Consider the following 70,475-nt stretch of genomic DNA (forward strand, 5'->3'; position numbering starts at 1 on the left):
TTACAGAGCAGGAAGAGTGGCACTCAGATTGCTAATGCTCATATGGACTAAAGGCTGGGGTGGGGATTTGAACCCACATCTGTCTCACATCTGAGCTCAAAGCCTTCCTTCTGTTCCATGTCTGGTGGGGCAGGAACACTGGATGTAGGTAAAATGAGGGTATACTGAGATAAAGACATCTTTTTGACTCTTCCTCTCTGGTTGCCTAAGGGTATATGTAGACCTGGCGGACACCAAATTTGGCTCTTCAGAGCCAAAATGGTTGTGAATTTTACCAAGAGACTACAAAGCCCATCATGAATGTGTACCTGATTAGGCAGGTGAAAAAACCAAAGCAAGAATTGTTTGGAGCCCCTCCAACTCAAGCCAGCACAGAAGGGGTGAGGTAGAAAAAGATTTTAAACAGATCCTTTGCAAAAGAAAATATATGAATGACCAACAAATACATGAAAAGATGTTCAACATCACTAGGTACTAAGGAAATGCAAATTAAAACCATAGTGAGATACCACTACATACACACCTACGTGGTAAAAACTAAAAAGACCCCCAAGTTAAATGTTCACTGGGATATGTAGCAATAGGAATTCTCATACATTGTTGATACAAGTATGAAATGATACCTTCTGGAGAAAGATCTAGCAGTTTCTTATAAAATTAAACATATGTTCTCTTTCACCATTCGTAAATATTTATCCAAAAGAAATGTTACGCTTATTCCTACAAAGTAACTTGTATAGCAGCCAAGCTCATAAGAACTAAAAACTTGAAAGAGCTCAGGTGTACATGGACAGAAGAGATAAACTATGGTATATTCAGACAATGTATGAATGCTATACAGCAATGAAACAAACAAACTGCTGGTACATGCAAGAATGTGAATGATTCAACAAAACATTATTCCCATGAAAGAAGTCTTTTACAAAAAACTGTACACAGTATACGATGATTTCATTTATACGGAGCTCTAGAACAGATTAATCCATTTTGTGGAGAAAAATCACAACAGTCGTTGCCTCTGGAAGGCAGGGGGCACCGGGGTCGAGTGGCAAGGGGCATTAGCCAACTTTCAGGGATTTTACGAACATATCTTGATAGGAGTTACACCAGTGTATCCATTTGTTGGATTCAATGGATGTGCACTTTGGAGTTGAACAGTCGTGTTTGTAAATTTTACACCAAAAGAAAAATGTTAACAGGTATTGAACTCTGGATAATGATGTGCAGGCGAAACTATTTAAAGAGAAGTGTCCTTATGTCTGAAATCTCTTTGAAATGCATCAAAACAAGATGAATTGTGGGAGGTAGACTGATAAATGTGATAAGACAAGTATAGTAAAATGATAACGGTGGAATCTAGGTGATGGGGAAACAGGTGTTCATTGTAACAGGTATTCATCCTTTCACCTTTGTTGTATTTTGAAATTTTTCATAATAAACGGGCGGGTTATTTGAGGGTTTTGTGGGGAAGTTTTGCACCATAAGAGCTGGCTAGGCTTAGGACCGAGCAAACAGAGTCAAGAGGCTACTGGAGGCACGGGCCCGGCCGTGGGACCTCGCAGAAGAAATAACCTTTTGCAGTCTGCCTCTTCAGCTATCACGGAGGCACAATGGCAGTGGTGGCTAAGCACTTTATCGTAGGGAAAGGGGTCCACCATCCAGACCCCAATCGGTCAGCTCCCCTTTACACACACACCATACTGAAGGGCCTACCCAGCCTGTCGTTCTGACAGCCGCACCCCGACTTCCGGGACAGCACCGGAAGTCACTCCTCTTCCGCTCTTCCTATTGGAGGCCGGCCTTTCGCAGGGGTGGGGCCACTGGGAGCTGGAAGCAGCCGCAGGCATGGCGGCGGCCGTGCGGTTAGTTCTGCTGGTGCTGCTGCTTCTGGGACCGGGCGTCTGGGGCCAAGCGGAGCCCCCACGCGACAGCCTGCGGGAGGAGCTAGTTATCACTCCGCTGCCTTCAGGGGACGTAGCCGCCACATTCCAGTTCCGCACGCGCTGGGATTCGGAGCTGCAGCGGGAAGGAGGTGAGGAGGGGAGACTGATGGGAAAACCCTGTGGCACCTGCTGGAAGTGGGGTGGAGGCCAGCCTTGGGGGCAGGGACTGACCCCTCGGTGAGGTTCTGGTCCCGGGGCGTGGGTCCTTGGCTGAAGGGTGGGGCAGTTTTTGAGGAATCACATTGTACCAGTGAGGAAACTGGGGCCCGGGGAGGGCTGACTTCTAGTGCGGTGGTCTCTCCGCAGCTTCACGCTACCACCCTAAACCTTTAGCACCATCCGTGGATGGCAGTGATAAGGATGCTGTTGACGATTACCGTTTATCCTGAGTGCTGGGCACGGTGCTGAGTTGAGTGAATGGTTGCAGGGAAGAAATTGGAGGTATAGAGAGATAAAGGCACCGGTCCAAGATCACATTGCTTAGTCAGTGACTGACTGGTCGGGAATTTAGATTCCTCTGACCCCAGAGCTGGGGTGTATTTATGGTTTCTTTGCGGTGGCTGAGAGCCCTCCTTTCAGGATCATCACTCCCCTGCTGTCTCTTCTCCAGTGTCTCACTACAGGCTCTTCCCCAAAGCCTTGGGGCAGTTGATCTCCAAGTATTCTCTCCGCGAACTGCACCTGTCCTTAACCCAAGGCTTCTGGAGGACTCGCTACTGGGGGACACCCTTCTTGCAGGCCCCATCGGGGGCAGAGCTGTGGGCTTGGTTCCAAGACAGCGTCACCGAGTGAGTGCCCACCTTGAGGCCTGTGGCAGGCCATGGCGGGAATGGGGCATGGCAAGTGTTGTCGTCCTGCCACTTTGGGGGAAGCATTTCCATGGAGGTAAAGCTGCACTGGAAGTAAGAAGTATTATGGCCTGGTGGCATTCTTGACTTTGCTTATGTTTCCTTCCCCTGATGCATCCAGACCTGTGGTCGCATGTATCTACGGAGATAGATAGCAGTTATCTGAAGCCTACTTGGATGTAAGGCACTAGAAAGCTGGGGCAAACTGGACAATCTTTTAAAGACATTCATTCACATAATAATAAAATGCCACAAGGGCCAAATAAAATATATGTGGGCTAGAACTGGCCTGCAAGACATCATATCTCTGTATTCGAGAAATGACCATTTTTCAGCGGAGGGATGGGTTAGGTACTGTGATTGGACCAGGTGCGTGTGCGCTCACTCACCCAGTTGTATCAGACTCTTTGCAACCCCATGGGCTGTAGCTTGCCAGGCTCCTCTGCCCGTGGAATTTTCCAGGCAAGAATACTGGAATAGGTTGTCGTTGCCTCCTCCAGGAGATCCTCCTGACCCAGGGATGGAACTTGCATCTCTTGCATCTCCTGCATTGGCAGGTGTATTCTTTACCGTTGCCTCACCTGGGAAGCCCAAATTCTCTTAATCTCACTATGGGAAATCAGCACATATGTATAATTAAAAAAAATTTAGGGGGACTTCCCTGGTGGTCCAGTGGTTAAGGCTTCACCTTCCAATGCAAGGGGTACGGGTTCCATCCCTAGTCGGGGAGCTAAGAACTCACATGCCTCATGGCCAAAAAAACCAAAACATAAAACAGAAACAATACTATAACAAATTCAATAAAGACTTTAAAAGTGGTCCATATTAAAAAAAAAAACAACAAAAAGCCTTAAAAAAAATTTAGGGCCTTATCTGTGGCAGGCTGGACAGCTTGGGAGGACAGCCACCTCTCAGCCCCAATGGATTGTTGTCATGTGGGAACAGAGACCTACTGTGGTCAAATACTGTCATTTTTCCCAGAAATCTGGATTTTAATGTGAAAATTGGCAAGCTTAAATATCAGCAAGTAACTTAAAAATTTAAGAAATACCTATGGATTAATGTTGTGCACAGCAAATGGAACATGGCTATGGTTTGGGTAGCGTTTTCAGGCTTCCAGTTTGCAGTCTTTATTTGAGGCATAAGGATTGGAGCAGTTGGAAAGCTCTGGACACAGGGCTGTTGAAAAACCCCAGGCTAGCTCTCTGGTGGTATCAAATGAAGAGCAAGCCCCTACACTGGTCAGGGCTTCCGCTCTTGCCTGAACTCTGGCTTCTTTGCCTTTTATCCCAACCACTCTGCTGTCACTGACTCCCCTCATCATTGCCTGTAGTGTGGAGGTGATGTTCAGAAATCTACTTTTATTCTGTTAGTTCTATAAAGAGCAAATCTGTTTTGCTGTTTCTGTAAAGAAAAAAAACCACCTAATTAAATTCGATGTTTCTCTGGGGTCCTGGGACGCTTATTTTCCCTTGTCCATGAACCTTTGTCGATGTAAGACTTGCCATCCTGAGGGCAGAACCAGGACTCACCAGGGTGTTCACAGGGAAGTAGGTGGTTTTGCCCCGCTGAGCACACCTCAGGGTGGATCAGGGGGCCCATCTCAGCCCCTGGGGTGTGGGGCACTTTGTATCGCGTTGTGGACTGTACGTGGGTGACCCAGCCTTGCTCCCTTTTCTCAGTTTGCTCTCAGCCTAGTCGAGGAGAAAAGATGCTTACAGCAAGGTTCTATTGCCACCCCGCCATTTCCCAGGAGGGCCCTGGTGAGAGGCATGGACGGTCAGAATGGCAATAGTGCGGGAGGAAACTGTGGTTGAGGAGGGCCGGAACGCTGCCTGGAGGAGGGAACACCCTGGAAGGGGCGCGTAAGGAGTGAGGCGGCACCGCGAGGTGCCAAGAGGGGCCACCTAAGCGGAGGCCGGTGGGGATGCGGGGATGCTCAGAGGAGAGGGAGGACGAAGGGGCTGATGGGGAGAGCCGGGCCGCAGGCCCCGCGGGGGCGGTTGCGGCTCCAGCAGCTGGCCGGCCTCATGGCTTGGCAGCCAGCTGCAGTCTCTGAGCGAGGGGGGCAGACGAAGCCCCGGGACAGTGAGTGGGTTTGTGTCTCCATCTAGCGTGGATGAGTCCTGGAAGGAGCTCAGTAATGTCCTGTCGGGGATCTTCTGCGCGTCTCTCAACTTCATCGACTCCACCAACACCGTCACGCCCACCGCCTCCTTCAAACCCCTGGGGCTGGCCAACGGTGAGACCGCCGCATCCTGTCCTTCTTCCTGAGACCTCTCATCCTGGCCTTTGCCTCCTTTCCCCTCTGCTTCCTCCTCTGTCTGCGGGGCCGGGTCATAAATCCCCAGGGTGGGCAGGCCCCCCAGGAAGACTGTCCCTGCATTGCTTTCTCCCGAAGGGACGAGGCTGTGGGGGCGGTGGTGCTGGAGAGTGTGTGCGGGTCCTGAGGAGTGGGGCTCCAGGGCCTTCCCCAGCCAGGCTCCTGTCTCCCCCAGGCACGGACCACTCCTTCCTGCGCTACGCGGTGCTGCCGCGGGAGGTCGTCTGCACTGAGAACCTCACCCCGTGGAAGAAGCTCTTGCCCTGCAGCTCCAAGGTGAGGCCCGAGGGGCCTGAATGCAGGTGGGAGTCCCAGAGAGTGGATGGCGTGGCCTGATGCCCCCTCCCTGCCCGACAGATTGCCTCGGCCCCACGCCCAGGCGCATCACCATGCAGGGCACTGACCTTTGCTCTCACACTGCCTCCTCCAGGCAGGCCTCTCAGTGCTGCTGAAGGCTGATCGCCTGTTCCACACGAGCTACCACTCCCAGGCAGTGCATATCCGCCCGGTTTGCAGAGTAAGTCTTAGGGAATGGGAGATGGGCCATCCCGGGGCTGTGAGAGAAGGTGCAGGTAAAGCACATCGCCCAGTGTCTGTCGAGGGCTGAGCCAGTGGTCAGTGGGGGACGTGATGATGGTGATTCAGGGATTTGGTCACGCACCAAGGAAACCAACTGGTTGCCTGGCAAGCCACCACTTAATCTCCGTCGTGGGGCCTGGCGGTCATGAGCCGTAGCTGTGTGGGTACACCTGCTAGCTCAGCCACTTTCCAGCTGACTTGACTTTGAGTGGGTCACTTTATTTCCCTGGTTTTCTCATCCATCAGGTGAGAATAATAGTATCAGTTCATCCAGTTGTTGGCAACTGGGATGCGCATCATCCCACTGATGCGCAGGTTGTGCTGGCAGAGGGTCACGTGCTCAGTAGGGAGTGGTAGCAAACTGATGGGGAGATACGGAATAGAGGAGGGATTGCGTCCAGGTTGCAGTCCCTGGGGCTGTGAGGTTGGGGGAGAGGTAGGTCCTCACTGCTACCGTCTGGCCCTCGTAGAATGCACGCTGTACCAGCGTCTCCTGGGAGCTGAGGCAGACCCTTTCTGTTGTATTTGATGCCTTCATCACGGGACAGGGGAAGAAGGGTAAGCTCCCTTGCTCTGGCATCTCTACCCACCCATCGCCAGCCCCGCCCCATCTGTGCGGAGCAGGCCTAGTCCTGCCCCAGTTCATCCCCACCCTCTGCTCCCCAGACTGGTCCCTCTTCCGGATGTTCTCCCGAACTCTCACCGAGCCCTGCCCCTTGGCTTCAGAGAGCCGAGTCTATGTGGACATCACCAGCTCCGGCCAGGTACTGAGGTCTCCAGCCACACGCGTCAGCCCCTTCCCTCCAAGGCCAGCCTGCCCCTCTGCTCGCTTCTCAGCCCTGTCCTTGTGTCTCCAGGACAACGAGACGTTGGAGGTGTACCCGCCCCCCCTTACCACATACCAGGACGTCATCCTGGGCACCCGCAAGACCTACGCCGTCTACGACCTGCTGGATGCAGCTGTGGTCAGCACCTCGCGCAGCCTCAACGTCCAGCTGAAGTGGAAGAGGCCCCCAGAGAATGGTGGGTGGAGGGCGGGCCGCCACGGCCACCATGGGCTACAGTGATTTCATTTTGTGGGGGAAGACTCACAGTCCCATCTCTTCACCAGGAGACAACAAGCTTATGTTTAGATCCAGATATCTGGAGTCAGATGTCTTGGTTCTAACACCACCTCTTCTAAGCTCTATGACCTTGAAGGTTCCTAACTTCACTGTCTCATGCTGAAAATGGGGACAGTAATACCTAACAGGTTAGATGAGATAATTAATGGAAAACATGGAAGTCATTCATGCATTTGTTCATTTAATTAACAAAAAAATTTTTTGACACAAATACCCTGATTTCGAGAAACATTAACATATAATAGTTGAAGCAGACCTCAAACAATTAGTCGCAGTCACGTTCAGTGTTATCAAGGAAAAGCGTGAAATATTGTGAAAACACTTGGTTTGGGTTGGAACCGGCAGAAAGCTCAGGCCTTGTTAGTACTCAGTAAATAACAGTAATTCTGTTGTCATTGCTGTGAGTTAGGGAAGACAGGGATGGTTCCAGAATGCAGGTTTCCCAGTTCTGGCAAAGCCTCTCCCCTTCCCCTTCCTGGCTTTGAGACTCTGAACCTGGCCCAGGGAGTGGATTTGGGGAGTGACCCCCGCTGCTGCTTTTCTTTAAAGGCGTGGTTAACTGTTGGCTTTTCTCTGAGCAGAGGCCCCCCCGGCGCCCTTCCTGCATGCCCAGCGGTATGTGAGCGGCTACGGGCTGCAGGGCGGGGAGCTGAGCACCCTGCTCTACAACACCCACCCGTCCCGGGCCTTCCCTGTGCTGCTGCTGGACGCCGTGCCCTGGTACCTGCGGCTGTACGTGCACACGCTCTCCATCGCCTCCAGGGGCAAGGAGAACAAACCAAGTGAGCGCCGAGGCCCCACCCCACCGCCCTCCCCCGCCACGTCCCCCAACACCTCAGTTCTCAGGGTAATTCCAGAAGTACCTCGCAGTCTGCACAGGCATGAGTAGTTTGAGACATTGAGTGACCTCACCAATGCCAGATCTGCAAGGGTTTATAAAGTCAAAGTAGTTAAACCACATAGTCCTGGTGATCTTCGTAGGATGTGATAAAGGCAGGAGTTTCCTTATCTTTCTCACTTGCTTCCTCCTCTTTCCTGGAGCTCTGTTTTGTTTCAGATGATTCCTAGACTTTGAGGTGGAGAAGGGGCTAGCCAGAAAAACAGAGTATTGGATACAAAGAAGGTGACAGAGCTGAAGTAGGTGGTTTTTGCTTACTTGGGTGGGATAAAGAGGTGCAGCTTAAAAAATTTATTTGTTTTTTTTGTTATTTTTCTGAGGAGGAGTTAATATTTACTGAGTGCTGTGAGATGCCAGGCATAGCACAAAAGCACTTGTTTTCCTTTGGAGTCGAGGGAGACTAAGGAACACTTCTTAGGAAGACGTTAAAGTACAACCCCAACAGTTAGACTTATAATCTTTTCTAAACCTCTTTGTGGTTTCCCATATGTTCAAACCCATGGTTAATAGTTTTACTTATTTTCAATGATGCACTGAGTCATCGTTGCTGAGCACAGGCTTTCTTTAGTTGTGGCAAACGGGGGCTTATCTTGAGGTGCTCGGGCTTCGTGGTGTGGTGGCTTCCCTGGTGCAGAGCGCAAGCTCTCGGCACGAGGGCTCGGTATTACAGCGCGTGGCCTTCAGTAGGTGTGGGTCATGGGCTCTCGGGCGCTCAGGCTCAGTAGTTCTGGCGCACTGGCTTAGTTGTTCTGTGGCATGTGGAATCTTCCCAGGTCAGAGATTGAACCTGTGTCCCCTATATTGCCAGGCGGATTCTTAACCACTGGACCACCAGGGAAGTTCCTGTTTTGTTTTATCTTTGCTCTGGCAAATTTGAAATACATACCCAAATGGAACAGAGTAATGAACTCCCAGGTATGCATTACCCAGCCTCGGCAATCTCCAGCTTCATATCCCATTTTTTGTTTGTTGTTGATTTTTTTTCTAGTTTCATTGAGATATAATTGACATATAGCACAAGATAAGTTCAAGGTGTTCAGCATGCTCATTTGACTTATATCTATCATGAAATGACCGCAGTAAGTTTAATGAACATCCATCATCTCATACAGATACAAAATTAAAGAAATAGAAAAAAATTTTTCCCTTGTGATGAGAACTCTTAAGGATTTACTCTCTCAACAGCTTTCATGTGTAATGTACAACATTAACATATTTATTATGTTCTACGTTACATTTCCAATTCTTGTCTTAGAACTGGAAGATTGTACCTTTTGACTGCCTTCATCCAGTTACCCTTCTCCCTACTGCTTACCTCTAGTAGCAGCAAATGTGATCTCTTTTTCTACGACTTTGTTTATTTTTGAAGTATAATTGATCTGTAACACTATGCTAGTTCCTGGTAATAGCGAAGTGATTCAGTGTTTCTGTACTTTTCAAAATGATCATCATGATAAGTCTGGTTACCATCTGTCACCATACAAATATAAGACATACTTATTGACTATATTCCCCACACTGTACATTTTGTACCTGTGACTCATTTATTTTGCAACTGAAAGTTTGTTCCTCTTACCCTCCCTCATCTATTTCTCTCCTCGGGCAGTCACCTGTTTATTCTCTGTGTCTATGACTACTTCTGTTTGGTTATATTTATTCTTTTTTTTTTTTTGGATTCCCAGTATAAGTGATATCTTACAGTATTTGTCTTCGACTTATCTCATTTAGCCTAAAGTTTTCTAGCTCATCCATGTTGTTGGAAATGTCAAAATTTCCTTCTTTTTTATAGCTGAGTAATATTCCACATCATCTTTATCCATTCATCCATTGATGGGCACTTAGGTTGTTTTCTTAGCTATTGTAAATAATGCTTCAGTGAACACTGGGGTGCCTATATCTTTTCAAATTAATGTTTTTGTTTTCTTTGAATAAATACCCAGGAGTGGAATTGCTGGATTGTATGGTAGTTCTGCTTTTAGATTTTGAGGAATCTCCCTACAGGTTTTGATAGTGGCTGCACCAATTTACATTCCCAACACAGTGCACAAGGGTTCCCTTTTCTTTGTATACTCACCAACACTTGTTATTTGTTGTCTTTTTGATGATCCCAAGAGGTGTGAGGTGATATCTTATTGTGGTTTTGATTTGCCTTTCCGTGACGATTAGTGATGTTGAACTATTTTTTCATCTGCCTGTTGGCCAGTCTTTATGTCTTCTCTAGAAAAATGTCTATTCAGGTCCTCTGCCCATTTTTAAAAACAATTTTTTCTTTTTTGACATTGAGTTGTATAAGTACTTTGTATATCTTGTGTACTAACCCCTTATCGATATCATTTGCAAATACTTTCTCCCTTTCAATAGTCTGTCTTTTCATTTTTCTGGTAGTTTCTTTCACTGTCCAAAAGCTTTTTAGTTTGATGTAACCACATTTGTTTATTTTTCCTTTTGTTTTTCTTGCCTGAGGAGACATATCCAAAAAAACATTGCTAGGTCAAAAGGCATACTGCCTATATTTTCTTCTGGACGTTTCATCGTTTCAGGTTTTACGTTTAAGTCTTTAAGCCATTTTGAGTTTATTTTTGTATTTGGTATAAGAAAGTAATCCAATTTGATTCTTTTGCATATAGCTGTCTTGTTTTCCCAGCACCATTTATTGAAAGGGCTGTCTTTTCCTCATTGTGTATTTTTGTCTCCTTTGACATAGATTAATTGCTGATATAAGTATGGGTTCATTTCTAGGCTCTCTGTTCTGTTCCACAGCTTTCCATCATTTTTGTTTCATCTTTCTCCTTATTTATTTATTTATTTGGTTTGGTTATTTTTTTGCTGGAGTATCTTAAAAGAAATTCTAGGTATCATATCAGTTCACCTTTAAACATCTCTAACAGGTAAGGGGCTTAAACATATGTATAACCTATTGTTATCACTCCTGTTTACCCCAGTGGTCTTGAAAATAACTTTATAATTGATTTGAACTGGGTAAAAACCAGGTGCTCACAGTATATTTGCTTGATATGCTCTTAAGTTTCTCTGTCTTTTTAGATTAAAAGGCTTACTTTTCTAAGAGCAGTTTTAAGTTTACAGAAAAGTTGAGCAGAAAGTATGGGGTTCCCATATACACTTCCTTTCACCCCCATCTTCCCTGCTATTCCCGCCTTGATTGGTGTGGTCCTCTTACATCTCTTTTAATCTGTAAAACAGTTCCCAGTGGTTTTTTAAAAATTGATTTGTTGCAAAACTGGGTCATTTGTTGTATAGGATGTTCTACATTCTGGTTGGCCCGTGTTTTACATGTTCCTCGATCCTCTGTGTATTCCTGAGTATCAGTGCTTAGTTTTAGAAATTTGATTAGATTCAGGTCTCATATTTTTGGCAGGAAACCTTCCCAGGTGGTTCTCTGGACTCCCTGTTGCATCACGGGAGGCACTGGACGTCTGGTGGCCCAGTTTTTGTGATGTGAAGATGGATTAGGTTCAGCATGTCCTGGAATAGCTGCCCTGGAAACACCTTTTCCCTCCCTGCCCTCCTCCTCCCCCCCGGGGGCCTGCCTGCCTTCCGTGATCCCGATTCCTCCTCCTCGGCTCCCCAGTCCCAGCCCCAAGGCTGGACAGGTAGGGACAAGCGGTGCAGGTGGGCTGAGCCCTGGAAAGAGCTCTGGGTGCCCTGTCGGTCCCCAGGTTACATCCACTATCAGCCTGCCCAGGACCGGATGCAGCCCCACCTCCTGGAGATGCTGATTCAGCTGCCGGCGAACTCCATCACCAAGGTCTCCATCCAGTTTGAGCGGGCGCTGCTTAAGTGGACCGAGTATACCCCAGACCCCAACCACGGATTCTATGTCAGGTGGGGGCCCGTCACCAGCCGCCCCTGCCCTCTTGGGGGAAATATGGGGAGCACGGCTCACGGAGTGTCTGTCTGCTTCACCACGTTCCCTGGGGGAGGAGTGTCTGTCTGCTTCACCAGGCTCCCTGGGGGAGGAGTGTGGGGAGCACGGCTCACGGAGTGTCTGCTTCACCTCGCTCCCTGGGGGAGGAGTGTGGGGAGCACGGCTCACTGAGTGTCTGCTTCACCACGCTCCCTGGGGGAGGAGTGTGGGGAGCACGGCTCACAGAGTGTCTGCTTCACCACGTTCCCTGGGGGAGGAGTGTCTGTCTGCTTCACCAGGCTCCCTGGGGGAGGAGTGTGGGGAGCACGGCTCACGGAGTGTCTGCTTCACCACGCTCCCTGGGGGAGGAGTGTGGGGAGCACGGCTCACGGAGTGTCTGCACCACGCTCCCTGGGGGAGGAGTGTGGGGAGCACGGCTCACGGAGTGTCTGCTTCACCACGCTCCCTGGGGGAGGAGTGTGGGGAGCACGGCTCACGGAGTGTCTGCTTCACCACGCTCCCTGGGGGAGGAGTGTGGGGAGCACGGCTCACAGAGTGTCTGCACCACGCTCCCTGGGGGAGGAGTGTGGGGAGCACGGCTCACGGAGTGTCTGCTTCACCTCGCTCCCTGGGGGAGGAGTGTGGGGAGCACGGCTCACGGAGTGTCTGCACCACGCTCCCTGGGGGAGGAGTGTGGGGAGCACGGCTCACGGAGTGTCTGCACCACGCTCCCTGGGGGAGGAGTGTGGGGAGCACGGCTCACGGAGTGTCTGCTTCACCACGCTCCCTGGGGGAGGAGTGTGGGGAGCACGGCTCACAGAGTGTCTGCACCACGCTCCCTGGGGGAGGAGTGTGGGGAGCACGGCTCACGGAGTGTCTGCTTCACCACGCTCCCTGGGGGAGGAGTGTGGGGAGCACGGCTCACAGAGTGCACCACGCTCCCTGGGGGAGGAGTGTGGGGAGCACGGCTCACAGAGTGTCTGCACCACGCTCCCTGGGGGAGGAGTGTGGGGAGCACGGCTCACAGAGTGTCTGCTTCACCACGCTCCCTGGGGGAGGAGTGTGGGGAGCACGGCTCACAGAGTGTCTGCTTCACCACGCTCCCTGGGGGAGGAGTGTGGGGAGCACGGCTCACGGAGTGTCTGCTTCACCACGCTCCCTGGGGGAGGAGTGTGGGGAGCACGGCTCACGGAGTGTCTGCTTCACCACGCTCCCTGGGGGAGGAGTGTGGGGAGCACGGCTCATGGAGTGTCTGTCTGCTTCTCTGCAGCCCATCTGTGCTCAGCGCGCTTGTGCCCAGTGTGGTGGCAGCCAAACCTGGGGACTGGGAAGAGAGCCCCCTCTTCAACAGCCTGTAAGTGTGAGCCCGGCTGCTGGTGTCCTGGTGGCACCTGCACAGAGGATCAGGCTCCTGTGGGCTGGCCTGGGGTTAGAGATTGTGCTTGCGAAGTAATGAGTAGATTGGCCCTGTCTTAATTCAAACCCCAGTGGTCTGTACTATTAGTATGCTGCTGCTAAGTCACTTCAGTTGTGTCCGACTCTGTGCGACCCCATCCCTGGGATTCTCTAGGCAAGAATGCTGGAGTGGGTTGCCATTTCCTTCTCCAATGCATAAAAGTGAAAGTGAAGTCGCTCAGTAGTGTCTGACTCTCAGCGACCCCATGGACTGCAGCCTACCAGGCTCCTCCGTCCATGGGATTTTCCAGGCAAGAGTACTGGAGTGGGGTGCCATTGCCTTCTCCGTACTATTAATATAGTCTTTATGAAATGATCCTAAAGAGCTGCTAGGAGATCAGAAGGTGAGAAGTGCAGGACATTTACTCATCGGTTCTCTTACATATGTGTAACTGAGCACTTATCAGATGCTGGGTACTTCAGAGAGCACCACGTGGACAGCACTAGACAAAATGGACTTGCCCGTTCCTGCTTATGGGCACAGTCTAGAGAGGAACTGCTGGGGAGTAATCTGGTGGGTAATCCAGGAAGGCTGCGTGGAGGAGATGACCTTTGGGCCGAGATCAGACGGCTTAGGAAGAGGCAGCCCGGTGAAGGCAGGGTCCCTTTCCTCTCCCTCAAAGTAGCTCTCCTTTGATCAGATCTCTGTATTGAGCTTTAAAGGCTATGAGGCTAAGAAGGCTTTGAAAATGCTTCCCACAGACATTGTCCCGAGTGGCCAGAGGGGATGAGGATGGGTGGGGCGAGATGTGGGGAAGCGGCCGTCCCGCCTCACCGCCCGCTCCCAACCCCCAGCTTCCCAGTCTCTGACGGCTCCAGCTACTTTGTGCGGCTCTACACGGAGCCACTGCTGGTGAGCCTGCCCACGCCGGACTTCAGCATGCCCTACAACGTCGTCTGCCTCACCTGCACCGTGGTGGCCGTGTGCTACGGCTCCTTCTACAACCTCCTCACCCGCACCTTCCAGATCGAGGAGCCCAGGAAGGGTGGCCTGGTCAAGCGGCTGGCCAACCTCATCCGGCGTGCCCGAGGCGTCCCCCCGCTCTGAGGAGAGCCCTGCTCACAGTTGGGCTGCAGTTTTTCTTGAGAGGGGTGTGGTGGCTGAGTCCCCCAGCCCCCGCCCTGCCCCCAAGGCTCTTCCTGCCACTTGCCCTCCCTCCGGGGCGGCTTTTGAACCAAGCTGTGTCGTGGAATGGGCCAGGGCCTAGAGCTGCAATGTTCAGGACAGTAGCCGTGAGTTGGCTTTTGAATTTAATTGAAATTGAAAATGCATTTCCTTATCCATACTGAGTGCATTTCAGGTGCTCAGTAACCAGAAGTGGTTACTGGCTTCTGTACTGAGCATCATGGGGACAGGTGTTCACCACTGCAGAAAGTTCTGTTGGACACTGCCCGCCTGGGTAACAGGATGTGCTCAGATATTCGTACCACTGTGTGGTAGGTGGAGATTACTGGTTGTGGAATAAAAAGTATCTAATTCCATGGTTGTTTGTCTCCTGTCCTTGAGGCCTGGGGAGAATTGGGGCATAGGGAGAGTTTGGCAGGTACCAGAACTGGATCTCCTGTCCGATCCCTTCCCCTGCCAAAAAAACAACCAATCAACCAACCAAAGGCCCCTGCCTCCTCCCACCCCTGCCAGAAATTCCTTCTCATCTCCTGCTTCCCTCCTCCCCCAGCATCCTCCTTTGACTGGTTCCCAGAACTCCCTGGGTTTGATGGGGAGTGTTTATGTCAACATTTTCACAACCGTGAAAGGGAATCATCCTGTGCCCTTTAGGAGCCCTGAGAGCCAGTCCCCAATCACCAGGGGTCGCTCTGGAGAGACGCTGGAGACACAGAAGAGCTTTGGGTGACCATTTCCCAACCAGATTCTGCACTGCAGCCATTTGGGGTGCTTGTGAAATGATGCAGGTTCCTGGGATCCAGACCCTGCGAGTTCAATCAGTTTGGGCGGAGCCAGGCCTTTCAGTTTTTATCTGGCTCCTCAGGAGCCTGTGTTCTGGGTGGTCCTCAGACTACCCACAGGCTTTGAAGCCCTTGGATTGAAGCCTGCCCCTGCCCACGTCCTGGCTGTATAACCCCAGATTCCTGTGAAACACGTCCTCGGGCAAATGTCTGTCCTGCCCCCACCTTCGCTCTCCTCCTCTGACACGTCTGTCACGTGTGTACGTTACTCGTGGGCTGCCCCTCCTTCTCCCGGTTCTCCCAGCCTAGTCTTATGGTCGATTGCCCATCAAACAGAATACCCCGCTCTAACCACTGTGTCCCCCTCAACTGCCAGGTTCACTCTGACTGACGAAACCGGGTGAGATTTTGCTTCCTCCAGGAAGTCTTCCCTGACACTGAACTGCTGTGGGTGCCCTCCCTGGACAGCTTTCATAGCTCTTAGCTCCCTGGCTGTTACTGTCCTTTAACTTCCACTAGACTAGGAGCTTCTTGGAGGCACAGGGGCTGTCCTCCACCTGAATACATCTGCACTCAGGACAAGTCAGTGCTCAGTCAACAGACGTGGTTTTATGAGTGGGGTGGGCTACTGTGGCTTGGGGCCTGGGGGCTAGAGGTAGGATGGGTAAGGTGAGGGGGGGAACCCCACTCTAGAAACCCCACCAGTGTGAGTGCAGGGGCTTTAATTCAGTGCACGTGTCAGGTGTACCGCTAACAGACATGGGCTGTTCAGGTTCCTTCTGAAGGTTTTCCCAGAGCTTCTAGAATGTACAAGTGATGTGTGTGCATGTGTAGGACAAGAGGTGGCATGAGTGAGCTAGTCCAGACCATGGGCAAAAGCAACTGGGTCAAGAGGCTTTTACTCAAGTTTACTTCAAGCAGTAAACACTCCGGGTATGACATAAGAATGCAGGTGAGTATGGTGACTTCCCTGGTGGTCCAGTGGCTAAGACCGCAGGCTCTCAATGCAATGAGCTCAGATAGGATCCCTGGACAGGGAACTAGACTCTTTGACTCCCCTGCTGGAGCCAAAGGTCCTGCAGGCTGCAGTGAAGACCAAAGATCCCACGTACTGCAGTAAGGCCTGGTGCAGTCAAATAAATAAAAAGAAAAAGAAAAAAAAGAGGAATGCAGGTGGGTAGATTATCTGAAGCTAAGTGGTCCTGGCAGCCTGCATGTAGTGGGGTGTTTGCCAAGTCAACAGTAGAGTTTATACCTGCAACCAAGTCAGCACCTAGAAATGCCGTTGACTACTATGTCTTGTATAATTTATAGACAGATGACACCCCATATCTTAGGTCCCCTCCTCCCTGAATTCCACACTCATTTACCCAGCTGCCTACTTGCCATCTCTGCTTGGATGTTAAAGGCATCTCAAATTCAGTTATCTCCCAAACTTCTGATCATCTCCACCCCGACCCTAAACATACTCACCCTTTGTCAGCTCATCTCTACAAATGACGGCTCTCATCTCCCAGCTGCCCAGAAACCTTGGACTCATTTTTGATCTTTCTCCTTACTCTAAACATACTCACCCATCGTCAGCTCATCTCTGCAAATGACAGCTGTCATCTCCCCAGCTGCCCAGAAACCTTGGACTCATTTTTTATCCTTCTCCTTATTCTCCAGTATGCCCTGTCAAGAAAGCTGTTTGCTCTACCTTCAACCTAACTGAAGAATCCCAACTCTTCTTCACCACCTTCACCATCAAGTTATCAAGAGGTCTCCCTGGCTACCCTGGTTATAAATTGCCTCTCCAGTTTCCAGCTCACCGCTTGCCTGCCTTGTTTTCCTCAGTAGCCCTCACCCCCATCTAACGTGCTGTGTAGCTTCCATATCCTGCTTATTAATAATTAAGATCCATTGGACCAGAATTTTGTCTTTCGTAGCTACAGTGTCTGGAACAGTGCCTGGTTAAGGCGACCCTCACTCTGTCTTCCGGAGCTCAGTCTCTGAGTAGCTGATCAGAACATGAAGGGAGTAGAGAGACTTCTCCGCTCTGTGGTTAAGACTGTGATTCCCCTGCAGGGGGTGCAGGCTCCATTCCTGGTCAGGAAACTAAGCTCCTATATGCCACGCAGTGGGCCAAAAAAAAGAAAAAAGGAAAAAAATACTCTCTCAAATATATACCTATTCATGTATAATTAAGCATTTCTGGCCTTGGATAAAGCCCAAGGGTCCATTCAGCTTTGGATCCCCTTTGGGTCAGCTTCAGGCCAGGCTGGCTACTGTGTGTTCTTGCTGATGTGATATCACACAGTCTAAATTGGCTTCTGGGCAGTAGGACTTGTGAAAGGGGTGGGGTGGGAAGGGCGCACCAAGGTCCCCATGACATCGCTAGGACAGGGACCTACCTGGTCTGCAAACTCCAGGTTCTGGCTTCTAGTATTGCTGCTTGACTGTGGGCAGCTGTTTCCCTTCCAGCAAGAGGAAGTGGTTAGATCAGATGTAGGACATGAGGAGAGAGTTATTGGGGTCGGTGGGCAGGGTGGTCAGGGCAGACCACACCCGATATCCAAAATGTACCTCACAGTGGTATGTTATTTAGTCTTTAAACACAAGGGGATTTTGGGACTTCCCTGGTGGTCCAGTGGCTAGGATCCCGAGCTTCCTTTGCAAGGGTGCACAGGTTTGATCCCTGGTCAGGGAGCTAAGATCCCAGAGCAGCCAAAACAAACAAACAAAAAAATGGACAGAAATTTTGATACAGGCTACAACATGAATAAACTTTGAGGACATGGTGCTAAGTCAAACAAACCAGTTATGAGAGGAAAAATACTGTATGATTCCACTCCTATGAGGTTCCTGAAGTAGTTAAATTCTTAGAGACAGAAATTAGAGTGGTAGTGCCCAGGGTAGGGAGAAAAAGGAGTTAATTTTTAATAGATATAAAGTTTCAGTTTGCGAAGATGAAAAAGTTCTGGAGGTGGGTGGTGGTCATGGTGTATATATACATACAACAATGTATATGTATGTAATACCACTAAATAGTACATTTAGAAATGGTTCAAATGGTAAATTTTGTGTTGTATATATTTTACCACAATTTAAAAAAATTTGTAAAAATCTTTTTCCAGTATTCCTCTTGGTGGAGAGAGAGGGCAGTCACCCTAGCTGGCCAAGATTGCCTGAATTTCTACCCCCTCCACACCAGGCCATGGTTCCTGCTGGACAGGAAGAACATTCTGGCTCGTCATGCAGCCCTGGGTAAGAAAGAGCAGCAGGCCAGGATCCAGGGACAGACATCCAAGGTCCCCAGATTTCCATTCAGTCTGGCTTCCTTGATGATTGATGACCCGCTGGTGAAAGGGGAACTTGTGTCCTTGTCCTGTCTTCATTCTGGGAACACAGGACAGTGAGGGCCTGGAGGGCTGGGGGTGGGGTGATGCAGGTTTGATCATACCTGTGACTGTGAGCAATTTTTGAGGACAAGCCCAGGGCCCTTGTAAGAAGGCTTCAGGCCACGTCGACTTTGAACACTTTATTGACCCAGTCCCAGAGGGATACGGGATGGGCTCAGAACAGGGCCTCCAATCAGGAAGGGCCACCAAGGCAGCTTTTGGTCGAAGCCTGGGAACGTGCAGGTGTCTCCGTCAGCGGCTCTTGTCCTTGGTCTCTGTGATGGAGATGACAGTCAGCTCCCGTCTTGGCTGGCCCGTTGGCTTCCTAGAGCCAGAGCCCTCAAGTTGGACTCCTTACCCAACCCCTTCAACCCTTCAACATCCACCAACCTGGGGACCTCCTCATTCTACCATCTCCCACCATGATCACTGCTACAACCACATTCATCACCTCTGCCAACAGGATCCCCCATAAAGGTTACATTGCTGTCTTCACCTCTGCCAGCCCCACCATGTGCTTTATTTATTTGGCTGCACTGGGTCTTAGATGTGCCACAGATCTTTTACTTGTGGCATGTGGGATCTAGTTCCATGACCAGGGATCAAACCCCAGCCCCTGCACTGGGAGGGTAGAATCTTAGTCACTGGACCACCAGGGAAGACCCCCCACCTCACATCATGTATTTTAAAAGGGCTTGCTACAATAACCATCCCACCTTTCATCTTTATTATCAGTGCCACCATCCACCACTGCCTTGCTGTCTACACTGCCAACACCTTCATTACTACTCCTCCCAGGCATCAGTGACAGGTATCTCATTCCCCTTATTATCATCATCACTAACTCCCATATTAACATCGTCACCTGCATCACTGCCAGCATCCTCACCAACACCCTGTCCCTTCACACCAAGCATCCTATCACCTCGATTCCTCCTCCTGGGTCTATCAGAGGACTCACCAGGGGCTTTGCAGATCCTCAAACACATCTCTGTGGTCTCAAAATTGTTGTCATTGCCCTGACAACCTCCATAGGTAAAGGGCTCACAAGCATTGGATGTAGAGTTATAGAAGTATCGGTGCAAAGCAGCTTTGCAGGGGCCCCTTTCTTGGGGGAGCTGGCACAGGTCAGGGGGCGTTTGGAACAAGTCCTGGAAAGCCTCTTGCTTGAGATTGTCTGCAAAGGTAAGAAAACAGAATTGTCACTGATGTGTCCTCTTAATGAACTGATTTTTTTCCCAGCACCTACTCTACACCAAGCGCCCTCCTAGGGGTTCACTATTCTTGCTGTTACTTAAATAATCAAATGGGAAGTGTAACTGTCCCCACTTCACAAATGGAGAAACTGAGGCTTGGAGAGGCTTGCTAATTTTTTAAAATCATAAAGCCTGGAAGTTGAGAGAGGCTTGGGATTTAAACCCAGATCCAATTTCAAATCCCAAGTGCTGTATCTTACAAGCTCTCATAACTTGACATCAAGATGTTGGCTGGAGCTTTTTTTATAAAAGGGAAAAAATTATAATTTGAAAAAAATGTAAACGTTCACCAACAGGGGATCAGTGGCCAACACTAAAGCATAGTGTTGATGATATATATCAACATGAAGAGACATTCATAAGTTTTGCTGAACGTAAAATGAAATTACAATATACGAGGTCTGGTGTGATTCTGTGGATATTATATATACTTATAAGCCCATAGAATGATGACATGAAGGTTATTCTTCCATATATTTGGAGCAGTTATCTCTGGGTGGTGGAATTTCAAGTGATTTTTTTTTCCTGAAAATCCTTTTTAGTATCATTTGAGTGCCAATGAACAAGTATCATTTTTTTTATATCTAGGGAAAAGATATTTAGATATTTACATTGAATAATTTTTAACATTTATGGGTAATCAGCAAATAAAGAAACTGGCCTCTTTTACTGAATCACTTGTTATTTTACCTCCTTTCACATCTGGCTCTGGGTATCACACAAAATGATTTATCAAACATGCACACACACACACACACACACACACACACACACACACACCCTCCCTCAACCATCTGCCGTGGACATTCAGGTCTTCAGTGTCTCTTTTTATGGGATGTAGCATACAGCACTTGGAGAAAGACACTTTCCCTAATAAGGACAGCATCCCTCAAACAAATAAGCACATGAGTCAACTCAGCTCCATGGAACCCTTATGTAAATCCTCAACGTTTGTGCCCTTGACTATGTTGGATTTACTGGAAGAAGCTTAACCTAGAATAGGGAAGAGGCCATTATAGGAAGAAATTTGAGACCTTCTATTTGGACAACAAATTCTCAATCTTGGTTAGAATGTTAGAACCTCTTGAGTAACTTGGAAAAAAAAAGTCCCAATGCCCAGGCTTCGTCCCAGATCCATTAAATCAGAATTTCTGAGTGTGAGACCCGGGGAGACCTCAGGGGAATTCTGTGTGCAGCCAAGTTTGAGAATCTGGCCTCCTGTTCAAAGCACTGTCAACGTTTCTTTTCTTGCTTAAGAATTCTAGGGAGTAGGAATCTGGAGAGCAGGATTGTTGGGGCTGTGTGAAATAGGGGACCAGTTTTTTAAACTTCACACGTTTACATGTAGTTTGTCTTTTAAAAACAAATATATGTATTGCTTTTTAAGAAAAATTAAAATTTGGTGATGATGTCAAAGAAACACCTGGGAGATCTGGCCCCAGATTTTCCTGAGACTGGATGCTGACCTCAGGGGAACCTTTTCCCATACCTAGATCCTTGTTTCCTCCTGGGGTGAAAGTGACCAGATGATGTGTTGCATCCATCATCCCCCCTCCCCATAGGCGATGATCTCAGGGCCCCTGTTCCCGGCCCCTCAGCTCACCTGAGGTCTTTCCTGAGTTCGCCAAGCCCAGCAGGCAGAGGGTGAGGCAAAGGGCAAGTAAGTGGCTGAGCTTCATGGTGTGAGTAGCTGCGTGTTCTGGGCTGAGGCCGGGAGACTGGAACTTATAGTTGCAGCTGAAGGAGAAGGGGTCCTATTCCCCAGGGCTGAGGGAAGTATCTTGATTCTTGTTACTTGGAATAGGAAGCACCTTGGGCCAGGAGTGTGGGCTGCAAGAAGTGGAGGCCATGCCAATTGGCCTTGGATGGGTTCTTCAAGGCTTTTGGGCAAGTTCCCTAAGATGGTGCTTCTGTAGCGTCAGGATTGTAGACTCAGCCCCAACTACTGCAGACTTGAGTCCCTTGGACTGAGAGGGAACCTTTGGGGACTTCCATTTCCCTATCTGTAAAACAGGTGGTCTGGACCATGTGGTCCCTGAAAGCCCAGCACAGCTCTTCTCCATTCTATTATTATTGGTTCCCATCCAGAGCTTCCCAGCTAGTGTCTCAGCATTCCAGGAGAGAGAACACAGCTCTTTGTTCATTGGTTCTTTTATTGAATTTTGGGATAATGAGTTTATTGTTTCATATAAATCATCATATTTCTTTTTGAAGATCAAGCTATAGTGAATAGCATAAACAAAAGGCAAAATCACTTCTCCCAAATTCTACCCTAGTGTTATGAAGTAGAAATACAATGCAAACGACAAAGAAATTTTTAAAATTTTCTAGTAACTGCATTTTTTTTTTTTTTTTTTTGGCTGTGGGGCACATGAAATCTTAGTTCCTTATCCAGTGATGGAAACGGTCCCTGCTAGCAGTGAAAGCACCAAGAGTCTTAACCATTGGACTGCCAGGAAATTCCCAGAATTTTTTTTTTTAGTAGCAGTATTTTTTTAAAGAGGAAAAAGAAAGAAGTAAAACTAGTTTTGTTAATAGCTTATTTAACTCAATAGATCCAAAATAGTATAATTTCAACATATAATCAACAGGTAGTAAAGAGTAATATGATAGTTTGCTTTTCTTCATACTTTTGGGATGAAGAAAACTCTTTGGGATCTAACTTGAGGCATAGTCGTATTTCCTGTGCTCGGTAGTCAGACATGGCTGATGGCTATCACAGTGGACACTGAAATTCCACCATGTGAAGTAAATATCTTTACAAGGTATCCTCATAAACATTAGGTTGGATAGATAATTCTAAAAAAACAAGGGGTTTACATGTTTTATTTCCCTGGAGTTTTCCGTATTACCTATAACTTCAAGGACAATCATGGGATAAAAACCTCTGGATCAGACTTTCCCCAGAACAACTGTGGCCCTGGTTCCACTGAATTCTGCCATGGAGTGTCCCCATTAAGTGTCCTGAAGGTTTTTCTGCCTTAGAGATGACTTTACTTCCTACCTGAAAGCCTAAAGACCTCTTTGTTTAGGTCCTCCTTTAGATGGAACATGAAATGCTTTTTCAATCTACAGATTTTTAAAGGGAAATTTTCTTGAATTGGGTTGGCCTGAAAGTTTGTTCAGCTTTCTCCATAACATAATGTGGAAAAACCCGAATGAATTTTCTGGCCAATCCAATATTATAACAAAATAAATTTTCTTTTCCATTTCTTGAGTTTTCTATATGAGACATCAGTGATGTTAGATTATCTTCACTTGTGCTTCAGTAGTTGTTGAAAGCCTCATCATTGGAGCTAGAGGAATTTAAATTCCAGCTTTGCTATTCCCTATCTGTGTGACCTCAGACAAGTTATTTACCTTCTGTGGGTGTACTTTCTATTTGCAGATAATAATAGAAACTGTTGCTGAAAACCCAGTTTCTGTTCCCCTGTACCAAACAGAAAATGCAGAGACAGAGCTTTGCAGGAGTAGAAAGAAGTGGCTTTATTACCTTGCCAGGCAAAGGGTGCCACAGTAGGTTAACGCTTGCAACACTGTGCCCCACTTGCTGGAAATTAGGAAGGGGTCATACAGTTTCAGGTTAGAAAATGGGGCTGCAGATAAGGATGGAGCTGAGGTAGTCTTGCATTCTTCTTCCCTCCTGGAGACATGGAGATTGTTAAGGCTGGTGTCAGGTAGTTCTGAAACAGGTACTGGTTGTTCTCAAGGTTATCACTCTGAGACTTTTCTGGATGGAGAATGCTCACAAAGGGGAGGAGTGTTAGGGGGTGTTGTCCTGGAAAAGTAAACATCAGGTACATAGTTTAACCTTAGCTAGAAGGCAATCATTTTCAGCATGCAATTAAGCAAGAAAGAGAGGGCGGGAGGTAAAAGCCATCTGTAAGAGCCCAGTTGAATGAGTGGAGAGAGCAAAACGACTGAATAAGCGCTAACACAATGGGGGGGCCTTGACTAGTTTCTGCTGCGGCACAGCTCCTTGTGTTTGGAGTCCTGAAGGCCACACTGTAGGCTTAAAAAATATTCACAATCTAAGAGTTGAGAGTTATGTTCTTCAGTGGGAATTTTTAGGACTTAATCCCCAAGGCAGCCTCTCCCCAAGTAACCCCAAGATAACTGCTCCGAGGAGGTGAGGGCGCAGCCAGGTTATGTAGAAGTACAATTTTCCTGCAACAAACGGCAGGTAGTATGAATGTTGGGCTTCCCTGGTCGCTCAGTGGTAAAGAATCTGCCTGCAGTGCAGGAGACCTGGGTTTGATCCTTGGGTTGAGAAGATCCCCTGGAGGAGGGCATGGCAACCCACTCCAGTATTTTTGCCTGGAGAATCCCTTGAACAGAAGAGCCTGGTGGGCTATATAGTCCATAGGGTCGCAAAGAGATGGGCACGACTAAAGCAACTGTGCACGCATGCATGCATGCAAGCAGTCTGAATGTCAAAAGATTATTATTAATTAAAGGAAGTCAGATATGGCTGATTCATGTTGATATATGATAAAAACCAACACAATATTGTAAACCAATCATCCTCCAATTAAAAATTTAAAAAAAGAGAAACATTCAAGAGGCCCATGACAATGAGCCCTTAGAGGAGCATATTCAAAAATTCTGAATTTGTGGTGGTCCTGTCATTCTCTGAAGTTGACAGAGAAACAGAGTCAGTCAACTAATCACTCTACCTTCATTTTTCTCCACTTTTATTGAGATATAGTTGCCGTATAACACTGTATTAGTTTAAGGTGTACATAACGATTTGACATAGGTATATATTGTAAAATGATTACACCACCCCTCATTTTTATGATCATCTCAGGACCATGGTGAGGAGTTATTCAGTTATTGTTTCAAGCAGTACACAGAAACAAAAGATATTTCTTAAAATATAAAAGTTTTATGAATTAAAAAAAAAAGATATTCCAAGTTAAGGAGTTGAGTACTTTTCTGTGTATGGGAAGATGCAAGAGTTTAGGTTCTGAAATCTTTTAATATCTTTCTTATCAAATAGTGAGTTTTGTATCTGATTCATGACTAAGTTTAGAAAATGAAGCTAGATCTCTTGTCATGTCTGTATGAATATATGTATGTCTCAGTATGTGTCTTTCTCTGTCTTGAATAGTATTGCTGAGCTTAACTTGTAAATGAGCTCTAATTTAATTGGCCTAAAGAAAAACAAGCACTTATAAATCAAACAATTCCAAATGCGAGACGCTAAACTAGATGAATGTCAAGTTCATGTGAATTGGGAAATATTTAATATTAAATTAGTACCTGGTATTAATGTTTAAATTTGTTGATCTAATTAATATAGACATGTTTTAGAGTCATCAATATAACAATCAGTATAATGCTTTCTTTGTGCTTAGGTTTAATATAAGCTAAATAAGATCTTATTATACCTATTGCAGATTTTTCAGCAAGGAAAGTGACTCAATGTGAAGAAAGTTTTAAGGAGAGAACATCTAAGTGAGATAAGAGCTTTAGATAAACTCTTAAGAATAATTATGCTTTGGAAATGTCTATTTTAGTCTCTCTAGATTTTGGTGAATTGAATTTCTAGGGTTGTGCTAAATTAAATGATGGAAGTTTATTGAACAGTTGTCTAGGTCACTCTCAAATAAAATCAAACACTGAAACATTAATTATGGGACACTGGCTTCCTCTTACACAGAAACTCACGATACTAATGAATATGTTTGGTGCCATCCTGAGATGTTCTCTATGAGAAAGGAAATGTTTTTAGAAATTATCACTGGTATTTATGTTCACCAACCTACAGATGGCTAATATAAAAGTCAATTCATGGTTTCTTAAGGAAAGTAGGATGTGTGTATTCAGTAAAGAAGGCATGAGGAATGGAATTGCATTTATTAACAAAAAGGGGGGCTTCCTTGGTGGCTCAGTGGTAAAGAATCCACCTTCCAATGTAGGAGACACGGGTTCCATCCCTGATCTGGGAAGATCCCACTTCCCAAGGAGCAGCTAAGCTCATGGGCCACAACTACTCAGCCTGTGCTCTAGAGCCCAGAAACCGCAGCTACTGAAGCCTGCGGGCCCTATGGCCTGTGCTCCATCCACAACGGGAAACCTGTGCACCGCAACCAGAGAGCCGCCCCTGCTCGCCGCAGCCAGAGAAGACCCAGCAGAGCAAAAAATAAATAAACAAATATAAATAATAAAAGAGTTAAGAGAAAAAGAAAGCAGGTCTTGACTTACAAGTGACTCTTTTTGGATGGGCAAATTAAGTGATGGCTACAGAAAGCTTTGTGGAAAGTCGGCCTCGAGGAAAGAATTCTGTGCATTGTACAGGTTAAAAAAAATTTTTTTTGATTTATTTATATTAGTTGGAGGCTAATTACACAAGTTTTTTTAAAAATGTTGAACTGCCTTTGATAACAGATTTCGAGTTCTTTAAGTGATCTGCTCTGTATTTGCCTTTGAAATCTTTTTTTTCCAAAATTATTTATTTTTTAATTGAAGGATAATTGCTTTACAGACTTTTGTTGTTTTCTGTCAAACCTCAACATGAATCAGCCATAGGTATGCATATATCCCTTCCCTTTTGAATTCTTCTGTGGTTGCTTTGGTTAAGTGAATAAATGTTGTTTCACAGTGATCTATGATCCTATCTGAGTGTTCTAAACCCTTTTGATATTCTTTGACAAAACTTCCTAAATGAAATTCTAGTGAAGTCCTTTTGACCTTAATCTATTTGGGATGCTTCAAAGGGTCCCTGAAACATCGCAAAGAGAGATATTAAACTAATTAGGTTCATTTGGTATGTTAAATTACATGGGAAGTATTGTCAAATGAGTAATTAATCTTTTCAGGTTATAGTATATGATAAATATTACTAATATAGACATTCTAAAATTTATATGGAGTTCCTAAAATTCTGACATGTCCTGGTCAAATGTTACATTGTAATTATAGTTATTATCTGCAAGTATTGTATGCCACAGAATAGCCAAGTTACCTTACCAATTGAATTATCAGATTTTAAACAGGACTTCTTTTGTCATTATAAACAGTTATGGTCTTATTCTGAACTTTGCAAAAATCGTCTTCAAAAAGATTAACAGAAAGAACTTTTGTATAAATATGTTTCTGACTTTCAGGTCATTAATGCTAAGCTGGGTAAGAAATGAAAGAATCCTAATGAGAAACCTAGGGGCTTCCCCGGTGGATCAGTGGCAAAGAATCCACCTGCAATGCAGGGGATGCAGGAGTCGTGGATTCGATTCCTGGGTCAGGAAGATGCCCTGGAGGAGGGCATGGCAACCCACTGCAATATTCTTGCCTGGAGAATCCCATGGACAGAGGAGCCTGGTGGGCTACAGTCCATGGGGTCACAAAGAGTCGGACACAACAGAAGCAACTGAGCAAGCACACAGTGAGAAAACTGATGTCTTCATAAACTGTTAACAAAGGAGTTAATTAACAAAAGGACTGAGTAAACTGGTGAAAATGGTTATAATTTTTATGGTTTCTGTCTGAAAAGTTACTGGGTTGGATCTGTGTTTTACAGGTGTAAGGAAAACCTTCTCCTCAAACTAATTCTGACTTATAGTAATTTGGTAAATGATACTTTTGTGTAAATCTCCCTCAAGAGATTGTGAACTCTTAGGTTTTCAGATGCTTTATCAGATACATTAGGAAAGCAACCTCACCAGAAGATACAGAAATTTGAAGGTATTTTGGGGACTTTGTAAAGCGAGGAATTTACCTAGATCTGTAGGTGAAACATGTGATGAGCCCTTGGCATGACCTTCCTAGCCCTGAGAGTTTTTCTTTTCTTTTTTTTAACATTCAGTCTGAGACTTCTTATAAAAAATTTCAGAAAAGCAAGAGCCTATATGATCAATTATATAAATTATCAGACCAGGTTTTTTTTGAGACCAGACATATTTTGCAACAAATCAGTCTCAATTTGGATACATTTGGTAGAAATGAGGGTAATTTTGGAGAGAAAAAGATTATGTTAAATCCCAGTTTTGTTATTGGAGGTCTGTATTTACTGTGATAGTCGCTCAGTCATGTCCGACTCTTTGTGAAACCATGAACCCATGGACTGTAACCCACCAGGCTCCTCTGTCCATGGAATTCTCCACGACTCACTTCTTAGATAGTTCTTTTCTGTTATGCTATATTAAAGTTAATTGAACTATTAAAAGAACATTCTAAGTTTTGTTTCTGAAGCTTATCTCAGTAATCTTCGGATGAAGACCAGATGCCCCATGACCTGCAAACGGTATTATGTGTATTGGAAAAGACATACTTTAAAGGGCCATCTCCAATCTGGATGGAAGGACTTTTTATCAGGTACTCTTAATTAGCTCATGTACAGTGAAGGAAAATTGACTCTTGGATTAATTCCCACTTCTAAAGGCCCCTCTGCTGAACCTGTCTATAGAGAAGACTGCTGACCTCAAACTCACCTTGAAATGATGATCAAACAGAGGAAATTACACCTACACATCTGAAGATGATATCAGAAGTAGACAGCTTATCCAAGATGCTGGACCTGATTCATATGATCACTTATAAAGTCTTCTTGACTTCTGAGACCTTTGCATATAAATCAGTTGTTTTTCTATCATGGACACGAACCTATGCTAGTTTTAAAAATCAATCCAGTTACTGGGTTGTGGTAATTATCTCTGTCAAGTACTTCTAGATTACCTTGGTGGATTTCTCTACTCCAAGGCTCTAATTGGATGATCTTTAAATAGTTTTATTTTAGAAGAAAGAAAGTTCAGTCCTGTCCAGGTTATACTTGATATTACTAGGTGGAATCTTCTCACCTGACCAATTAATAATACCTCTGACCATGGCCATAATATGAATTTTCCTCTAAACTACTCAAGCTCAATCAGAGCAACAAGCAAAAATTCAACCAAGCAATAAGACCTCCCACATGGATTATGGGTTATGTGGTTAACACCAGACTATGGTCATTTAAGATTTAAGGCCCCCCTGTATGTTAGGAACAATTAAGTTATCCTAAGGATAACCAGCCTAATAACACTAGAAAATTGGGCTGGGAGCCTTTACGACAGTGCCAATATATAATTTTCCCCTCTCCCCAACAAAAAAGATTGGTATCGAATAGACTAAGTCAGACAGCCTAAGAATATACAGGGCTGTACCTAACAGAAGTTCTTGGCTTAATTCTTACTTATGACTTTAATAATGCTACTAGTTATGTTATTTGTACTTGGTCTGTTTTACAAGATTGCCGTTTCTTGCATTACCAAATGTGTGACTGAATCTCCAGTGAAAATAATGATGATTAGGGGACTTGAAACGGTTGATCAAATATATAATTCTCTATGTGGTCAGTGATTACAATAGTATAACTCTAGATATGGGAAGATACAATGAGAGGGAATTTATCCTGGACTATAATAGTTTAAGTAAGACAGGTTAGTCCAGAGTCCTTTCAATGTTGACAAGACCTAGTCCAGCAATAGCCTATCAGAGAAATCTTCACGAGAACTAGGAATGAGTCTTTCTAGCAATGTGGGACAAAATGGTCATGAAATGCCTCCCAAATTATGGCTGAATTTATGACCATCATGAGATGAAATTAAAAGACGCTTGCTCCTTGGAAGAAAAGCTACGACAAACCTAGTGTGCCAGTCGTGCAGTTGTGCCCAACTCTTTGCAACCCCATGGACTGCAGCCCACAAGGCTCCTCTGTCCATGACATTTTCCGGGCAAGGATACTGGAGTGGGTTGCCATTTCCTTCTCCAGCGGATTTTCCTGATCCAGGGATCAAAGCCTGGGCTCCTGAACTGCAGGCAGATTCTTTACAGACTGAGCTACAGGGGAAGCCCCAACACAATATTAAAAAGCAGAGACATCACTTTGCCAACAAAGGTCCATATAGTCAAGCTATGGTTTTTCCAGTAGTCTGGTATGGATGTGAAAGTTGGACCATAAAGAAGGTTGAGTGCTGAAGAATTGATGATTTTGAATTGTGGTGCTTGAGAAGACTCTTGAGAGTCCCTTGGACTGCAAGGAGATCAAATCAGTCAATCCTAAAGGAAATCAATCATGAATGTTCATTGGAAGGACTGATGCTGAAGCTGAAGCTCCAACATTTTGGCTGCCTGATGTGAAGAGCTGACTCATTGGAAAAGACCCTGATGCTTGGAAGGATTGAGGGCAGGAAGAGAAGGGGGCGACAGTGGATGAGATGGTTGGATGGCATCACCCACTCAATGGACATGAGTTTGAGCCAACTCCAGGAGACAGGGAAGGACAGGGAAGCCTGGTGTGCTGCAGTCCACAGGGTCACAAAGAGTCAGACGTGACTTAACCACTGAACAACATGACCGTGAGGGGGCACTGTCAGCTACAAATTGGCAGTTGCCATGGGTGCTTGCCAACTACCTTTGAATGGATTAAATCGTGTGCTGTTGTAGCTGCTGACATTCAACATTCCCTGAAGGAGTTCAGTGAATGTTCAGTGAATGGAGAGCAGAAATGAGGGACTTTGTGCTCAGGAAAAAGGTGGCAGGGCAGGTATTCGGATGGTTAGATATTTCAGGAGCTGATTTTATGAGCCTAATTCTGTATCTCCTCATATCTAGAAAAGCACTAAAACCTTCATGGTGACAACTGTTTCTCATGAGTAGCAGAAGCTTCATGAGACTAGCAGAAACTTTCTACAAAAAATATGTGCTTGATTGCATGTGTTCTCCCTTTACCAAAATCACATACATGCTGTCCTGCCCGATGTCTTTGGAGGAGTTTCTCAGAGTTATCTGAGATGCTGTCTTTTGGGCTGCAATCCTCATTTTGCCCCCGGTAAAACTTAACTGACAACGCTCACATTGTGGATTGTTTTTAAGTCAGCAGCTTGCTGAAATCATTCCTATGATATGCACCTCAGCTGTCTGGGACCAGTATCCTGTGTTTTCACACCTGAGTTCCCTTGGAGCTCACCGTGGGGAGTGGCTGCAGTCTGATGGCTGCTAGATAGCAGGTGTTCTTTCCTATCTGAGTTCCCTCAGGGCTCACCAGCTTACATTCCATGGTGGCTGCAATTGTAGGTGACTGTCGTATCTGTTTTTAACTGATATGGCAGAAAATATTCCATTACTCAACACTCATGTTTAATTCATAAAAGGACTCACAGGACACAAAGTTATACTTAAGTTTATAGTAAATGCATGCAGAGTAGAATCAATAGAGGGAGAAAATGTGTGTGGGAAAGCTGGAGGAACACAGGCACAAGCCTCTGCTTGGTTCCTTCAGCCCAACGTGTCCAAGGTGTTGCCAGCTAGAGAAGCTCACTCCTGCCTGGGAGTCTTGGGTTTTCACTGGGTCAGGCACATGGGCATATACTTTCTGCACTGCTCACCTCAGTTAGAGATGCCTTAGACCCCAGAGGTAAAGAGGCAATACCCACATTAAAAATCACTAAAGATGACAGTTTAGGGGACAAAAACTTTACCTAACACTCCATGAAGTGGGCAGTCTCCACCCCCAAGGCTCCAAAGGACTGTGGGCCATTTATAAATTCACAGAATAAAGTTTAAGGTTGCTAAAACAGCCCCCCAGACATCTTGGCTCTAGATATTTATTTCAACACAGGCCTGGGATCTGATCCAGACATTCTTACTGGGAGTTGGGGGTCACATTAATGATTTTAAGAGGAGCCCTGAAATCTTGGAGCATTTGCCACCCAGGGCCACAGAGCTGAGCATTTGCTCTTCATTAGTCACATGTGTTCACAGCATCCTGAATAAATGAGGTTGATTTTTATAAACAGTCTCACTTTATAGATGAAGGCACCAAGGCCCCGGAACACTAAGTAATTTGCAAACCCAGGTCCTCCTAATGTTGTAAGGGAGGAAATATTTCCCTATTTCCCTTCTAGATTCCTTGGCTGATTTGGTAATAAAATCAACATGGTGAAACAGATCACCAGCCCAGGTTGGGTGCATGAGACAAGTGCTCGGGCCTGGTACACTGGGAAGACCCAGAGGAATCGGGTGGAGAGGGAGATGGGAGGGGGGATCGGGATGGGGAATACATGTAAATCCATGGCTGATTCATGTCAATGTATGACAAAAACCACTACAATATTGTAAAGTAATTAGCCTCCAACTAATAAAAATAAATGAAAAAAAATCAACATAAGACAGATAAACAGGAGAAAAACAGGTTTCATCTGTAAAGCATCACAAAAGACGTGGGACCTGGAGACTGCCAGGCAACTGAGGCTTATCTGCCATCCTGAGTGAAGGAGAAGAGAATGGGGGGTCTCATCAGTCATTTCATCCTTGAGGGACGGAAGAAGACCCTTTATTTTTGCAAAAGAAGTTCAGTGACTTGTACTTATCATATGCACTTATCATATAGAATGTGACTGTTCCAAAGAAGTAGGGTAAAGGTAAAGAATTAGGAAGAGGTGCCAGTTGGTGGGAGAGAATGTGGGCTTTTCTGAGTCAGCTCTTCCTGACCTTGGCTCCCCTTTCACTTTCCCAAGGTGTGTGCGGAAGGCAGCTTTTCTCTGCCTTAGACCCTAGAGGTAAAGAGGCAATACCTACATTAAAAATGATTACCGATGACAGTTTCTCTTCCAGCCTGGTGAGGGCTCCTCCAGGCTTGCTTTCAAAGCATGATTTTATGGATCATTTAATAGGAGAGGAAATGGACTGGGGACACCCCTGTAACAGGGAGTCTGTTAGGAATGTAGCTTTTCAGGCCTCATCCAGACCTGGGGAATCAGAATGTGTTTTTATTTCCATAAGACTCACAAGCAGAGTCAAGTTTGAGAAGTGCTGTTCCTGGGCATTTTCCCCAGCAGATATAAGCAGGAATTCTGGTTGTGTGGGGAGATTTCACACTGGACAAGTCTGACCCCAGATCCTCCCCTTCCTTACTCCCCTCCCTGTCGCCTGTACCCACCTCTCAGTAGGGGTGTGAGAAGCTCTGTCAGCACCCTGCATCTGCAGAAGCCCTCCTGCAAGGCCACTGTGATGAACCAGCTCTGCCTTTCTGCAGCCCTTCTCGTTGTCATCATGGGCACCCCAGTGGCCCGCACCCCAGGGGGTGAAACCAGCATCCAGGCCCAGGATAAGTCCCAGATCACCTCTCCTCTACAGGTGGAGTTGGGGGGATGGGGGGAATGAAGGGATCAGTTGTCTGCTAGAGGGAAAAAGATGCAACCTCAAAGTTGAGAGTTGTTTCATTTGGTGGAAATTTTTAGGACTTCAAGCCTGGGAGACATCATCTCAGTTAACCCTGAGAGAACTGCTGTGAGGAGGCAAGTGGCTTGGGGGGAGGGAGCCAGGCTATATAGAAGTTTTGCAACAAATGGCAGGTAATCTGAATGTCAAAAGGTTACTGAAAATTGAAGAAAGCCAGATATCCCAAATTAAGGAATTTAGCACTTTTCTATTTATGGGGAGATGGAAGAATCTGGGCTCATTGAAATCATTCTTATGGCATGCACCTCAGCTCTCTGGGCCGAGTATCTATGTTTTCACATCCTGAGTCTCCTCAGGGCTCACCAACTCACATTCCCTGATGGCTCCAATTGCTGATGACTGCGATATCCTTTGTTCACTGATCTGGCTGGAAGTAGTCCATTTTGAGAGTCCCTCAGACTGCAAGGAGATCAAGCCAGTCAATCCTAAAGGAAACCAGTCCTGAATATTCATTAGAAGGACTGATGCTGAATTTGAAGCTCCAATACTTTGGCCACCTGATGCAAAGAACTGACTGATTAGAAAAGACCCTGATGCTAGGCAAGATTGAAGGTGGGAGGAGACGGGGATGACAGAGGATGAGATGGTTGGGTGGCATCACCAACTTGATGGACTTGCGTTTGAACAAACTCCAGGAGTTGATGATGGACAGGGAAGCCTATCATGCTGCAGTCCATTGGGTCACAAAGAGTCAGACACAACTGAGAGACTGAATTGATTCCATTTCTCATCATGGAAGGGACTGGGGAGCAGGGATGGGTTGGGTGCTGCCAACCCATCTCAGGATTTTCTGGATAGTTGGGCAGTTTTAACTCTAGAGACGTTTCTTAACTCTCGAAAGGAATCATTATGTGTTCAGCTTAAAAAAAAAAAATCCCATCTCATTCTACCAGATCAGGGACCCCATTTCTGAGACTATTCTTGGTCACTGCCTTATTCCTGAACTTCACTGTAGTGGAATCAAAAGATCAATTTTTGATTGTTGCCCTGATTCATGAAACAGCCTCTGGAAGCTCTTGGAATTTACTTTTATATGGCAATGAGATGCCTGTAAGAGAAGTCTGTACATAGCTTCAGGATCACACTGAAAAACTAATCAGTTGATTATAAGGTTAGAACATTCAACTCTGCTGACCTCTGGGGAGAGGGAAAGGTACTGAGATGGAATTCAGTCACTAATGACTGATAATTCAATCAATTTCAGGCCCTAGTGAAACCTCAGTAAAAACCCCTAAACACTGGGGTTTTGGAGAGCTTCTGGAGAAGTGAACACTTTGAGGTGCTGTAACGGCAGCATTTCCTGAGAGGGGATGGTGCTCTGTACCCCGAAAAGCCCCTCACTCTACACGTCGCCTCCACTGTTAGTCGCTCAGTTGTGTCTCACTCTTTGCGACCCCTTGGTCTGTCCATGGAATTCTCTAGGCGAGAATATTGGAGTGGATTGCCATTCCTGTCTTCAGGGGATCTTCCCAACCTAGGGTTTGAACCCGGGTCTCTTGCATAGGCAGGGGGATTCTTTACAGTCTAAGCTACCAGGGAAGCCCACATTCTATCTGTGATCAGCGTTTCCTAAACATGTGAATGGGTGAATCGATGTCTCCTCAACATCTTCCCATACATTCTTTACAGGCCCTTTGGACTCAGCTTTGACCAAACCACCCTCTCTTCCCTGGGACTCGCTTTTCTGCCCTTCTCTCGTGAAGCTGTCTGTGCATGTCTTGGTCTCTGGTTGCAGCTCCATTAGGCAGAGAAGAAGCTCTGCTCAGCTGTTCCAGGACTTTCTGATTAATTTTGATAATGGAGCAAAAGCATCCGTCTTTGACAGACAAATATTTTTACTAGAAGAATGATTGTTACAGGGTGGAATAGAATCCCTGACTACATGCTGGATCTGTTCTTTTACTTTCACCTTTGTTTCTCATTGCTTCTGTTCACTAAAAGGATGCTGTCTGTACATAATTGCCTGCCTTGCCCCTCTGTCTGAATGTTAAACCAAAGTGCCTCTGTTTGGGGCACTGAACACCTGACCCTGTCCAACTATGAATAGTCCCAAGAAAAAAGTAATGAACATTCCCTCCCTGAGGCTGGTCATTCCAGGAGATACTTGTAAGACTTATGGTGTTTTTACTTTACTTCCTTACCTCCTCCCATTCTCTTTTGTAATAAAGATCCTGGTATCCAGATGCCATCAGATGGTTAATTTGAGACAATAGCCTGCCATCTTCTTCTTGGTGTACCCGATTTCTCCATACCTCATCTCCTGATTCGTTGACTTGCTGTGCAGCGAACAGAGAGAGCTTAGGCTTGGTAACAACATCTTGGTGGAAATGGATATCTTGGCCATAAAATGTGTAAATAAACTCTTTCTATGGTGATAGGTAATCCCTTCCCAGAACCTGCATGGCAGATGTCATGTATTTCCACTTGGGAAAATTGCAGATTAGTGAGCGGCCCTCGGTCACTTAGTAGTGAGTGGTAAGTTCAAGTCAAGATACTATTCTGTCAAAATCCACTGGATGGAGTGCCTGACATCTGCAAGAACTGTTAAAATGCAGATATTGGGTAATAGTTTCTGGACGCACGGCCCCACACTCATCACTCTCCTGTCCCTAAGCCTCATCTCAGCCACTGAAGCCCAGAGATGAGTGGCCCTGGGTTTTTTTCCCAGACACCAAATTCTTGGTGTTCCTACCAACACCAGCCAGTTCTCCGACACCAACTGGCCATCTCCCAGTCAGTTCCCTTCTGATAAAATCTCCAGAGTTAGAGCAGACCTCACAGGGGGAAGACGAGGTCCCACAGACTGCCTTACTTCAAAGGCTGGCCACCAACCCTCCCTGTCCTCTCAGCTCATCTCCCAGCTCTGAGCCTGCCTGATATTTGTCTGGGCATATTCATTCTTGGAGCTTCTAGACAGTGAGTCTGGCTTCCTTCTTTCTGACCCTGAAAGTGCAGCATGGTGTGTGTGTGTGTGTGTGTGTGTGTGTGTTTGTGTGTGTGTAATTGCCTAGAAGACTGGGCTCTGTCTTTGTTTTATTTTTACTGTGGTCTTGTTTTTACTGCCAACCAGCAGTTTGGTGTTGGGTGATGCCTTCGCCTCTCTCTGGTTCATTTTTTCTCCCTCTGTGATAGGTGGTAAGGCAGAAATACCCCCTAGAGAGGAGAGATTTGATGTGAGCATTAAAGGGGATAAAGTTTTCCACAAAGGGGATTGTGTAACATCTTGGCACTGGTAGCTGTTCGTGTGTGTGTATGTGTCAGTGGGAAGATGCCTGTCTGTGTGTGGATGAGTCAGCGTGTATGGGAGAGGCTTGTTGCACACGGCTATAATGGGAGTGAATAGGTGGGGGGAGTGAAGCGGGAGGGTGTGTAAACCACACGTGTGCACTGCACTTTATCCCTTACAAAGCAGCAGAGTGCATGGTGCACAGACTCTGGATGCAGCCAGTTTTCTGTGTTCAAGTCCTGTCTACCCTGTATGACCTTAGTCAAATGGTGAATTTCTTGTTACCTCAAATTTCTCATCTGTATTGTTAGAAAATATGAAGATTTCCTCACCCTCTCTTTTAGGATTATCCTGAAGATTAGATGAGATAATGTACATCAAATGCTTAGGACAATGCCTGCACACCGAAGGAGCTAAGTGTTAACTGATGTTGTTACTCATTGTAATTATTATTACAAAGGACTTTGACTTTTCAGGGAGAAGGAACTTCTGTTTGTTGCCTCCATTGCTTCCCCAGCAAACTTGTGATGAGGGCATGACTCATCTGACACCTGAAGACACAGGGCTCTGGGAGATTTCTGGCCCCAGGTCACAAAGTAAGAAGGAGGCAGAGCTGGGATTCAGACTGAGGTGCTCTGATCACAAAACCATTGAGGAGAGAGCAGAGAGAAGAGATGGCTGCAGGCTATCTTCCAAGCCCCCCACAAATCCACTCCAGCCCCAAGGTCCAATCAGACAGACAGATTTCCTGTGGCTAAAACCAGGTGAGGGTCGGCAAGTGATCATGCTGCAGAGACGTGTTCGGCTCCCTGCTTCCCCTCTGCCCCCTCCCCTTACTCCTTTCTGTCCCCAGGAAAGGAGGATCTTTGCCCCCCACCCTCCCACCCCCCCAGGAGAACATTGCTTTCCCCCAGCTCAGCTACTGCCTGAGCCTCTGCAGGTAAACTGCAGTTTCCATCGGTTTGAGATGTTACCACAATGGTTGCAGGAAGGTGCCTATGTCACAGCTGCCTCCTGAGGTAGGTGAGGTGGGAGGGTGGGGGAAGGGCATTGATGCCCAAATGTGATAACACCGCAGGAGGCTGAAACGGAGGACCAGAGCTCACACTCTGCTGATCGCTTATCTGTCCTTTGATCGACTCTCATCCACTCACTGGACGCTGCCAACCCTCTCTGGATTTCTCCTGAGAAATTGGGCAGTTTTAACTCCAGGGACATTTGCTGACTCTCAGAAAAAAAAATCATCATGTTTCCAGCATAAAAAAAGTTTCCTGCCCAACTATATGACATCAGGGACCTCATCTCTGAGACTCTCTGTTCCTAGTATCTGCCTTGTCCTCGAACCTCACTGTAGTGTTATGAAAAGATCAGTACTTGATCCGTGTTCTGGTTCCTGGCCCAGACATCCTGTTTGAGATTGATCGTCTTTTGTAAGGTAATGTGATGAGTCAAAGAAAGGGACCCACAGTAGTTTCAGGATGGAGCTTGTCTCCAAAAAAGTCTCATCAGGTGATCAGAGAATTAGAACTCTAAACCCCTAGTACTTCTGGGGAGAGGGGAGGGTAGGTACTGGGACTGAGTGCAATCACCAGTGACCAATGATTCAGTCAATTTGCCTACCTACTGAAGCCTCAGTAAAACTGCCTAACGCTGCAGTTCAGTGTCAAGTGAACTGACTTGTGGGGTGCCCAGCGGAAACGCGCAGCCATTTCAGAACTGGTTGGTGTAGGTAGGGACACCAGGTATTTGCTGTCAGGGACAAAACCCAAACTCACTCTTCCCTGTGATTGGGTGACTACGGCTCAGGAGCCAGGGGTATACTTAGTGTGGGTCTGTGCTCCCAGCAATGATGATCAATTATCTACTTTATAAGAATCCCTTGGCAGAATCAGGTACTCTATCAAATGGGATGTGACGTGATTATATTATAGTGACTTTAGTAGTTACATGTTGTGTGTCCTGGGGCAAGTCATCTCTGATTTCCTCACTTGAATCGGGGGCAGGGTTACCTGTTACACAAGGTTCTTTTAAGGGATGACCAGTCATGAATATTGAGAGTTTAATCTATTTCATGGGCTTTCCAAGTGGCGCAAGTGGTAAAGGACCTGCCTGCCAATCAAGGAAACATGAGAGATATGGGACTGATCCCTGGGTTGGGAAGATCCCTTGGAGGAGGGTACGGCAACCCACGCCAGTATTCTTGTCTGGAGAATCTCATGCACAGAGAAGCCTGGCAGGCTACAGTCCATGGGGTCACCAAGAGTTGGACATGACTGAAGCAACTTAGCACGCACAATCACATTTCATAACCAGTGATGTCCATTTTCCACCAGCATGTCTTCATCTGGAAGATCTGGAAGACTTTCTCTACCTACATTTCCCTTCCCTGCTCCAAATATCTTGGTATCAAATAATGACTATTTCTCTATCATTAAAATTAATTAGAAAGGTGGGGAGGGGAAGGCAGCCGAGTTTCTGCTCTGCCTGAGACAACTGCAGGGAGAGCCAGGTTCTCCTGTGGGGCCAAGGTATTTTTACCAGACTGGAACAATGTTAATCAAAACTCAAGTTCCTTCCTTTTGTCCCCATGTCTATTATTTTATTGTCTTCTCAAGATATAGAATGTTAGTGCTGGATTCATAGTTATGTTGACTTGCCTCATTGTCAAACAGCAATATCTATTTCTGCTTTATTGACTATGCCAAAGCCTTTGACTGTGTGGATCACAATAAACTGTGGAAAATTCTGAAAAAGGCGGGAATACAAGACCACCTGACCTGCCTCTTGAGAAACCTGTATGCAGGTCAGGAAGCAACAGTTAGAACTGGACATGGAACAACAGACTGGTCCCAAATAGGAAAATGAATACGTCAGGGCTGTATATTGTCACCCTGCCTATTTAACTTCTATGCAGAGTACATCATGAGAAACGCTGGGCTGGAAGAAGCACAAGCTGGAATCAAGATTGCTGGGAGAAATATCAATAACCTCAGATATGCAGGTGACACCACCCTTATGGCAGAGAGTGAAGAGAAACTAAAAAGCCTCCTGGTGAAAGTGAAAGAGGAGAGTGAAAAAGTTGTCTTAAAGCTTGACATTCAGAAAACTAAGATCTTGGCATCTGGTCCCATCACTTCATGGCAAATAGATGTGGAAACAGTGGCTGGCTTTATTTTTCTTGGCTCCAAAATCACTGCAGATGGTGATTGCAGCCATGAAATTAAAAGACGCTTACTCCTTGGAAGGAAAGTTATGACCAACCTAGACAGCATATTAAAAAGCAGAGACATTACTTTGTCAACAAAGGTCCGTCTAGTCAAGGCTGTGGTTTTTCCAGTGGTCATGTATGGATGTGAGAGTTGGATTATAAAGAGGGCTTAGTGAAAAAGAATTGATGTTTTTGAACTGTAGTGTTGGAGAAAACTCTTGAGAGTCCCTTGGACTGCAAGGAGATCCAACCAGTCCATCCTAAAGGAGGTCAGTCCTGAGTGTTCATTGGAAGGGCTGATGTTGAAGCTGAAACTCCAGTACTTTCGCCACCTGATGCGAAGAGCTGACTCATTGGAAAAGACCCTGATGTTGGGAAAGATCTCCCCCTACCGGAGGAGAAGGGGACGACAGAGGATGAGATGATTAGAGGGCATCACCGACTCAGTGGACACGAGTTTGGATAAACTCTGGGAGTTGATGATGGACAGGGAGGCCTGGCGTGATGCAGTCCATGGGGTCGCACAGAGTCGGACACAACTGAGCAATTGAACTGAACTGAATTGATTCTATTCAATGGCTGTGTTCTTGGTGTGAACATGGAATGGGAAGTTGATTCCTTTAACAAATACCTCTCAAGTTGTTAAAAGCATTGCTCTTGATGTAGGGAAACAGTTGTTCACAAAATAGCAAAATAACTTGCCTCCTTGAAAGTGGAAGTTGTTCAGTCGTGTCTGCCTCTTTGTGACCCCATGGACTATACGGTCCATGGAACTCTCCAGGCCAGAATACTGGAGTCCGTAGCCTTTCTCGTCTCCAGGGGATCTTCCCAACCCAGGGATAGAACCCAGGTCTCCCGCATTGCAGGTAGATTCTTTACCAGCTGAGCCACAAGGGAAGCCCAACTTGCTTCCTTGGAGGGAGACATCATAGAGGGAAAAGTCCTCTGCCAGGCGGCAGTGAGCGGTGTGAAGAAAAAGAGTGAGGGGGATGAAGGAGGCTGTACTAATTCTGTAGGGGGTCAGGGAAGCCCTCTGTTATGAGGAGGCAGCGGCTGCCAAAAAAGGAGCCTGGTGTGTTTGCGCTGAAGCCCGGACCAGGGTGGCTGGAGCTGAGGGTGTGAGGGGAGGGGAGTGGGAGGGGATGAGGCAGAGAGGCCAGGGCGGCAGGTCATGAGGAAACTTGCAGGACTTTATAAGAATCCAAATTTGACTCTCAGAGCAAAGGGGAATCACTGAGGCACTGGCCACGGGAGCAGTGGGATAGGGCTCAGTAGAGATGGGATCCCTGAAGCTGCAGCGCAGAGAGTGGCTCTAGGGGGCGAAGGGCAGGGGCAGAGGTCTGGGGAGCGAGACGCCGCAGTGGCCCAGGTGAGCAGTGATGGAGTAGGTACCTGTGTTGTTTGCCGGGTCCATCTCAGTTCTCTTGAAGGACACAAATGACTTGCTCTGTTGAGGGTTTGATGGAGGCTTCATTACCTAGTCATGATGCGTTAAGTCATTAGCCATTGGTGATCATTCAATCTCCAGCTCCTGTCTCATCCCTAAGCTGGGCCGGGGGAGGTCATGGCGGAGGGGAGCAATGAAAGCTCCAACCCTCTCTCTGGTCAGGCAGTACCCGATCTTGGGTCACCCAGGGACTCTCCAGTGGTCACCCCCTTCCCATAACAAAAGACAGCTTTAGAATTCCAGGGTTTTAGGAGCTCTGTGCCAGGAATGGCACAAAGAACAAATATTTATCATAAATTGCAATGTCAATATTCCATTTTTCCAGTCTCCAGGAGATGATTTTTGTTAATACACTGGTTTTTTTTCTTCCATGACTTTTCCCATCACAGCATGATTCCTTCACACCTTCTTTTTTTGTTACTTCTCCACTGTTTCTTTCCATTTATTATTTTCTTTTTGATTAATTTATTTTTTAGTTGAAGGATAATTGCTTTACAGAATTTTGTTGTTTACTATCAAATCTCAACATGAATCAGCCATAGGGATACATAGATTCCCCTCCCTTTTGAAACTTCCTCCCATTTTCCTCCCCACCCCACCCCTCTAGGTGGATACAGAGCCCCTGTTTGAGTTTCCTGAGACATACAGCAAATTCCCATTGGCTATCTATTTATCTGTTTTATAAAGGAGATAAGTCCTGGGTGTTCATTGGAAGGACTGATGCTGAAGCTGAAACTCCAGTACTTTGGCCATCTCATGCAAAGAGTTGACTCGTTGGAAAAGACCCTGATGCTGGGAGGGACTGGGGGCAGGAGGAGAAGGGGATGACAGAGGATGAGGTGGCTGGATGTCATCGCCGACTCGATGGGCATGAGTTTGAGTAAATTCTGGGAGCTGGTGATGGACAGGGAGGCCTGACATGCTGTGATTCATGGGGTCGCAAAAAGTCGGACACGACTGAGCGACTAAACTGAACTGAACTGAGCGTTAGTTTCCATGTTACTCTTTCCACACATCTCACCCTCTCCTCCCCTCTCCCCATGTCCATAAGTCTAGTCTCCATGTCTGTTTCTCCACTGCTGCCTTGCAAATAAATTCTTCAGTACCATTTTTCTAGATTCCATATATATGTGTTTGTATATGATATTTATCTTTCACTTTCTGACTTACTTCACTCTGTATAATAGGCTCTAGGTTCACCCATCTCATTAGAACGGATACAAATGCATTCCTTTTTATGGCTGAGTTATATTCCATTGTGTATATATACCACATCTTCTTTATCCATTCATCTGTTGATGGACATCTAGGTTGCTTCCATGTTCTAGCTATTGTAAATAGCGCTGCAGTGAACAATGGGATACATGTGTCTTTTTCATTTTTGGTTTCCTCAGGGTGTATGCCTAGGAGTGGGATTGCTGGGTCATATAGTGGTTTATTCCTAGTTTTTAAAAGAATCTCCATACCGTCTTCCCTAGTGGCTATATCAATTTACATTCCCACCAACAGTGCAAGAGCGTTCCTTTTTCTCCACATCTTCTCCAGCATTTATTGTTTGTAGACTCTTTGATGATGGCCATTCTGATTGGTGCCTTCACACCTTTGTCGGCTGCACACACAGAGATGTACAAGTACAAATACATGACACATACATACTTTTCTGAGTGTGTGTGTGTGTGTGTGTGTGTGTGTGTTGGGGAACTGATCTTAGTTCCCCAACCAGGGATCGAACCTGTGCCCCCTGCAGTGGAAATTTGGAATCCTGACCAGGGGACTATCAGGGAAGACCCTTCACACTTTTTTTTTTTAATTTAACATGGAAACTTTCAAGCTTTCACTTAAGTACAGAGAACAGTATAAAATCCATTTATTCATCATTCAGCTTAAACAGTTACCGACATTTGGAGAATATTATTGATGTAGGTCCTCTTATTTTTCATGAATTGTTTTGAAGTTAATCTGAGGCATCGTGCCAATTAACCCATATATACTTCATGAAGGAGATATAATTCTTTACAGATGACCATGACACAGCATTAACAGGAGCATGAATGGCCTTTTAATTCTTCACAACCCATGCGCCACCACTCTATTGCAGACAAGCTGATTGTTGCAGGTGTTGACCTTGTAACCAAGCTATAATGACCATCTGCATAACTGACCCAGGACCCCTCCCATCCTTGCAGTCCTGCGGCCTCGCTTCTGCCTGGAGCCTCCATTCAGGGGTCCCTGCAAGGGTGTGGACATCAGGTACTTCTTCAGTGCCAGCTCCACGTTCTGGGAGCCCGTTATATATGGTGGGTGTGAGGCCAAGGGGAACAACTTCCTGAGGGCAGCGGACTGCAGGAGGACTGCGGTGGCCGCTGAGGTAAGACAGGGGCAGGCCGGGGGAGGGAAGGGCTGGGGTAAGAGCTCAGGGGGCCACACAGCACCTCAGAACCTCACAGTGACTTTTCGCCTCCCTGCCGCCCAGGAGAAGCGGCTGCCGTGTCTCGTGAAACCATATACTGAGCACGCCCTTCAGGGACCAGCCTGGCAGAGGGTCGCTGTTACAAACCCATCATGAAGATGTGAGCCTGCTTGCATGCTCCCCTTTCTCAGATGGGAATACTGAGTCAGCACCCAGTGGAGCGGGTGCGCAGTGCTAGGCTTGGAAAACTCACTTTCTTCTTGTTGGTCACCGCGGTCCTAGGGATTGCTCATCTCTGGGGTGGTCGAGGACGTGTCCGGATGAACGGTGTCCAGGTCTGGGGCTTCAGAATTGTCAATCAGCCAGTTCCTTTCTTTTATGCAGAGAAATTGTGAACTGTGCTCTCCTGAGATGCTGGCGTCCAAGGAGGACCCACGCAGGGCTGGGTTCTGGCTGCTTCTGAAAGAATTCGGCCTTCTCCTCTTCTTCTCAACCCTGCCCTCCTCAGCAGAAATCCACCTCGTTGCTTCCTCCCATAGCTGTACTTGCTTTGGTTCTGTCTCCTCCAGTCAGCTCTAAGGACCAGGAGAGCCAGTCTTCATTGTGTGCCTAGCACTTAGCATAGTTCTTGGAACAAAGCTGGCAGTCCATCGATATCTGAGGTACGAAAGAGGAATGCTGATGAGATAGAAGCAAATATTCTAGTCCTACCCCTCATCCTCACTGCAACCTAACCTTCACTCTCCTCCCCACCATAAGTTTTCTCCTTGTGGGTGTTGGGATACTTTTGGGAATTTTCAGTTCAGTTCAGTCCCTAAGTTGTGTCTGACTCTTTGCTATCCATAGACTGCAGCGTACCAGGCCTCCTTGTCCATCACCAGCTCCCAGAGTTTACTCAAACTCATGTCCATTGAGTTGGTGATGCCATCCAGCCATCTCGTCCTCTGTACTTCCCTTCTCCTCCCGCCTTAGATCTTTCCCACATCAGGGTCTTTCCCAATGAGTCAGTTCTTCACATCAGCTGGCCAAAGTATTGGAGTTTCAGCTTCAGCATCAGTCCTTCCAATGAATATTCAGGACTGATTTCCTTTAGGATGGACTGGTTGGATCTCCTTGCAGTCCAAGGGACTCTCAAGAGTCTTCTCCAACACCACAGTTCAAAAGCATCAGTTCTTTGGCGCTCAGCTTTCTTTATAGTCCAACTCTCACATCCATACGTGACTACTGGAAAAATCATAGCTTCCACTAGATGGACCTTTGTTGGCAAAATAATGTCTCTGCATTTTAATATGTTGTCTAGGTTAGTCATAGCTTTTCTTTCAAGGAGCAAGTGTCTTTTAATTTCATGGTTGCAGTCATCATCTGCAGTGATTTTGGAGCCTCCCCCCAGATAAAGTCTGTCACTCTTTCCACTGTTTCTTCATCTATTTGCCATGAAGTGGTAGAACTGGATGCCATGATCTTAGTTTTTTGAATGTTGAGTTTTAAGCCAGCTTTTACACTCTCCTCTTTCACTTTCATCATGTGGCTCTTTAGTTCTTCTTTGCTTTCTGCCATAAGGGTGGTGTCATCTGCATATCTGAGGTTATTGATATTTCTCCCGGCAATCTTGATTCCAGTTGTACTTCATCCAGCCCAGCATTTTGCATAATTTACTCTGCATATTACTTAAATAAGCAGGGTGACAATATATAACCTTGATTTATTCCTTTCCCTTTGGAACCAGTCTGTTGTTCCATGTCCAGTTCTAAGTGTTGCTTCTTGACGTGCTTACAGATTTCTCAAAAGGCAGGTGAGGCAGTCTGGTATTCCTATATCTTAAAGAATTTTCCACAGTTTGTTGTGATCCACACAGTCAAAGGCTTTGGCATAGTCAATAAAGTGGAAATAGATGTTTTCTGGAACTCTATTGCTTTTTTGATGATCCAGTGGATGTTGGCAATTTGATCTCTGGTTCCTCTGCCTTTTTAAAATCTAGCTTGAACATCTGGAAGTTCATGGTTCACGTATTGTTGAAGCCTATGATTTTGAGCATTACTTTGCTAGCATGTGAGATGAGTGCAGTTGTGTGGTAGTTTGAACATTCTTTGCTATTACTTTTCTTTTGTATTGGAGTGAAAGTTGACCTTTTCCAGTCCTGTGGCCAGTGCTGAATTTTTCAAATTTGCTGGCATACTGAGTGCAGCACTTTAACAGCCTCACCTTTTAGGATTTGAAATAGCTCAACTGGAATTCCATCACCTCCACTAGCTTTGCTTGTAGTGATGCTTTCTAAGGCCCATTTCACTTCATACTCCAGGATGTCTGGCTCTAGGTGAGTCACACCATCATGGTATTCTGGGTCATGAAGATCTTTTTTGTATAGTACTTCTGTATATTCTTGCCACCTCTTCTTAATATCTTCTGCTTCTGTTAGGTCCATACCATTTCAGTCCTTTATTGTGCCCGTCTTTGCATGAAATGTTCCCTTGGTATCTCTAATTTTCTTGAAGAGATCTCTAGCCTTTCCCATTCTACTGTTTCCCTCTATTTCTTTGAATTGATCACTGAGGATGACTTTCTTATCTTTTCTTTCTATTCTTTGAAACCCTGCATTCAAATGGTTATAGCTTTCCTTTTCTCCTTTGCCTTTAGCTTCTCTTCTTTACTCAGCTATTGTAAGGCCTCCTCAGACAACCATTTTGCCTTTTTGCATTTCTTTTTCTTGGGGATGGTCTTGATTACTGCCTCCTGTATAATGTCACAAACCTCCATCCATATTTCTTGAGGTACTCGATCAGATCTAATCCCTTGAATCTACTTGCGTTTATTTAACCCCTTAAATCTATTTACATTTATCAAGTCCCTGCAAAGCAGTGTTCTCAGTAGCCAAAATATGGCAAAATATCTTGCCTTCTTGGACGGAGACAGAAAATAGCAAAGAAGGGGGAAACTCTATGGTAGGTTATGAGGTTTTTGAAGGTAGAGAGTGATGGGGAGAAAGGATGTTGTGCTCTTTCTGTAAGGGTCAGAGAAACTCTCTGTGACAAGGAGAGATTTGTGTAGAGGCTTTGGTCCAAGTGCCTGGTGTGTTTGAACAGTAGCCAGGACCATGACTGTTGGAGCTGAGTGAGTGGAACGGAGGGGAGTGGAAGGGAATGAGGCAGAGAAGCCATGTGGCCAAGTTATGCTTGTGAGACTTTATGAGTCAGAATTTGACGCAGAACGATGGGGAGTCCCGAGGATTTGGTAATGGGAGCCATGGGATAGAACTGGGATCTTCTAGACTGCAGTTCAGAGACTTCCCTCTTGAGGGCGAAGGAGAGAGACAGAGGCTCAGTGAGCAGGCAGCTGTGGTCCAGGTGAGTCATGATGGAGTACCTACGCTGTTTTCTGGATCCATGTCAGTTCTTTGGAGACACGAATGCCTTCTCTTTGAGGTTTTTATGGAAACGTCTTTACCCACTCATGATGCATTCAATCATTAGCCATTGGTGATTAGCAAGATGAAGATTTTATTGTGCTGTATACTTTTATTTTTAAAATATCTCATTATTGGGATTTTACCAGAAAAAAAAAAAAGTATGTGTATGAAAGAAGTACCAAGGTTTATGAACTCTTCCAGGAAAAGGATGAAAAACAAATACAATATTTCTTGTTATAAATCACAGTATGAATATAGTGTACCCAGCTGAATAATTACTGACATGTGGTGAATATTTTTTACCTGTGCCGTACTGTGTGTTTCTTGGTAGAGTGTTTTGAAGCTAATCAAAGGAATCATACCAATTAATCTTAAAGTACTTTGTGAAGGAGATATAAATTTGTACATGATTGCCATATCATGGGCACAACTAGCAACATGAAAATAAGGTCCCAGGAAGCAGATTGTCAAGTGGCTTTTCAATTTGACTATCCCCACCACCCTGACATTCTCTACTGCAAACCAACTGGTGGTTTCAGTTGTTGACCTTGTAGATCGAGCTGTGATGACCATCCTCATGTCTGACCCATGGCCTCTCCCATTCCAGAGGCTTCTCAGATGATCTTCTGTCATGAGGCCCTGCAAGGACTGGAAGATCGGGTATTTCTGCAAAGCCGAGACCGGACACTGGAGACCTTCACATATGGTGGTTGTCTGGGGAATCAGAACAACTTCCACACATCTCAGGACTGCGTGAAGTCCTGCTGTCATGTGTCCGGGTCCCAGAGGTGAGGGAAACGGCAGGGCAGTTTGAGAGGGGAGGTATGGGGCAAGAGGTGGAGCTCCGGGCACCACACACCATTCGCAGCTACGTGGTGTCTCCCCTCCTTGCTGTGTCCCAAGAGACGTGGCTGAGTTGTCCCATGAAACCTCACACTGAGCATGTCCTTTAGAGGCCAGCCTGGCAGAAGCTTAGCCCCTGGAAGGCCCGTCACGATAACCAGAGCCTACTCACACGCTCCCCCTCCCAAGATGGGAACACTGAGTCAGCTGCTCTAGGAAGCCTGTCTGTAGTGCTTCTGTGTACCCAACCTAGGCTTGGAAAACTCACTTCCTCCTTGCTGGTCATCCTGGCCCCGAGAAGACTGCGCATGCACATTTCCGGGAAGGTTTAGGATCTGTCTCGACGAGAGGTGGCCAGGTCTGGGGCTTCAGTGGTGTCCATCCACAAGTTCCTTTCTTTTGGCAGAGGACCGTGATCTGTGCTCTCTCCAACAAGGATCCACGCAGAGCTGGACTTGGCTGCTTCTGAATCCGCCAGTCTCCTCCAAGTCCAGCTCAAGGCTACACTTCTCAGCAGAACTTTGACTCTTTCCTTCTACCCGGGAGACTATATGCCTTGTCTCATTCACTTGGCTCCAAGCTCCATGAGAGCAAGTCTTCACTTTATCCTAGCCCTTAGCACAGTTCCTGGCACAAAGAAGACTGTTCATAATTATTTGAGGAAGGGAGGGGTGAATGCAGGAACACATCATTCAAACCTAAGAACTGTAGAGCCTATGGTTTTTGCCAGGAGTTTTGTCTTTAGCCCCATTCTCACTCCATCTCACCTTCATCCCCCTCCCCACCATCACTTCTCTCCTTGTGGATGGCCAAGGTAGAATCTCTGGTATCCAGTTCTTGGCGTAAGTGTTGGGATAGACCTTTTCAGAAAAGAAGCCACCATCCCCTATAATGATGTTGCATTTTCTTTTCTGCATGTTCAAACTGTCTAACTTATATTTTAATAAATTCATATCAAATTAAACTAACCAGAGAGGAGTCTGTTGTTTGCAACCACAAACCATAACCAACAGGGTCCATGGAAATGGTGGTCCTTCTCACTGTTCTGCAGAGCAGCGCACACCTCCCCTGTTTTCTTGTCCTCAGACGAGACTCTATCAGGTATAGAAAGGCAATCCATTATAGCACCATCCAAGCTACACAAAAACTCGGGAGATGGACACATCAACATGAAGGTTTTGTTCTTTACTTCTTGGGCTAGGTCACATTTGGGTGCAGGGTGTCCTCCTGGGCTCTCAGGAGTAAGGACATGAGGCTCAGTTGCCCACTTTTCTGAGGAGTCCCTCTCCTGAGGGCCTGCGTGGGGACGGGGCTTCTTACTTCAGGTAGACAAAGGCAACGACCTTTTTTGTGTCCCAGGCTCTGTGCTAGCATTTTGCCTGTTATTGTATTCATCATCCTAGGAATCCTTGGGGGGGGGGGAATGTTAGGCTTCCTAAGGTTGCAGGTCCCCACTCCCCCAGGTAGAGGGACTTTGATGATGCATTTCTGCTCCTACCTCTGGGAAGATGTAGGATGGAGACACCTTTGGAGGACAGAGAGTATCTGTTTCATGACAGATGAGTAAAGTGAAGCATGCGGATCACAGCAAGCACAGTATTTCAATAAACAAGAGCACTAATGTTGCCGGTGCTGTTACTCACTTCCTTGTAGACTTGGGCAAATTTCTCAACCTCTCAGAGCATTAGTTTCTTTAGTTATAAAGTAAGGACAATGCTTTTGCTTGTTAATGTTTCTAGCCAGAGACCACTAGGAATGCTTCTGTTCCTAGTTGAACTAGTTAGGTTTATTATTCACAGCAGGAAGGAACAGGAGTCACCTTGGAAAGCAATATGTTCTCTCATTAAGAGAATGTTAGAAAGAACTTATGGATGTGGGCTTGTGTTAGGTGATTTTGGGGAGAGTTCCCGGAAGCTAGCTCTGCTCTGGATGGATGGTGTTAGGAACGGGGCAGTTCTCTGATTGGGTATCTTAATCTTAACTCTAAGAAGGGAAGAGTAGATGGAGTTTAGCACTGTACTTGGTAAGTCAGCATCTGTCATTCATACGGGGCAGGAGAGGGGGATTTTTGGTCATTTTTGGTGGCTTCTATAATTTAGCCATTTGTGTTTAAACACAAATGGTAGTGTAGAGTGTAGAGTATCCTATTTTTGTCATGACATATCATGATCACAGAATACCCTTGTTTGATGTTGATGTCTTGTGAAATATTTACATTCAGTAGGAGAATTTAAGGCCAGTGGTGGTGCCAAGTCTGCTCCTGGAATCAGAGGTTGCTTTTCTCTTTCTTTGTGAAATTTAGAGCATTATGATGAGAAGTAAGAGGATATGATATTTGTAAAATGCTTTGCACAAGTGTTGAAACCAAGCCCTCAATGAATGACTGGCCTGATAACACTAATAGGAGCAAATAAAGCACAAATTATTAATAATAATTTGTTTAATCAATAATCATTAATAAGTAACAATAAAAAATATTAACTATTATTTTATAACAGTTTAATGTTACAGAGTCATTACTAATTAGATGGGTTTGACTTTCAGTAGGTTTGGATGTTGCTGTGTGATCTTGGGCAAGTCCTTTCACCTCTCTAAGCCAAAGTTTCTTTCTTTGCAAAATAAGGTGCTGGCACCTGTTTTAAGAAAAATGACTACTCTGCTATTTTGAGAGTTACACTGATTTTAGTGTGAAGTTCTTCGAACTCCTCAGACCAACACATTTTTAAAAGAACATGGAGTATTAGTTTCCTTTGTTCCCAGTTTTTAACATTTTTAACATGTGCGGTCCACTGCATTTAAAAAAGGGACAAATAAGCATTTTTTGGGGGGATGTCATATTTCATATCCCCTTCAGAAAGTTCCCCACTGTCCAAAGCGTCACTGTGTCCTGAAATGGTCCCTTTCTTCTAAAGCACCTTTCCTTCAGCGACAGGCCTCACTCAGTTTGAGTCCCTTGCCCACCCCATGCTGCCCTTTATTTGACCTTCTGGTATCTCGAAAATGTAGGTGGGTTTGGGAGTTCCTGCTGGTTCTCTTTGGGATCAAGTCACCTGTTCCTTGGGGCTTCCAAGGTGGCTCAGCTGTAAAGAATCCGCCTGCCAATGCAGGAGATGCAGGAGACTAGGGTCGACCCCTGGGTCGGGAAGACCCCCTGGAGAAGAAAAATGACAACCCACCCCAGTATTCTTGCCTGGAGAATCCCACGGCCCGAGAAGCCTGGAGGACTATAGTCTATAGGGGTGGCAGAGTCCCACAGGACTTAACACAAACACCGCAATCTGGTCCTCAGCCGTCAGAAACCGCTCTATACGGCCCTCTGGTGGCCGCCTGAGGAAGTGCGATCTCCGCCTGAAGCTGCGCACACTTCCTCCGTTAGGCCGGAATATTGAAGTCTTTTGGTAGCTGCCTTTAAAGGTTGTAGTTGTTGCTGCTAGATTCTGGCCTGGGGGCTGTGTGTGTGCCAGAAGAAAGCTGTGAACTGCAGCGCACGAGGCTGAAGGTCCAGTTGGAAGCTGGGTTGCTGTTGTTCAGTCCCTCGGTCGTGTCCGACTCTTTGCGACCCCATGGACTGCAGCACGCCAGGTTTCCCTGTCCATCACCAGCTCCTGGAGCTTACTCAAACTCATATCCATGGAGTCAGTGATGCTATCCAACCATCTCTTCCTCTGTCGTCCCCTTCTCCTCCTGCCTTCAGTCTTTCCCAGCATCAGGGTCTTTTTCAGTGAGTTGGCTCTTTGCATCAAATGGCCAAAGTACTAGAACTTCAGCTTTAGCATCAGTCCTTCCAATGAACATTCAAGGTTGATTTCCTTTAGGACTGACTGGTTTGATCTCCTTGCTGCCCAAGGGACTCTCAAGAATCCTCTCCAACACCACAGTCTGAAAGCATCAATTTGCTGGCACCCAGCCTTCTTTATGGTCCAACTGTCACATCCATACATAACTACTGGAAAAACCATAGCTTTCACTAGACGGAGATGTGTTGGCAAAGTAATGTCTCTGCTTTTCAATATGCTGTCTAGGTTTGTTGTAGCTTTTCTTCCAAGGAGCAAGTGTTTTTTAATTTCATGGCCACAGCCACCATCTGCAGTGATTTTGGAGCCCAAGAAAATAAAGTCTTTCACTGTTTCCATTGTTTCCCCATCTATCTGCCATGAAATGATGGCACTGGATGTGATGATCTTTGTTTTCTGAATGTTGAGTTTTAAGCCAACTTTTCCACTCTCCTCTTTCACTTTCATCAAGAGGCTCGTTAGTTCCTCTTCACTTTCTGCCGTTAAGTGTGGTGTCATCTGCATATCTGAGGTTATTGATATTTCTTCCAACAATCTTGATTCCAGCTTGAGCTCCATCCAACCCAGCATTTCGCATGATGTACTCTGCATATAAGTTAAATAAGCAGGGTGACAATATACAGCCTTGACGTATTCCTTTCCCAATTCGGAACCAATCTGTTGTTCCATGTCTGGTTCTGACTGTTGCTTCTTGACCTCCATATACATTTCACAGGAGGCAGGTCAGGTGGTCTGGTATTCCCATCTCTTGAAGAATTTTCTACAGTTTGTTGTGATCCACACAGTCAAAGGGTTTAGCGTAGTCAATGAAACAGAAGTAAATGTTTCTCTGGAATTCTCTTGCTTTTTCTATGATCCACTGGATGTTAGTTTGATCTCTGGTTCCTCTGCCTTCTCTAAATCCAGCTTGAACATCTGGAAGTTCTCGTTTCATGCACTGTTGAAGCCTGGCTTGAAGGATTTTGAGCATTAGCTTGCTAGTATGTGAAATGAATGCAGTTGGCCGCAAAGTTTGAATATTGTTTGGTATTGCCCTTCTTTGGGACTGGAATGAAAACTGACCTTTTCTAGTCCTGTGGCCACTGCTGAAATTTGGAATTTTCCAACTTTGCTGAACATATTGAGTGCATCACTTTAACAGCATCATCTTTTAGGATTTGAAAAAGCTCAGCTGGAATTCCACCACCTCCACTAGCTTTGTTCGTAGAAATGCTTCCTAAGGCCCACCTGACTTCACACTCCAGGTTGTCTGGCTCTAGGTGAATGATCACCCTATCATGATTATCTGGTCATTAATATCTTTTTTGTATAGTTCTTCTATGTATTGTTGTCACCTCTTCTTAATATCTTCTGCTTCTGTTAGGTCCATACCATTTCTCTCCTTTATTGTACCCATTTTGCATAAAATGTTTCCTTGGTATCTCTAACTTAATACTGCTATAAATTAATAACTATTGATAAAAGATAAAGAATTTATATTTTTGCAGTATTACTATTACTCTTATCTATCTGACATTCATTAAATGGTTACTCTGCCAGTACTTGGACAGACAAAGCATTTAACAAATACAACTCTTTTATTCTCATCATGACTCTATGAGATTGCTCGAGCAAGAGAAAAGCAACTTCTGAGTTCCAAGACCTGAGCTGGTACCACAATGGTCATGTTCTTCTGCTCAACATAAACATTTTACTGAACTTCAACATCAGAACAGGCCATTCTGTGTTTGTGAAAGATCTAGATAAAAATAGTACACTGGATAATCATATTTAAGCTATGACAAAAGGAGCTAAATTATAGAAAGCACCAATATGATCAAAGCACCTTCCTATCTTGAATGACTTCTACTTGTTGACCAAGTACAGCTCTCAGAGCCTCGATGAATTTAAGCCTTCTGAGATTTAAGATTAAGATACCCAGTCAGAGAACTACCCCACTTCTTCACAGCCTTCATCCAGAGCAAAGACAGCTTCCTGAAACCCTCCATCAAATCACCTAGTACAGCCCACATCCTGTAAGTTCTTTTTAACATTTTCTTAATAAGACAGCATATTGTTTTCCAAGATGATTCCTGTTCCTTGCTGCAGTGAGTAATAAACCCAATGAGTTCAACTAGGAATGGAAGTTTATCAAGGAACAGGGGTGTTTCTACTGGTCTCTGGCTAGAAGTATTAACAAGTAAGATTGTTATCTTTATTTTATAACTGAATAAAGGGAAACTCAGAGGTGCTGAGTAATTTTCCCAGACTCTGAGGAAGTGAGTAACAGCACCAGCACCATCTATGTTGTCATTTATATCATTACTGTGCTTCCTGTGGTCCCCATGCCTCACTTTACTCGTCTGTTGTGAGACAGATATTCTCTATTTTCCCAAGGTGCCTCTGTCCTACATCTTTCCAGAGGCAGAGCTGGAAAACATCATCAAAGTGGATCTACTTAGGAGACTTGGAAGCTGCCGTGTTAGGAAATGAATACAGCCAAGTGTCATCTCCATGCCTCCGTTTCCTTCCTTGAAGGACTCTTAGGAAGATTATAGAAAAATGCAGGGAAAATGCTAACACAGAGCCCGAGGCACTAAAAGGGGAGTTGTCTTTCTGTAACTGAACTAAGAAGCCCCCTCCCTACATGTGATATCAGAGAATCGAATTTCTTCGAAAAGTGGACAACTGAGCCTCATGCCCATTCTCCTTCTAAGAGTCCAACCTGCTCCCAAACTTGACTGAACTTAGAAGAATGAAATAAAAGCTGTCATGTTGAGGTGTGTGTGTAGTACATTGCTGTGTAGCTTGGTGTGGCTACTAAGAGGTCAGTGATGCTTCCCGTACCTGGTAGGGCACAGTGTCTGGACGGGGAGATGGGAGGTGCCCACTGCTCTGCAGAACAGTGAGAAGGACCACTCTTTCCATGGACCTTATTGGTTAAGGTTTGTAGCTGCACACAACAGACTCCATTTCAGTCAGTTTAATTTTAATATGCATTTATTAAAATATAACCCACAGTGTTTGAAGCGACAGAAAGGAAAATGCAGCACCATTCTGGGGTTTAGGGGCTTCTTTATCCCAAACTCTTCTCTCAGGATGGATGCTGAGAACTGGATGCTGGAAATTCTACCTTGGCCACCCACAAGGAGAGCAGTGATGGTGGGCAGGGGGATGAAGGTGAGGATGCCGTGAGGATGGGGGTGAAAACAAAAATCCTGTGATAAACCGCAGGCTCTGTAGTTACTCTGGTCGTGAGGAATGTGCTCCTACATTCCTCCCTCTCTTCCTTCCTCAAATAGAACTGTCTCTTTGGTGTCAGGAACTGTGCTAAGTGCTTGGGATAAAGGGAAGACATGTTCTCATGGTGCTGAGAGCCAGCTGAATGAGACAGAAAAGGCATGAAGACCACGGAGGAGAGGAAATAGGCAGGCTCTGCTGTGGAGGGTAGGGGAGAGAAGAACTGCGAGGGGACTGAATAGTGTAGAAGCAACCACGGCCTAGCCCTGCAGGGATCCTCCTTGGACTTCACATTTTCTGGGAGACAGTCTCCGCGTGTCCTCTGCAAAAAGAAAGGAACTTGCTGAGTGCCATCATTTGTAGCCCCAGACCTGGACACTGGTCATCTTGACAGATCCTAGATTTTCCAAAAAACACAGAACCAGAGTCCTCATGACCCGAACGGCCTACAAGAAAGAAGTGAACTTTCCAAGTCTAGGTGGGGTGCTCAGGAGCATGGCAGACCTGCCCTGGAGGGTGGCTGAGTCAGTGTTCCCATCTAAGAAAGAGGAGCATGTGATCAGGCTGAGATGACCACAAAGAGGCATCAGGGGTGGACCTGCCATTCTCTCCCTGGTTTCACAGGACGCTGCTGCCAGGAGAGGGGGAGGACACTGTGCAGGGTGAATGGAGTGTGGCCCCCTGAGCTCCGCCTCTTTCCCCAGCCCTTCCCCTCCTCCGATGCCCTGCCCCCTGTCTTACCACTAGGACTGTGCCTTTGGATGACAGGTCTGCCTGCAGTCCTCCAATGTTAGGAAGTTGTTTTCGTTCCCTCTGATGCCGCCGTATGTAAACGGCTCACAGTGACCGGTCTTGGCATTGTAGAAGTACCTGGGCTTCGAGGCCCTGCCGATACCTACTACTTTAGGCTTCAGGCAGAAGTCAGGCCTAGAATCTGCTGGAATGAGAGGGGCAATCGTCAGTTATGTGGACGGTCATCACAGCTCCATACAAGGACAACAACAAGAATCACCAGTTTATTTGGAATAGAGAATGTTAGGGTTGTGGGCGATGGTCAAATTGAAAAGCCCATTTGAAAACTTCCTTTTTTGGACTAATTATGAATGTTGCTAGGGGTGACATGATATAGTAATCATGTACAAATGTGTATCTCCTCATGAAGTCTTATAAGAAAATTTGGCATAATGCCTTTGAATAGCCTTAAAACTTCTATAGGACTTCCCTGGTGATCCCGTGGCTAAGAATCTACCTTCTAATGCATGAGTCCAAGGTTCAATCCCTTGTCAGGGAACTAAAGTCCCAAACGCTGTAGGCACTAAGTCGACAGGCCATAACTACTGAGCCCGGGACCCACAACTGATAACCAGCCCACCCAAATAAATGCATAAATGCTCAAAAAAGAAAAAAAATTCCACAACTGTACAACAACAAAAGGTCAAAGGTAAAAAGTATTCCCTATATGTCAATAATTACTGGGTCTGGATATCTGAGTTTTATAATATTATTAATATTCTCCATGTTATGTGTATGGTAAAAGCTTTCCATCGTTAATAAAAATTGTGCAGAAATCATGCTATAATGGAAAAAGGCATGAAGAAAACATAACACTGTGTTTACTTCAGTTACCTCATGGGGATTCTATAAATGAATACTGATACTATATATTGTGTATATAAGGAGAAATATACATATTTGTTTTTTCATCATTTTCCTGACACTGAGCCTAAAAATCTTGGTATTTCTTTTGTGATGAGAACAATAAAAGTGTCTTTTGGTATGTGAAGTGGTTGAATTTGGAAAGACTCTAATGAGACCAGAATGGGCTCTGATTGCAGAGGAAAGGACTGCCTACAGGAGGCTGGGCACTTTCATTCCTACCCTTCCCCTGATCTTCTCTCCACTGCTCCTCTCCTTCGCTCAACCTCAGGGAGGGTAATGGAACCATCTATTGAACAATCTCCAATGGCTAATGATTTAATGTATCATGACTAGGTAATGAAGCCTCCATAGAAACTTCAACAGAGCAAGACATTCATGTTATTCAAGAGACCTGGGATCCACCCAGGGAACAACATAGATACACACTCGGTGAGAATTGCAGCACCTGCTCCCTGGGGCTCTGTCTCTGCTCTTTACCCCCTTGAGGCCACTCTCTGAACTGCAGCCTGAAGGATTTTGTTGTTATTCTGTCCTTTCACTTGGCTCCATCAAGACCAATCCCGCAGTGAGTCCCTTTTTCTCTGAGAGTCGAATTCTGATTCTTAAAAAGCCCTACAAGCATCCTCGCGACCTGCTCCTATGGCCTCTGTGCGTCATCCCCTTCCACTCCTTTTCCCTCATTTAAACCCTCTCGTACCCAGCTACCCTGGTCCCTCCTGCTGCTCAGACACAAACAGGCACCTTATTTCTTCAGTTCTGCTCAGTGCCTCCTTATCACAGAAGGTTTCCTTGACCCTGCAGAGAAAAAGGACAGCATCCTTTCTCTGCCTCACTCTCTATCTTCAAAAAACTGATAACCTACCATAGCATTTCTCCCCTTTGCTATTTTTATGTCACCTTCCAAGAAGGCAAATTATTTTGCCATGTTTTTTTGATAGCTGTGTCCCCATCCCTAAGAACAGTGCTTTATAGGGACTTCCTAACTCCCATTTTCATTCTTTCCACAAGTGCAAGGTCATCAAATAGAATGGGTATAATTGATTTCCTTTTAGTACAAAATCACTTGGATGATGGGGCACATCAACATAAAGGTCAATCTCCCTCTAACATTCAGTCCCCGGAGAGCATAATAAAATAGTCTGTCCTGGTAATCGTTAACCCTGAAGCCTCTGAACCCAAATATTTATGGATTTTTAAGGAGGTTTTCAATAGATAGCCACTTTGACTGAATTAGTGGCCATTGCTGATTGATCTCAAAGAGCTTGGCCCTCTCCTCAGAGGGGCTGGCAAGAAAGTGGTGAAATTTCCAACCTCTAAATAGGTGTTTGAGTTTTTTGGCAGACAACCCAAAACCTGAAGTTTCCTGGGTTGCTTTCCTTGAGTGGTCTCATGATCTACCAAAGAAAGTAAGTTCCAAGAGTTTCAGGATGCCTGGACCATGAACCAGGACAAAGATCAAATATGGACCAAATATATGAATAATAAAATAGTAGTCAAAAGAGGGCAAGTGAAGGGGCCTGGAGACTTTACTCATATTTTCTCAGTCTAAATCCCACGAGACAAACCACACAAGGACTGTGTTTTTGCACTCCTGAAGTTGATCTGCTCAACGATACCACGTCTTTCTGCTTATTTTAATAATAGAAGTATAATCATTATTTGAGCCCTCAATATGTTTTCTTGCAAGGATAAACTTCTTCAGATAAACTCATTGGTGGAAAATGGGCAAAACTGGTCATGAAATGTGAACAGATTCTTTACATTCATGACTGGTAAACTGTTCAGAGAACTCATGTAACATTTTCCCCGTTCACATGAGGAAACTGCAGATGACTTGCCCCAGGACACAAGCATGTGGTGGTAGGGTCAGGACAAGTACGTATGATGTCACAACACATCGATTACAATACCTGACTCTACCAGGAGTTTGGAAAATACAGCTTACTTGTAAGAGTTTCTGGATGCGGTGTCCTAATTTTATTGCTTCCCTGTCCCAAGCTTCATCTAAGCCCCCATGTCACAGGGCGGAGTGAGCTTGGGTTAAACCCTGACAGCAAATATGTGGTGTTTCTACCAACATCAACCGATTCCCCAGACACCTGCTGGACGTTCCCCAGTCAATTGACGCCTGATATGAAATCCGTTCAGTTAGTGCAGATCCCGCAGGTCTCAAGAATGTCCTTACTTTAGTGCCAGTCACGTGTTCTCTTGTTACTTAGACTTGTGACCAAACGGCTAAAATGTGGAGGTTCCATGACCCCACTTAACAACTGAATGGAACTGATGACAAAACTTAGGAAAACCCTTACTGTTCTCAGATGAATATACCTGAAAAATTCACAAATAGTGAAATGGAGGAGATGTGTAGGGCAAAGGGGGCGTGGAGGTGTGTGGAGCCTCCGTGCCTCAGGGAGCGCAGCGCCCTCACATCACGTACTTGTGCTCACCACCTGGGAAACTCTCTGAACTTTAATATTTTTACATTTTTTGAGGTTTCAAGAAATAGGCTTATTGACTGAATCATTGGCCACTGGCCATTGGCCAGTGGTGACTGATCTCAGTCTCAGTGCCCTTTCCTCCCCCCAGAGGTACAGAAAGAGAAAACCTTTATTCTTCTCATTGAGTATTGAGAGTTGAGTATTGAGTGTTGGGAACTCCTCTACTGAATGGTTCTTGAGGTGTGGCCTGGAAACCATCACGTGACCTATGAAGGAAAGCGAATTTCAAGAGTTTCAGGAGGCCTGGTCCATGAAACAGGATAAGGATCAAACGTGGATAAGATAATAACAGTCAAAAAAAGACAAGGGGAAGGGCCTGGAGACTTTAGCAGTATTGTATCAGCCTTGGGCCCACAGCCTACCACACAAGGGCTGTGTTTCTTGCTCTCCCTGCAGTTGCTGTCCTCCCTGGTTCCACATCTTTTGATTAGTTTTAATAATAGAGGAATAACCATTATTTGATAAAGAAATATTTTCACTTGTCCAAAGCAAGTAGGCAGAGAAATTTTTTTCAGATTAATACACCATAGTGGAAAATGGACAAATCTGGCCATGAAATGTGAATAAACTATTTACATACATGATTCGTCATCTGTTCAAAGGACTCATGTAACATGTTTCCCCTGTTCAGATGAGGAAACTGCAGATGACTTGCCCCAGGACACAGTCATGTGGGTAGTAGGGTCAGGATAAGATACTGTGAGATCACAACCCATTTGATACACTACCTGATTCTGCTAGGAACTTGAAAATACAGATAACTGGTAAGTGTTTCTGGGTGCAGTGTCCTACTTTCCCTACTCACCTCTCCCCAAGCCTCATGTGAGCCCTCAAATCACAAGAGAAGGTGAGTCTGTATTTTTCCCTGAAGCAGAATACGTGGTTTCTACACTAACACCATCTGATTCCCAACACCCAATGGGAGAACCACAGTTAACTGACTTCTGACACAAAATCTGTGGGCCGATGCCACAGGTTGAGGGATCTAGATTGTCCTCTCTTCAGAAGCCAGCCACGTGGTCTCGAGTCACTCATGCTTCTGACCAAGTGACTAAAAATGAGAGTTTCCGTGACCCCCACCTCCATGCACAGTAATCAGTAGAACCGGTGACTGATCTCAGGAAAACTCTTATTGTTCTCAATCAATATACAAGATAAAACTCAGAAAGAATGAAATGGAGGAGATCTGTAGGGCAAAGTGGGAGTGGAGGTGTGTGGAGCCTCCATGTCCTGGTTAGATGAGCACCCTCATATAACCTCCTTTTGTTACCGTCCTTAACGCTCTCTGAATGCCAATATTAGTGAATTCTTATTGAGGTTTCACTAAATAGGCATGTTGATCAAATCATTGGCCAGTGCTGACTGATTTCAATCTCAGTGCCCTCCCTTTTCCCCATAGAAGCAGAAAGTTCAAACCTTTCTTTCTTTTATGTATTGCTTTAGCCACTTGATTTGCTAAACCGGATCCTGCTTTGACAATCTTGGCACCTATGAAAGACAAAAATTCCACAATTTTCAGGAGTCTTAGATCATGAACTGGGACAAGGTTCAAATATGGATAATAAAATGATAGTCAAAAGTGGACAAGGCAAAAGGCCTGGAGACTTTGCTAACATTATATCAGCCTTGTCCCAGGAGCCAGCCACACAAGGGCTGTGTTTCATGCTTTCCCTGCAATTGCTCTGCTCAGTGGTCCCAGGTCTTTGTGATTTATTATTATAGTAGAGGGATAATCATTATCTGACACATAAATATTCTTTCTCACCCCAAAGCAGTAGGTAGAAATACTTTTCAAATGAACATATCCTGGTGGAAAATGAGCAAAACTGGCCATGAAATGTAAGTAAACTCTTTATATTTATGACTGGTAATATGTTCAAAGAATCCATGTAACAGATATCTGCTGTTCAGATGAGGAAACCACAGATGATTTTCCCCAGGACACATGGCATGTGGGTGGCAGAGTCAGGACAAGATACTGCCTTGTCACAATCCATTTGATACACTATCCTATTCTCCCAGGAACTCTGAAAATATCTATAAATGCTGAGAGCTTCTGGGTGCAGTGTCCTACCTTCATTACTCCCCTGTCCCCCGGACTCACCTGAGCTCCAAAAGCTCAGGGAGAGTGAGTCTGGGTTTCCCTGACACCGAATCTGTGGTGTCTCTAGAAACAACTTGCAATTCCTCCGAACACCCACTGCGTGTCCAACAAGGCAATTTAATTCTGATAGAAATCCGGGGAGTTAGTACAGATTCTGCATGTTGAGGGCTCAAACTGTGCTCAGCTCAGATGATAGCCATCTTGTCCTGATTCACTCATGATTTGACAAAGTGTCTAAAACTGGGAAGTTTCATTACCCCACCTCGGTGTTCAATAACGCAATAGATCTGATGACCAAACTCAGGAAGACCACTCTCATAGGGATCTCACTTTATCATAAAGGATAAATCTTGGCACAGCAATGTGAGTGAGATGTGCAGGGCAAAGTGGAAATGGAGGTGTGGGGAGCCTCCATGTCCTAGAGAACACAGGACCCTCACATCACCGCTGTGTGTTACCACCCCAAACGCTCTCTGAATCGCATATTTAGGGATTCTTATTGAGGTTTCACTGAACAGGCATTTTGATTGAATCGTTGGCCAGTGGTGCCTGTTCTCTATCTCAGTGCCCTCCCCTCTTCCCAGAGTTGCAGAAAGCTCCCACCTTTAGACACACCACCGATGATAGTTTTAATCAGATCTTTTATTGAACGCTTCTCACGTCCCTGTCTATGGCTTGTCTCCAGACCTATGAAAGACAGTAAATTCAGAGAGTTTCAGGAGACCTGGGCCATGAACCAAGGCAAGGATCAAATATGGAGAATAAAAGAATAGTCAACAGTGGACAAGGCAGGATACAAATATGTATAGTAAAGTAATAGTCAAAAGGGGACAAGGGAAAGGGCCTGGAGACTTTACTAATACTGTATCCACCTTGGTCCCAGAAGGCAGCCACACAGGGCTGTGTTTCTTGTTTTCTCTGCCATAGCTCTGCTCATTCATCCCAGGTCTTTCTGATTATTTTTCATAAATAAAGGAACACTCATTATTTGACACCCAAATATTCTTTCTTGCCCAGGACCAGTAGGTAGACAAATTACTTTCAGATGAATTAACACATCCCGGTTAAAAATGCACAAAGTTCACCACCTGCAAAGAGTTGAAATGTGTTTCACATCTTTATATTCATGACTGGTAATCTAGTCAAACCAGTCAGTCCGAAAGGAAGTCAACCCTGAATATTCATAGGAAAGGCTAATGCTGAAGCTGAAGCTCCAATACTGTGGCCACCTGATACAAAGAACTGATTCACTGGAAAAGACCCCGATGCTGGGAAAGATGGATTGAAGGCAGGAGGAGAAGGGGATGGCAGAGGATGAGATGGTTGGATGGCATCACTGACTCAATGGACATGAGTTTGAGCAAGCTCCGGGAGATGGTGATGGACAGGGAAACCTGGTGTGCTGCAGTCCGTGGGGTTGCAAAGAGTTGGACACGACTGAGCAACTGAAGGAAAAAAAAAAATTTGCTCAAAAACCCATGTAATGTGTATCCCCTGTTCAGATGAGAAAATTGCAGATGAGTTGCCCAGGAAACATGGCATGTGGGCGGCAGGGCCAGGACAAGATACTGTCACATACAACACATTGGATACACTGCCTGATTCTGCCAGGAACTCTGAAAATACAGATAATCGAGAACAGTTTCTGGGTGCCATGTGTACTTTTGTTGCTCCCCACTTTTGGAGCATTACTTGAGCCCCAAGATCATAGGGGAGAGTGAGTCTAGGTTTTCCTGACACCAAATATGTGGTGCCTCTACCAATAGAAACAATTCCCAAACAATCACTGGGTGCCCAACAAGAAATTCACTTTTGTTTCAAATCCTTGGAATTACTGCAGATTCTGCAGGTTGAGTGTTCAAGATTCTCCTCAGTTCAGATGCCAACCATCTGAGTCACTCATGCTTGTGACAAAATGGCTAAAATCAGGGCCTCTATGACCCCACCTTCAAATTCAACTACTGAACAGAATTGGCAGCTGACCCTAAGAAAATCCTTGCTTGCTATTCCCAGATTAATATACAAAATAAAACTCAAGGCAGCACAAGGGAGGAGACATGCAGGGCAAAGGGGGAGTGGAGGTGTACCCAGGCCCCATGTTCTAGTGAGCACAGTACTTTCACAGCATCTTCCTATGTCCACCATCCTGCAAGCTCTCTGGATCCAGTAGTTATGTACTTCTTTCCAGGGTTCACTAAACAGGCATATTGGTTGGATTATCTGCCATTGGTGATTGATCTCACTCTCAGTTCCCTCCCCTGTCCTCAGAGGTGCTGGAGTGAGAGGTGGTGAAATCTGTACCCTTTAAATGGGTGTTTGAGGTTTCTTGAAGACCAGCCCCATCTTGAAGGTATCTTGACTCATCTCATAACCTCATCTTTAGTGACTCATCTCATAACCTCAAGTCTCTCACCTCAAGTCAGCAAATTTCAAGAGGTTTAAGAGGCCTTGGCCAAATCATGAGAAGGATCAAATATGGATCTTTTTATTACTACACTATAGTGAGGTTCAGGGACAATGCAGGGACCAAGAATAGAGAGTCTCACAAATGGGGCTCCTAATCTGGTAGATTTAGGTGGGATATATATATATGTATATATATAGGTATATATATATTTAATATATTTCCTCATGCGAGTCATAATGTCAGTGGAGTTCAAAGCTTGCAACTTCAGGCTTCCCTGCTGGTCCAGTAGTTAAGAATCCACCTGCCAACGCAGGGAACAAGGATTGATCCCTGGTTTGGGAAGATTCCACGTGCCTCATTGCAACTAAGCAGGTGAACCACAACTACTGAACCCAGATGCCTCAAGCCCTGGCTCTGCAACCACGATGAGAAGCCCACACACCACAACCAGAGTAGCCCTTGTAACTAGGCAATGTCATCGCATAGCCAGCAAGTCCAAGGCAGCAAAACCAAACGAACAAAAATCCTGCCCAACATGACAGAAGAAATCCGGAAAGGGTTGGCAGCACCCACCCCATGCCTGCCCTGTCCCCTTCCATAGACTTCCATCATTTCCCTCCAGTCTGTACAGGAGAGGTGAGGCTGGACCTACCTTCATCCTGGGTATGGTGTTCATACACCGAGGTGCTGCCCACCAGGATAACCAGGAGGAAGAGAAGGGCTGCGGAGAGGCAGAGCCGGTTCATCTTGGTGGTGGCCTTGCAGGAGGGCTCCTGAGGATGCTGGAGATGGACTGAGCTTTTAATATCCTGGCTGAGGGGTGGGATCAGGTGATGAGGAGGGGAGTGGGCAAGGGGAGGAGCTGGGTCAGTCCTGTTTATTGCATAATCTCCCTACAAAATTATGCCTCAGGCTTCTGTCTGCAGGGGCCTAAAGTCCAGTAAAAGTACTTTTCAGATTTGACTCTGCCTGTGGGTCTCCTGTAAACAGAGACAGTGATTCTAATATGCTCACTCAGGGAGCATCCCCGGACCTAGAGCAGCACATGGCACGTGATGGATGGTCAGTGAGTGGATGAGACAAATCACAGGACCTACAAGTGAATAGCAGTGTGAGTCCACGTCCTCCTTCCAGCCTCCTGCACGTAGCATTTCACCTGGACCTCAATGCCCTGACCCCCTCACCTAGCTCAGAAGACAGGTGTGACACGGGTCACCTTCCTGCAACACTGTCACAGCTTCTCCACTGGGTGGACACTTACTCTTTACCAGACGCTGGTCCAGGCAGGAATTTGGCTGGGGAAGCTGATGTCCTCCTGGCCTGTAACCCTGCAGTGTGTTCACTCTGGTCACAGCATGAGCACTGGAATCATGGAATATGGAGGGAATACTGATGCTGTCACTATAAAGAAATATCAATTTGGTCTTCTTCCTATTCTTGGCACAGAACTCCTAACACTGCTGGAGTTTCCTGAGAGATGAGAGAAATAAGGAGACTTTTGTCATGTGAGGGAGATGACTAGCAAACACTCAGCCTAAACCAAGGAAGGAGTGTGTTATCAGGGTAACCAACACTTGATTGGGGGAGTGGGACTTTTCATTTCCACCTTTTCTCTTTCCCTGCCCCCAACCTCAGGGAGGGGTGAGAGGTGGAGGGTGAATCCATCACAAATGCCTAAAGATTGAAGGACTTGTGATGAAGCCTCCACAGAAACCTTAACAGGGCAAGTCATTCACGTTCTAAAGAACTGCGATCTACCCTAGGAACCACACGGGTACACACTGCCCCACGGATCCCTGGGCCACTGCAGCACCTGCCCAGGGGCCTCTGTCTCTGCTCTTATTTCCGAGGAGCCGCTCTCCGCTCTGCAGACTCAGGGATCCTCTTAAAACTTCAGTCCTATCGCGTGGCTCCCAGGACCAATCCCTCAGTGACTCCCCAGCTCTCCCAGAGTCAAATTCGGACTCTTATAAAGTCCTACAAGGCTCCTCACGTCCTGCCCCCACGGCCTCTCTGCCTCATCCCCTCCCACTCCCCTCCCCTCACCCACTCAGCTCCAGCCACCCTGGTCTGGACTGCTGGGCAAACACACCAGGCTCATTTTTGGCGGCCTTTGCTCAAGGCCTTCTTACTACAGAGTGTTTCCCTCACCCTCTAAGCCTCATGAATCCCCATCACTCTCTTACTTCACGACATTCATCACCACCTGGCAAGGATTTTCCCTCTGTCTTCATTGTCTGTATCCCTCTTAGAAGGCATATTATTTTACTATATTTTGTTTACAGCTGTTTTCCTACACCAAGAAATATGCCTTCTGGGACAAAAATCCTAAGTATTTGATACATATTTGTCATGTAAATGAATCTCCCATGTCATCCTTATTTCAAGTGCACAATCATTGAATACCCTGGATATAGTAATATTCCTTATATTCTATCTGATGATGAAACCTGTATACATATATATATATACACCCATATTTATGTATATATAGATGTGATGAAACCTGTGTCTCTCTATATACCTGTATGTATATGTATATATAGCTTCCCTCATGGCTCAGTGGTAAAGATTATCTGCAATGTAGGAGACCTGGCTTCAGTCCCTGGGTCAGGAAGATTCCCCTGGGGAAGGGAATGGCTTCCCATTCCAGTATTTTTGCCTGGAGAATTCCCTGGACAGAAGACCTGGTAAGCTATAGCCCATGGGGTCACAAAGATCATGCACAACTGAGCCATTGATACTTTCACTTTTGCTCACCTGCCCATATAATTATCCTCTAACATCATATATCTCTATAGGAAAATGAAATAATCATCTGACAGGACAACAAAATGAGCTGCATTGAGTTTTGACTTATATTTTACCAGTTCAAAGAACAGTCCTTGTGCCTTGAGCAAACTCCCAGAAGTACTGCTTTGCCTGCTGTTCCCACAGTGGTCTTCGAAGGTAAGAAGCCCAATTGTCACTCAATGTTCTGATTAATTTCATCAGAGAAGTGATCATTATTTGATAGACAAATTTTTTTGGAGGGCTGGTGAGGAAATATATGTAGACAATTCTTTTGGACTAAAACATTGTGGTGGAAATTGGATATCATTGGCCATGAATGTCCAACTCTTTATACTCATTGACTGGTAATCCTTTCAAAAAACTCATGTAACCTGGTCCCCCTGTTCAGGAGAGGAAAGTGCAGCCGACTTGCCCAGGATGGAAAACATGTCAGTGGTAGGACCAGGACAAGTCACAGTACATTTAATCAAGTACATGATTCTGCCAGGAATTCTGAAAATGCAGAGAACTGGGCAGGGGTTCTGAGTGTTCTGCCCCATGTAATATAGTCTCAGGGCCCTGACCCTAATACCATACACAAATGATAGGGAAGTGTGAGTCTGGGTGTTGTCCCTGACTCCAAACATGCTGGGTCTCTACCAACAGCAACTGGTTCCTCAACGCCCCCCCTGGGCATCCAGGAGTCAATTCACTTCTGACACTAAATCTGCAGAGGGTACCCAGACCCACACGGTTAGGGCTCCCTCCCTGAGGACGGCCCACACTTCCAGTGTTGATCACAAGTCCTGGGGTCACTTACGTGTGTGACCAACTGGCAATAAACTGAGAGCTTCGAAGACTCATCTGTAAGTTTCAATAACTTATTAGAACCACTCACAGGACTCAGGAAAGTCCTTTATTTACTGTCCCCAGTTGGTGTAAAGCATAAAACTCAGGGACGGGAAAGTGGAAAAGCTTATGGTAAATGGAGAGTAGAGGATGCCGACACTCCAAGCCCTCTCAGGACTCTCCCCCCTCACATTCTCTTGATGGTATCACCTTCTCTGAGGCTCTCTGAACCCAATGTTCATGGGTTTTAATTGAGGGTTGGATACAGTTTGATTGAATCTTTGGCCATTGGTGACTGAAATCAGTATCAGTATCCTCTCCTGTCCCCAGAGGGAACTGCCCTCTAATCACCTGAGGGCATGTTCTGCAGTCCAGTCCCATCCTGACACTATCTCAGGTCCCATCTTTCACTCATCTTGTGATTGAGAATATACAGAATTCCAAGTGTTTCAGGGGGCCTGGGGCATGGACGGAGACAGGGGTCAAATTTGGATTTTGTTATGATGCTACAGTAGGATCAGGGTCAAGGCAGGGATCAGGAATAGGGTTTCAGTTATGAGGTCCCTGATCTGGTAGAATCAGGTGGGATATGTCTTTTACAAAGCAAAACACATAATGATACCTCTTGAGAGTCAAGGAATTTCCCTGAAGTGCAAACTGCTAAATTTACCGGAAGAAATGCAGAGAGGTTTTGCTGCGCCCACCCCATGCCTATACCTCAGCGCCTTCCATGGACTCCCCTTATCACCTGTTCCCAGCCTGTAGAAGAGAAGTGAGCCAGGACTTACCCTGGCACTGGTTCCTGGTTTCACCCACCAGGTGCCCAGAAACACAAGAAGGGCTGTAGACAGGCAGAGCTGGCTCATCTTTGTGGCTTTGCAGAAGGGCTTCTAAGGAAAGTCGGTGGCCGACTGAGTTTTTGCACTCCAGCTGAGGGGTTAGAACAGCCAAGTAGAGGAATGAGGAAGGGAATGATCAGGGGTCCGTCTTGTACAGTGCGTAATCTCCCCACCTCTCCTGGTCCTGCTTCTGCCTACTGGGCCCAATGCCCAGTAACATTGATTCTCAAACTTGACTATACCTGTCGGTCTTGTAGAAACACAGGGTGTGATACCAAAGGTGGAATTTTGTTCAATATGGTCATTCAGGGAGCATCACAGCTCTTAGAGCAGTGCATAGCAAGTGATGGATGGCCATTCTGTGAATGAAAGCAAATCAAAGGTAGATAATTGGGCAATACTGTGTCAGCTCATGTCCCATTTGCAGCCTCCTGCAGGTGTCTTCACATCTGGGCCTCTATGCCCACCTGCCTCAACTGTATCTACTTAAGAAGACAGGTGTGACCCAGGTAAGCTTCCTGCAACCATTCTGGCAGCATCTCCACTGGACCCACACAAGCTCTTCACCTGGCACTGGTCCAGACAGATGGTGAGTCAGGGAAAGAGCATCTGTATCAGGGGAACAAACTCTGATGTTTTGGCAGAAAAAAGAGTAAGGGAGTGGCCAGAAGGGAAGCAGAGACAAACATGTCTCCAGAGAATGACCACCCCTCACCCCTCATCTGGTTTCACCAACAGGAGAGCTGTCTGCCTGAGTGGACTTCAGGGGACCTCGGAAGAACACTGGTAACCACCTCCTTCCTCTTGCTCTCCCTCAGTAGCGATAGGACCGTAGGACCTTGGTTTGGGCACCAGCCCTGTGTTTTCCTAACTTTGTTCCTGAGGATTTAAATCTCCCAGAGTCCAGTATCCTCAGGTATCAGATGAGATCTGTGCTGCCCACATCATGTGGTTTCTGTGGAAGCAATGAAGGCAATGGGCATGTATTCCTTCTCCCTGAGAAGTCTAAGGCCTTTTTAGTATTAATAATAACAGTAATAAGTAGTTACACCAGGTAAAGCTTTAAGTCTTCATTGTGGCAGGCATTATCCTAAGCACCTGACACATATAACTCATCTAATCCTCAAAAATCTTTAAAGAAAGAGGGAGAAACTGTTGCTATTTCCTCATGTGATGGAGGAGGTACCTGAGATAACAGGAGGTAAAGTAATTTGCTTGGGTCATAGCTTGTAGAGGGAGGATTGGGGCCCAGGGATCTGACTGCAGAGTCTGTGCACACATGCTCTGCTGCGTTGCAAGCTGTGAACCAGAGTGCACACGTCAGGTGTGTTGTTGTTGTGGTTCTGTCACTCAGTTGTGTCTGACTCTCTGTGACCCCATGGACTGCAGCACACCAGACTTCCCTGTCCTTCACTATCTCTCAGAGTTTGTTCAAACTCGTGTTCGTTGAATCGGTGATGCCATCCAACCATCTCATCCTCCATTTCTCGCTTCTCCTCCTCTCCTCAATCTTTCATAGCATCAGGGTCTTTTTTCCCGAAGAGTTGTCTCTTCACACCAGGTGGTCAAAGTATTGGAGCTTCAGCTTCAGCATCGGTCCTTCCAGTGAGTATTCAGAGTTGATTTCTTTAGGATTGACTGGTTTGACCTCCTTGCAGTCTAAGAGACTCTCGAGACTCTTCTCTGTGACTACAGTTCAAAAGCATACATTCTTTGGTGCTCAGCCTTCTTTTTGGTCCTACTCTCATATCCGTACATGACTACTGCAAAAACCATAGCTTTGACTATATGGACCTTTGTCAGCAATGTTTTGTCTCTTCTTTTTAATATGCTGTCTAGGTTTGTCATAACTTTTCTTCCAAGGACCAAGCGTCTTTTAATTTCATGGCTGCAGTCACTGCCTGCAGTGGTTTTGGAACCCAAGAGAATAAGCTGCCACTGTTTGACACACCCACAAGCCCTTCTTGTATATTTACTTGCAGTTACAACCATGTAACTTCCCAGGTGGTGCTAGAGGTAAAGAACCCGCCTGCTGATGCAGGAGACACAGGAGATGCAGGTTTACTCCCTGGGTTGGGAAGATCCCCTGGAGAAGCGCATGGAAACCCACTCCAGTACTCTTGCCCAGAGAATCCCCCGTGGGGAGAGGAGCCTGGTGGGCTACAGTCCATAGGGTCATAAAGAGTCAGATGCGACTGAAGTGACTTAGCACAGCACACAACCATGTAGCACCGTTGAGAAAGAAAGGAGCTCTCAGTCCTGATTACCCTAGGATAGAATGGCATCAATAGCCAATTACTCGCAAAACAAGCCACTGTGAGTGGAGGGTCTCCTCTCTCCTGAGACATCTCATATGTACCATTTCATTTATCCTCATGTCAATCTTATGGCATCTGGAGTCTCATCCCATTGTGTCAAGGAGAAAGCAGAGACTCAGAGGTGAAGAGACTTCCTCATTACTCACAACTTGCAGCTGGCATGACTAGGACTTCAGTTTAGGAGGCCCTCTGGCTCTTCCCTTCTTCCTGCTTCAGTCTGCCCACCTGAGATCGGGGAGCAGCAGAGACTCCCCCTAAGAGCACAAACTCCTTTCTTCTCCCCCTCCTCTCTCATCTGTCTTTCTCTGCCAGTGTCCTCCTGTCCGGGTCCTCCTCAGTGTGACCCAGGCTAGAGCCCCTGCTCCCACCCCCACCAGCCCCCTGATAGACTGGTCCCTCCTCCTCCTCCCTCCTCCTCCTCCCTCCTCCCTTCTCCCTCCTCCCTGCTCATGAGTGACTGAGATCTCCGATTAGAAACCTCCCCAGTTCCTGGGGGCATCTTCAAGAGAAATCACAAGACAGGAAAATCACAGGGTTTGTATCTGGATAAAGACCAGAGAACCCAAAACTCTGATATCAGGTCATATCTCTGCCCCTTAATCCTCAGTTTTTCCGTCAAAAAAGGGAGAAATTTGAATTCCATGATACTTAAGGCCACATCCTGAAAGGATGGAATGTACGC

The 70,475-nt window shown here is 45.9% G+C and overlaps 3 protein-coding genes across 4 annotated transcripts; 1 reads left to right on the forward strand and 2 right to left on the reverse strand.

Moving 5' to 3' along the window:
- Positions 1-1,504: 1,504 nt before the first annotated feature.
- On the forward strand, positions 1,505-14,517 carry PIGT (phosphatidylinositol glycan anchor biosynthesis class T). 2 transcript variants are annotated; one of them, XM_020911498.2, is made up of 12 exons: positions 1,508-2,032; positions 2,554-2,731; positions 4,906-5,033; positions 5,290-5,390; positions 5,545-5,631; positions 6,164-6,251; positions 6,360-6,457; positions 6,551-6,716; positions 7,399-7,599; positions 11,393-11,558; positions 12,851-12,934; positions 13,831-14,517. In XM_020911498.2, the coding sequence occupies exons 1-12, from the start codon at positions 1,846-1,848 to the stop codon at positions 14,081-14,083; spliced, it is 1,737 nt and encodes a 578-aa protein (XP_020767157.2). In that variant the 5' UTR covers positions 1,508-1,845; the 3' UTR covers positions 14,084-14,517. The 2 variants fall into 2 exon arrangements, with proteins under 2 accessions (XP_070328791.1, XP_020767157.2); XM_070472690.1 differs by lacking the exon at positions 7,399-7,599 and having other exon boundaries at positions 1,505-2,032.
- Positions 14,518-18,413: 3,896 nt separating this feature from the next.
- LOC139036789 (colostrum trypsin inhibitor) lies at positions 18,414-21,626 on the reverse strand. The gene is made up of 3 exons (XM_070472693.1): positions 21,180-21,626; positions 19,282-19,497; positions 18,414-18,595 (listed from the first exon to the last, which is right to left on the reverse strand). The coding sequence occupies exons 1-3, from the start codon at positions 21,253-21,255 to the stop codon at positions 18,573-18,575; spliced, it is 315 nt and encodes a 104-aa protein (XP_070328794.1). The 5' UTR covers positions 21,256-21,626; the 3' UTR covers positions 18,414-18,572.
- Positions 21,627-55,090: 33,464 nt separating this feature from the next.
- LOC110149074 (trophoblast Kunitz domain protein 1-like) lies at positions 55,091-63,761 on the reverse strand. The gene is made up of 5 exons (XM_020911414.2): positions 63,668-63,761; positions 61,212-61,295; positions 59,921-59,992; positions 58,612-58,710; positions 55,091-55,284 (listed from the first exon to the last, which is right to left on the reverse strand). Exons 1-5 carry the CDS (start codon positions 63,759-63,761, stop codon positions 55,091-55,093), a joined length of 543 nt encoding a protein of 180 aa, XP_020767073.2.
- Between the last annotated feature and the right edge of the window lie 6,714 nt (positions 63,762-70,475).

Source organism: Odocoileus virginianus, chromosome 9, assembly GCF_023699985.2.
Source record: "Odocoileus virginianus isolate 20LAN1187 ecotype Illinois chromosome 9, Ovbor_1.2, whole genome shotgun sequence".
NCBI classification, from domain to species: Eukaryota; Metazoa; Chordata; class Mammalia; order Artiodactyla; family Cervidae; genus Odocoileus; species Odocoileus virginianus.

Excerpts from the sequence above, each read along its gene's own strand:
- PIGT (XM_020911498.2), top strand. The coding sequence starts at position 1,846 with ATGGCGGCGGCCGTGCGGTTAGTTCTGCTGGTGCTGCTGCTTCTGGGA. Across the intron at positions 6,252-6,359 it reads CACGGGACAGGGGAAGAAGG|ACTGGTCCCTCTTCCGGATG; the intron begins GTAAGCTCCCTT and ends TCTGCTCCCCAG. Across the intron at positions 7,600-11,392 it reads GGGCAAGGAGAACAAACCAA|GTTACATCCACTATCAGCCT; the intron begins GTGAGCGCCGAG and ends GTCGGTCCCCAG.
- LOC139036789 (XM_070472693.1), bottom strand. The coding sequence starts at position 21,255 with ATGAAGCTCAGCCACTTACTTGCCCTTTGCCTCACCCTCTGCCTGCTG. Across the intron at positions 19,498-21,179 it reads GAACTCAGGAAAGACCTCAG|ACAATCTCAAGCAAGAGGCT; the intron begins GTGAGCTGAGGG and ends TTACCTTTGCAG. Across the intron at positions 18,596-19,281 it reads GAGGATCTGCAAAGCCCCTG|AGACCAAGGACAAGAGCCGC; the intron begins GTGAGTCCTCTG and ends TCTCCATCACAG.
- LOC110149074 (XM_020911414.2), bottom strand. The coding sequence starts at position 63,761 with ATGAACCGGCTCTGCCTCTCCGCAGCCCTTCTCTTCCTCCTGGTTATC. Across the intron at positions 61,296-63,667 it reads ACACCATACCCAGGATGAAG|GTCTGGAGACAAGCCATAGA; the intron begins GTAGGTCCAGCC and ends TGTCTTTCATAG. Across the intron at positions 58,711-59,920 it reads AATACATAAAAGAAAGAAAG|GTCACGTGATGGTTTCCAGG; the intron begins GTTTGAACTTTC and ends TTTCCTTCATAG.